Source organism: Quercus suber, unplaced genomic scaffold (assembly GCF_002906115.3).
Source record: "Quercus suber isolate HL8 unplaced genomic scaffold, Cork oak 2.0 scaffold_390, whole genome shotgun sequence".
In the NCBI taxonomy this organism is placed as follows: Eukaryota; Viridiplantae; Streptophyta; class Magnoliopsida; order Fagales; family Fagaceae; genus Quercus; species Quercus suber.
Window position 1 is genome coordinate 590,152 of NW_027069842.1, and position 71,761 is coordinate 661,912.

General features: G+C 35.9%; 6 protein-coding genes, 1 long non-coding RNA gene and 1 pseudogene across 9 annotated transcripts; 6 read left to right on the plus strand and 2 right to left on the minus strand.

Annotated features, from left to right (window-relative positions):
* Nucleotides 1–350: 350 nt before the first annotated feature.
* On the plus strand, nt 351–2,293 carry LOC111991498 (plant UBX domain-containing protein 10). Of its 2 annotated transcripts, XM_024023271.2 has the most exons (4): nt 354–1,060; nt 1,365–1,538; nt 1,641–1,835; nt 1,915–2,293. In XM_024023271.2, the coding sequence occupies exons 1-4, from the start codon at nt 509–511 to the stop codon at nt 2,140–2,142; spliced, it is 1,149 nt and encodes a 382-aa protein (XP_023879039.1). In that variant the 5' UTR covers nt 354–508; the 3' UTR covers nt 2,143–2,293. The 2 variants fall into 2 exon arrangements, with proteins under 2 accessions (XP_023879040.1, XP_023879039.1); XM_024023272.2 differs by lacking the exon at nt 1,641–1,835 and having other exon boundaries at nt 351–1,060.
* Nucleotides 2,294–8,048: 5,755 nt separating this feature from the next.
* On the plus strand, nt 8,049–17,305 carry LOC111991491 (protein neprosin). The gene is made up of 6 exons (XM_065761000.1): nt 8,049–8,064; nt 14,546–14,766; nt 15,368–15,532; nt 15,808–15,861; nt 15,943–16,089; nt 16,654–17,305. Exons 1-6 carry the CDS (start codon nt 8,049–8,051, stop codon nt 17,029–17,031), a joined length of 981 nt encoding a protein of 326 aa, XP_065617072.1. The 3' UTR covers nt 17,032–17,305.
* A 4,893-nt stretch (nt 17,306–22,198) lies between these two features.
* Nucleotides 22,199–29,763, minus strand: LOC111991489 (arginine-specific demethylase JMJ20). The gene is given in 9 exon segments (XM_065760974.1): nt 22,199–22,716; nt 24,044–24,155; nt 24,250–24,306; nt 24,806–24,815; nt 25,011–25,059; nt 26,637–26,843; nt 27,050–27,212; nt 28,178–28,348; nt 29,393–29,763. Coding segments are annotated over 9 exon segments (1,461 nt in total). The 5' UTR covers nt 29,603–29,763; the 3' UTR covers nt 22,199–22,234.
* A 1,305-nt stretch (nt 29,764–31,068) lies between these two features.
* On the plus strand, nt 31,069–34,558 carry LOC111991493 (zinc finger BED domain-containing protein RICESLEEPER 2). 2 transcript variants are annotated; one of them, XM_065760985.1, is made up of 4 exons: nt 31,069–31,273; nt 31,371–31,448; nt 32,119–34,192; nt 34,293–34,558. In XM_065760985.1, the coding sequence occupies exons 2-4, from the start codon at nt 31,410–31,412 to the stop codon at nt 34,310–34,312; spliced, it is 2,133 nt and encodes a 710-aa protein (XP_065617057.1). In that variant the 5' UTR covers nt 31,069–31,273; nt 31,371–31,409; the 3' UTR covers nt 34,313–34,558. The 2 variants fall into 2 exon arrangements, with proteins under 2 accessions (XP_065617057.1, XP_065617058.1); XM_065760986.1 differs by having other exon boundaries at nt 31,396–31,448.
* A 91-nt stretch (nt 34,559–34,649) lies between these two features.
* Nucleotides 34,650–35,413, plus strand: LOC136062192 (uncharacterized). The gene is made up of 2 exons (XR_010624007.1): nt 34,650–35,047; nt 35,148–35,413. It is a non-coding gene; the product is annotated as an uncharacterized LOC136062192 (long non-coding RNA).
* Nucleotides 35,414–36,982: 1,569 nt separating this feature from the next.
* Nucleotides 36,983–37,771, plus strand: LOC111991471 (splicing factor Cactin). Its single transcript, XM_024023240.1, has one exon. The coding sequence runs from the start codon at nt 36,983–36,985 to the stop codon at nt 37,769–37,771; it is 789 nt and encodes a 262-aa protein (XP_023879008.1).
* Nucleotides 37,772–58,301: 20,530 nt separating this feature from the next.
* On the plus strand, nt 58,302–62,881 carry LOC136062190 (cell division cycle protein 48 homolog; annotated as a pseudogene).
* Nucleotides 62,882–65,844: 2,963 nt separating this feature from the next.
* LOC111991496 (leucine-rich repeat receptor-like serine/threonine-protein kinase RGI4) lies at nt 65,845–70,556 on the minus strand. Its single transcript, XM_024023269.2, is given in 3 exon segments — nt 65,845–66,567; nt 67,381–69,894; nt 69,897–70,556. Coding segments are annotated over 3 exon segments (3,351 nt in total). The 5' UTR covers nt 70,228–70,556; the 3' UTR covers nt 65,845–66,061.
* Between the last annotated feature and the right edge of the window lie 1,205 nt (nt 70,557–71,761).

A 71,761-nucleotide genomic window follows, 5' to 3' on the forward strand; every position in this document is an offset into this window, starting at 1 on the left:
TGTGGGCCTTGAAGTCCAACCCATGTAACAAAGAGAAAAATGAGCCTAGAGTCCCAACCTGTGTAGTGAAATAAGTGTGGGCCAAAGATGAGTTTAATTTTAACCAATCAACCTATCAACGGAGGATTCAACAACTACATGAATCTCAGAATCTCTTCCAATATTAACGGTGGATTCGTTCACAAGTAAAGCATCCTCTTTCAACTCTGTAGAAGCCAAAAAGAAGAGGCATCTTGGTATTTTTTTAATGCCATGTGTCTCTCTTTATTTAAAAGTTACCTAAGAAAATGAAAATTATTTGCCATGCCGAATAATTTTTTTTGTCACCATGCATCACTTTTCTGCCTTAAAAAGTCCCAACAATATGGCCTCAGTACACCACCACTCTTCAAAGCAAAGCTGCGCGTACTATGAGTCTATAACACCCTTTTTTTCTTTTGCTTTCTCAATTAGTGGTCATCGATCTTTGTGGTAGTATAGTGTGTGTGTGAGTACTAAATAGAGAGCAATGTCATCGATTTTGAGAGACAATAGGAGAGCAGGCAATGCACTTGTACGCAGAATGGTAAGCCTTCCAAGGAACATTATAGGTGGATTTTCAAGAGCAATGGGTCATGGTAGAGACCTCATGGGAATAGGAGGAAGAAGAAATCAACATGTACCTTCAAACTATCAACTGCAACATCCAGAGGAGAATATTAGTACTACTGTTCCAGAAGAGTGGGCATTTCTAACCAGTTTTGAGGATCAATACGGTTCCAACCATCCATTTTTCTATGCTTGTCAGTTCATGGAAGCCCTGAAGATAGCAGAGGATGATCAAAAGTTTATGTTCGTGTACCTTCATGCACCAGAGCACCCTTTCACTCCCTCTTTCTGTAGGGACACTTTGTGTTCAGAACTGGTGGTACAGTTTCTTGATGCTAATTTTGTTTGCTGGGGAGCACTGGCTAATAGAGAAGAAGGCTTGCAAATGGCTACAATATTGAGGCCTGCCAGTTTCCCATTCTGTGCTGTGATAGCTCCTGCCCCTGCTGATAGCATAGCAGTGCTGCAACAGGTTGGTTTGGTATTCATTTCTAGAATAAAATTTAGAGCTTTTGTTGGGCATGCTCACTTTCCTTTTCCTCTATATTAAAGCAGTAGTCGTTGTAATAAGAAAGATAAAAAGATTAAATGGCTACAATAATCAAATTGTAATAAATTTTATGCGTGTATGGTCTAATGTGATGCGATTTACTTGTTAGCTTAGTGCTAACATTGACTATGTGGCACACACACCGTTGTGTCCCATTAGCTGCTCCTAATAGTAACAATGACGATGCTTGAACTTATTGTTTTGTTCCTGTTCTGTCCATGTATAGATGGAAGGGCCAATTTCCCCTGCTGAACTGGTGGAGATTCTGCAGAGGACAATGGAGGAGAAAGGGTTGGCTTTTGGAAGTGCAAGGGCCAAGCAGGAAGAAAAGATAAGAGCGGATCGTCGCCTCAGAGAAGAACAAGATGCAGCATATCTTGCATCTCTTCAGATAGACAAGGTGTGTGATTTGTGTGCCTATATGATATTACATGCTTTAGGTCCAGTTCAACTATTAGTCTGCAAATTGACAATGAACCAATAACATTATTGCCCATCTTAGGAAAAGGAAAGATTCAAGAACTCGCTTTCAGGAGAGAGAGTTCAGAAACCAGTAGAAGCTCCTTCTAATAAACCAAATTATGATAAGCTTAGGAACAGTCAAAAACAGTATGTTCAAGTCAAAGAGGGTGCCATTAACAAAGAAACTCAATACAAAGAAGTAGCAAATAGGGGAACGAATCCTCAAGCTACCCAGGTAAGTATTTGTGCTACCAAAATAATTTATGTGAGATTAAAAGTATTTATTGTGTTAAATCATTGTTTTCATATTTCAGATTTTGATAAGGTTTCCAAATGGTGAAAGAAGAGAGCAAAGCTTCGCAAGCACAGACAAGGTCCAGTCAATATACAGATACATAGATTCATTAGGCCTCCCTGGTATTGGAAACTACAGATTGATATCAAGCTTCCCTAGAAAAGTCTATGGTGTTGATCAGATGGGAATGACTCTCAAAGACAGTGGCCTCCATCCTAGAGCAAGCCTGTTCTTGGAGGCTATGTAACATTAGTCATTGGACACATGCGCATACACGCCCACATATTCAAATGTATGAAAATTTCAGAAACATATCCAATGTATCTTTCTTTTTTTATTCAGAAAAAGAAAATAAGTGTATCTTTTTATTTATTATACAATGTGCTTTAATTTCTTCACTTGTCCCGTCATTGATGTACCATCTGTACTATGGAGCATTTGGACATTAATTCATGCTGAAACACAGATCAGGCTTAGTCAAATAAATGCTGAATTGCTGATCACAGCCATGATCAAAGAGTTCACTTATAAAAACAGCTCGCCCACAATGAGTCAATGACGTCCCAAGTGACATATATTTGTAGCTTTCTCAAAAAAGTACTCATACTTATGGTTAGGTTGCAACAATAATCCACCTGCTCGTTGGTAATCTGCTATTAAACAGGCCTTCTAAACATCTCAACTAAATTGAAATTCTCAATTGGTTTAGAAAAAGAAATAGTGGTTTCCCTCCCTCCTTTTGATGAGTGAGTTTGATCCAAAGGTGATGAAAAGATTTATACCAATGACCTCCGCTTTATAAAACATTATCCCGACCATATTATCCAATGAAATAGTGCAGATTTCTTTACTTACTATCTTGAAAAAATTATATTCGAGATCAAGAAAGTGGATTCTTTTCTTCAAATATCTTCCTCAACCTCCAATTGAAGGAAAATTCTTGCTTTATAGTGTATTTATTACCATCATAATGGAAATTAGTCACACCCCAGGTGGGTAATTAGTATTATTTTTATGCATAACATATCAATAATTTTCATTATATCAAAACATGTTTGATACACCTCATTCAACATATTTGATAGGCTGGTGTTACTATTTATTATATTGTTTCTTCTAATTTCTACCTAACTACCGTCCGTCCACTCACTTAAAATAAAGAGATTCGGAAATTTTTAATGTAACAAAGGGCATGCAGGCTGATTAGGTTATGATAATGCAGTGACCTTGATTTCATAGACTAAATCTCTTCCAGAAAAATATGCTCTCTTTATTGAAGAGAACTAGTGGGTGAATATAGGATTCTATATTTTTGTTGCTTATAACTGCAACAGTTGGATTTTGTATCTTTCTTCAAATGATCAAATCCCACATTCCAAACGGGGAACAAAGAATATGAAAAGTAGAAAAAAGCAGAATATTTAGAAAGTGATAGCTATAGTGTTGTGGTTTATTACTTGAAGATTTCTTCACTTATGGAAAGAATAAAAGAAAAAGATGAGTTTATATATATGTCATAGCTTATTTAGCTTATTGCTAAAAATATGCTAAAGTATATGTGTATTTTGGAAAAGTAAAAAAAAAAAAAAAAAGTTTTAAAAAGATGTATATAAAAATTAAAAAGCAAAATGTTTTTATCATTTTGATTCTCTTCTATCAGTTCACCTTATTCTAATTATGCATCTAATTTACAATTTGGAGTAGACATGAGAATCAAATGAGAAAATTGAAATTCAAGTTGATGTAAGAATCTAAATTTATTCTTCTTTTGGACACTTCCAGAGCAATCAAAGAGAAATGATATATTCGTGTCACCAATTTTCTTCACCAAGGTCCATAGTTCCTCAATTCTTATTCTACTAATAATTGAGGTCTAGAATTCTATCGTTATAAGTAAAAATTGACAATTTAAATTTACTCATATATGACAAATAAATAAACAAAACAACAGCTAGAAGGCGGAAAATGAGATTTTTCTTTTTTTTTTAATAAAAAAAAATTGCCTTACTGATAGTAGATAGATTGTGGAAATAGTGCGTACATTGCAATATAAGGTTAGCACCCTTAACCCCTTTCCCTCTCTCTTGTGTGTGTAAGTGTGTTTATTTCTTAAAAAAAATAATAATAATAATTGTCCCATATTGTTTAAGAGAGTGTGTTGTATATAGTATAACTTACTATGTCCTTCCTTAAAAATTACCATAACTTTTAAGTGGAGTTTGTGGTGTATATTTATGTTAAAACTCTTTCCCTCCCCCTTGTATGTGAGTGTGTTTGTTTCTTAAAAAGAAAAAGAAAAAAAAGGTTAGCACCCTTAATTCTAAACTCTAAATTAGGCAATAAATGAAAATTCATAAAGACTCCCCAACTAACAAAAATAATGTAAATAAAAACAACTAAAAATGTGTTTTGGCGTGATAATAAAAAACAATCATTATGAAGTAAACGTTACAAGTTAAAATTCTATCATATGTATATAAATAGTAATAATAATAACAACTAAATAATGGGTAGATTTGTACATTTAAGGATGTTTTTACTTTTTAAAAAAATGTTTTTTAGAGTCTTTAAATAACCAATAATGTAATTAGATGACAGCTGAAGTTCATTATTCCATTTGAGAATAATTTATTTAGCATTTTGTTAAAAAAAATTTGATGAAAGTGTGCTAAAGTATACTTGTACTTTAAAAAAAAATTAAAAAGTTATACATAAAAGTTAAATAGCAAAAGAGTAGCTTATAAGTTAGTCCCAAATACAAAAATAGAATTACTTTTAACTTATTTTCTTTTATTTAGTGGATAGCTAGAACAAGATATAGTACAACCCATTTTCTTTCGTTACTATTACCACTTAACAAAAGCATAAGCAAAAAGTTTAGATGCAATGGGCTTAGAAAATCACACCTGGGCCTACATGGAGTTATCAAAATGCGAATGGGTTGTACTATATCTTTCAATTGATTTCAAGCCCGTAGACGGTTGAGGCAGTTTTCCAACAAGCTTCTTCTAAAAAAAGCCTTTGCTTATCTCCTTAGTCCTTATTATTTATTTATTTTATTACTCTAATGGGAATAATCATTGCTCCTAAAGAAATTATAACTTTTTTTATTTATTTATAGAATTTCAGACTATAGTGTCCGCTTCTTGATTATGTTTTTTATTATCAAACTAAGACACCAGTCGATTTTTAGTGTAAGTGGAGATTAAACTCTAAATTTCTTATTTAACTATCAAAGTTTTTACCAATTGAACTAACTAAAATCCATAAGATTGAATTAGGATTACAAAGTATGAGAGGGTGAAATCAATTTTATATTTTAGGGGTGAAAGCATTAATCAAATACTGTAATTTTCATAAGTAGTAGTAATCTTTGAACAAGTTAGTAGTTTATTTACCACTTGGACCTATTCATTAAAAACAATTTATAATTATTTGTCAACTTTTTAAAGTTCAAAAGTTGAACTACATTATCTGTAATGATTAGGTTATATTTTTTCAAGATTTGTGTTGTCTTATCAATAAATCTTGCTTATCCCAAATTCATGTGCCTATAGATAATACAAAACTTAATCTGAGAATAGGTTTCACAGCATTTATTATTATTATTATTATTATTATTATTATTATTTTCAAAGCTTATTTGCTTATGTACTTCATTTTTAAAGGTCGAAATGTACCATTGTACTTATTCTAACTTTCAGTAAATTAAGCTTTCAATTAAAAAAAACCAGTCCAAATGTGCACTTACAAAATTTAAAGAAATTCTGTATTTAAAAAATTCTTTTAAATTTATTTTTTCTGTAATATTTTGTTCATCTATGTTTATGAAATTATCTTCTTTAATTTCTCTAATTTCTTATTTTACTAATTTTGTTTCTATCATTAAGTCTTGTAGAGTTACTGGTTTTATGTTCGTTCCATCTTGTTTCATTTTTGTCTTTTCTTTCTTATCTTTTTATGGACAAAGTTTAGCTACAAAATTAGTTGTAACCTTAGGCTATAAACTCACTTAATAAAATAAATATTACTGCATATTTTGAAAATCTAACCGTTGAATTACATGTTCTTTACGCTCTTAATGCATATGTCAATTTTTGTGTCAATCGTATATCATTTACTATATAATCTATAATATTATATTTTATGCATAATTTTAAATTACAAAAACTTGTAATTTAAAAATTTATTGATGACATAGCTATTGATCTTTAATTTTACTGAAATTTTGCAAACATGGAGGATATAAGAAGAAGATGCAATCTAATGGTGGATTTGTCAAAATTCACCTCCAATAAAGAGATATTAAGTGAGTTTGTAGCCTAATGTTACAATCGATGTTGTAGCTAAACTTTGTCCTCTTTTTATTTCTTAGCTTTTTCTCCTTTTTCACATTCTGTAACATGTTGTCCATATTTCTTACACTTAATACAAGCAAGAGGTATGCCTATAAAATCTTTCAATTTTAGTAAATAGTCTTTTTTATCTTTTAGGTGATTAGATAGACTATCTATCAATTTCATTATAATGCCTTTTTGTTTCCTTTTTCTTTTATTGACTTTGAGTGGGTTGATGGATTTTGGTTCTTCCTTTTTCGTTACTTGGTCTATCTCTTTTTGCTTAACATCAAACATTTCCATTAATTCATTTATTACATATTTCTCAAACTTTAATTTACTGATTTGCTTAACAGTTATATTATATCTATCACATTGTTTCTTAATATGTCCATATTGTTTACATTTATAACAAATAGTATTTTTGTGTATGCTATTTTTCTCATTATCTAATGACTCAATAGTATTTAAAACTGTTATGTCTCTTTTTCTGTCTATATCTAAAGATGAATTTAAAATTTCTATTTTTTTAGTTAATTCTGCTAAACTATTATTTTGGGTATATATCATAGATCTTTCAATTGATTTTAGTCTTTAATCAATTTTTTCCTTTAAACTATCATTTTTTTTAGGACTATTATTTGTCCATCCTTTGTTGACTAGTTCTACTAGAGTACTCATTTGTTTTTTTTTTTTTTTTTGGTGGTAAACTTCAATATATAACTCAAAGGAACTAACAGGCATCTTCCTCACAAACAGTAGCCAAACTAGCTGGAAGATTGCCTAGTACAAAAGTAAGAAATCCTAAACAATCTAGTGCGTACTTTGCTGTCACATGGGCAGCAGCATTTCCACTTCTATTAATCCAAAGAAAAAGATAGGAGAGAAAAGACTTAGCTAATAGTCTGATGTTGAAGACCTTAGTAGAGATAGCCTAAACGGGGTTGTCTGAACCATCCAAGATGGCATCGATGCTGATTTTAGAATTGCTTTCCACAGTAATGTGCCTCCAATTTTCACCATAAGCTAGTTGCAATGCCCAAAGGATTGCTTCAGTTTTAGCAAGAACAGGGAATAAGGAGGTATGCTTTTTGCCCAGACCTTAATCACAGCCCCATGCTCGTTTCTAGCAATAGCTGCTAAGGCTACCTTTGATTGGGAAATGGCTGCATCGCCATTAAACTTGATGGTGCCCACAGGTGAAGGCATCCACTTGGCAATGGTCTTACTTGGTGAAGGAACCACGTAAGGAGATAGAACCTGAGAGCACTCCATGAATTTTGCATTGATCCTTAAACAGGTTGCATGAAGATCAACAAGGCCTTTAGGATGAAGCACATCATTCCAGGTATGCCAAATTCCTTCCAATGTGAGTGCCATGTTGAGTGTAACTCGCCAAAGGTCTTGCGATTGGCATAGGGCTAGGGGGGGGGGGGGGTGTGTCTAGGATGACCTTTATAATATCACAGCCATGTTGAGTGTAACTCGCCAAAGGTCTTGCGATTGGCATAGGGCTGGGGGGGGGGGGGTGTCTAGGATGACCTTTATAATATCACTGGAGCTAGATAAAAGGATATCATCTGGTCTGAAACCCTAGCAAGCCGCAAACCAGAGGGCTTTTACTACTTAGCATCTCGAGAACAAATGAATAGCAAATTCTACCTCTTGGTTACAGAGGATATAACACGGGTTTGGAATGTCCATACGACACATAAGGTTTTCCTTCGTGGGAAGAGTATTAACAGCTACTCTCCACAAGAACATTTTTAATCTTTCCAGGCCTCTGATTTTCCAAATTTTGGACCAATTCACATCAATGGGAACCTACGCAGGTAGGTTTGGATTAGTTCTTTGTATAAGAATTTTACCGTGAAGCAACCTTTGGAGTCAGGGATCCAAGTGAGCTTATCAAGTCTAGGCCTTAATGGTGAAGGGATGGATAGAATGGCATGTGTTGAACTGGGGTTGAAGATGTCGAGCACTAGTGAGGTTTTCCAAGTGTGGTGCTCATGGTTGATGAGGTGAGCTACCTTTACGGGTGTTTGTACCAAAGACTCCTTTGTATATCTCATTTCTTACGTATAGGTTCTATCTTTACAATGGTGTCATTTAGCTTTTCAATTTTTTCTAACATCTCTTTTACTATACATTTTCTTATCATTCCTTTTTCTTTGTCTTCATCAATTATGTATAGGTTCTTCTTTTGTATAGTTTCTATAACACTAGGATTTTTTTCTTTTGTTTTCTATACGTGTTGTTCCTTCCATTATTAGGCCATCTTTTTCATTATTGCTCTCTTGTCTTTCTATATCATCTTCTTCTTGTATTATTTCTATAGGACTACTTTATTTCTTTACTTCTTTCTTACGGAATTTAATTCTTGCAATTAGTTGAAAGCTTAGGAATTTTTGTTCCTTAGGAAATTTTAGAAATTGGTTAATAAAGAAGATTTTTGTTTTGTTTTTGGAATGGGCCACCATCTACTGCTATGGGCTATGTGATTTTTTTTTTTTTTTTTTTTTGGCTCTTTGGGCCCATTTTAATTTTGGGGGCCTGGATTTTATTTTTTGGATTGAAACTGGAACCATCTACTGCTATGGGCTATGTGATTTTTTTTTTTTTTTTTTTGTGGCTCTTTGGGCCCATTTTAATTTTGGGGGCCTGGATTTTATTTTTTGGATTGAAACTGGATTTCAATTTTGAGGAGACTAGATTATTTTTTTTAGACAAAAAATTTCAAACCTATATATGTATATCTGTGTAATTTTTTCCTAAAATTTTAAGGGGAGCCATGGCCTTTGTGACCCAATGATGTCTCTTATAAAAATGAGAAATTCATGATTTAATTTGTTAGAAGGGTGTGAATTAAACTAATAGGAAAAATTTTTAAAATATAAAAACTAAAATAAAGTATTAATTTTTCCCATATGGCTCCGCCACTTACAATTGTAGAAATAATACAACCCAAATTTAAATAGCGCAACCAATCTCCTGGTCAGTTTCTCGCTCACGATAGCAATGTATTTTGTTGGGCACAAGTTACTGATATTGATATATAGCAATTGCTTGTGACTTGTAATGTGAAGCAAAAACTGGGTTTTGTTTCTTTTCATTATAAATTAGAGTTCAAATCAAAACCAAAGCGGCAACTTCTGAGTGAGACATAGTTCCTGCAAATTTCAGGCCTCACTTAAGGTTGTGAGACTATATTTTTGGTCTTTCACCAAATGACGAGCCATTATGAAAGCAATCAATTCATGTTCACTAGTCACAAATAGGGTTGTTCAAACCACCCAAAGACTTGACCCACCCGATAAATTCAACGGGATCCGAGCCGACTACCGTTTGACTTGACTACTCCAGTGGGCAAGTCAGTTGATGGTGTGCTCCCCCAAAACTCAAAAAAACTTGAACCGACTTACTAGTTTAAGATTTTTCGGTGAAAATTTCCAGATTCAGTGAGATTTCTATCGGATTTAGTTTGATCTCACCAGATCTTGTGAGATTTCTACTAGATATGGTGAAATCTCATCAGATTTTCATTGGATTTGGCGAAATCTTACCAGATTTTTGCCATTCAATCTTCAAATTTTCGCAATTTTCATATCTACGATGCTGACCAAACCAGCCACCACTCATTGAAGGCCCGATCTACTCGATTAGATCAACCTCTTAGGTCAACGGTGGTTGAGACAAGCCCTGCCTGATTAGGTCAGGCCGGGTGCAGGTTAAGCCTAAAACCAATTCAATCCAACTTGTGGACAGCCCTAATCATGAGTTTTTTCATTTAATCTTTAATTTACTTTGATTATGTATTTTTTTTTTAAACCTCACTCTTTTTAAAAGATAACTATACTTTACTTCACTTTTAATTTAAAAAAAAAAAAAACAAATAGTTGATATCATTATCATACGACAGTCGAGTACTCAACACCTAATCCATCGCTATTTGTTATTTAATAGGTTACAAACAAAATAAAACACACCTAAACCATCGCTTTTTGCATTAAGTTACAAACAAAATAAAACAAAACGAAACAAAGCAAAAACAAAAGGAAGTAGTGCCTTTCCTTGTCCGCACCGTTTTGCAAAACACCACAGCAAGTTGCTTTACCATTTCTCTAGACATGGTGACACTCGTACGTTACGTATAATATGACCATGTTGCAAGCTTCCAATGGTCAAAAATTATCTACAAGAAGACAATCACACACTACGTACCTTAAGACACAACTTTTGGGACCGCAAAATAATGAAGCGTGACCAATGTCTTATATCATCACCACAACAATATACTTCCAAGAAGTCTCCCAAAGGTCAATTTTTCGACCAGCATCATTATTGCCTTAGGTCCCTATTGATCAACCTCCACAACCATAGTGTAAGAGTAAAGTAGCTATATACAATTAAACAAATACCTTGTTAGCAATAACTTTTGCTAGCAATGTTGGTACCCATGTGATACATACTATACCAATTTAAGTTCATTATAGCTAGTTAGCTTTGAGTCTTCAAGATTTTCAAGTGGGGCACTTAAGTTTTCAGCTTTTCTTGGTAGAATAGAGTTAAATTTTTATATACGTATCAGAAAGATAACAACACATGGTATCCACTATGGCACTCTCTGCATACAAAGTAGATGATCTATCACCATCTTAGTCTATCTTCACTATGGGCACTAAGGTGTAGTGGTAATGCACTCATGTATGCTTGGCTAACAAGCATGTTGGTACCAGCTACTTGTGTGGCGTGCTTGTACCATAGGTCCATAATGGCATTGCAATTTTGACCATTTCTGGCTTATCTTGTGAAGATAAAATGATTTCAGATTAGAATTTAGGTGAACTTACTAACATTTCTTTCCAGGTCCAAAAGATCACTAAAATCTGACTAACTTTTCAATTGAACTGAATTCATATTGCAGTTTATGCTATGTTCCGGTTAAGTCCATGTGCTTTTCATTTTGAGCGGATCAAAAACCCTTAACTGTGATAGTTCCAGCTTTAAATTCACAGCCCCAACTTTAAACTGCCATAATAGATGTGACAGTTCTTAAAAGCGCTGTATTAAGTCTCTTATAGTAGTGATTTTCAAAACTGCTTAAAAGAAACTGCTATAAAACCAGTTTTTTGTAGTGGTATAATAGTAGCTAATTGTATTCACTTTTTTGGTAACCATTGGATAATTATGATTTCATTATTGCTAATTTTCACATTCTTTTGGGATGATGACCTGCATGATCACTCCTACCGCAATGGAATCTCCTTAGGGACATGGCTCTACTATTTTAGACATCGAATTTGCAAACATCGATAAGAATAATATAAAGTGAAAGTAAAAAAATTGGTTCCCATACATGAGAATGATCAAGAAGAATTACTTCAAGAGCTAGCTATGAGAATAAAATCTCACCTAAATAACTTAGCTGTTTATAGTTTACTCATACGATTCCTGTCTAGTAGCAGAACTTTGCTATTTCTATATATATATATATATATATATATTTGCTTGGTTGCTACGTAACCTTTTATAAAGCATGGCAATGGCAGCCTTTTCCAAACAGTAACATATTTTTATGTACGTACACACTGCCCTTAAACTACATTAATTTTTTTCTTTATGCTTTATATTCTATAACTAATTAACACAAACTTCAAGAGGATAAAATCTAGGAAGACATGGAAAATATACATTCTTCAAGGTTTGTGGGGTTTGGAATCTATTCTCTCTCAGACTCAAACCAAACTTTACAAAGGGGTATGAATATGTATCATACTATGGTTCCAAAAATTAAAGAACCTTATACATTGTGGTTGCATGACAGTTGGTTTTTAGAGACAGTGGACCAATATTATTCTGCAACAGTACTCTTTTATTTTTGCCGAATAGGTAGTTGAGAGAGTGAGTGGGTCTCTGTGAAAAGAAGAGAGAATTAAAGAATGGTATGAGAAAAGGAGCATTTTGAAGTGGCAAGCATCATTGCTCAGAGCCCCAGAAAAAAGAGTGACCAGGTTGAGGGCCCATACCTTTGTGCTATATGCCACATTATATTAATGCCAGGCCATGTTCAAAAAGAATTACTACTAGTAGCTTGTAGGTTTCTACATGGGAATATGGTAACTTTCAAAAGGAAAAAATGGCTTAAATTTTAAAGTATTCTGCAAACACTCATCTTACTAAAGTATTTAGCAAAATACTTCTATTTTAAAACTTAATTTCTGTGTGAAACTGATCAATATCTTCAAAATTAAGTTCTATGTGTATTATTTTAGCAGAACTCAATATTAGCAATATCGAGTTCCACTTAAATTTTTTTTATGCTAATGCCAAGTTCCAAAAACATTGATATTTTGCTAAATACATTAGAAATTTGAGTGTTTTGCTACATGATTTTTGCCGGCTTTCAAAAAGCATAGTTACAAAATTTTTATATGAAAATTTGATCATACACTTCTTCATGATCCTGGCCAATTTGGTATTTCAATTTTGATTAAATGTACTGCTTTTAACTTGCACGGTTGCACCTTCTATTGGAACCGGAAGTACTGATGTGTGTGTTGAATTTCCTTGAGTGAAAACTGAATGTAGGGGCCCTGTTTTACCCCGACAAACAAATGCCTTTTTAATATATCTTCTTCTCTTTCTCTTCAGAATTCTGGTTGAACATCTTAAAAGCTTGAGTTATGACTGACATGAACCTCAAAAAATTCAAAAAAGAATGCACCATAAACTCATGGACATCTAAAAAGTAATAAGCAGTGTTAGAGACACTAGAGAGAATGCCTTCTAATTGGTGTGATGTCATTTTCACGAGTCTATTATCAACATTATTTTTTATTTTACACTAATTACAATATGCTATCGCAACGATGATGAAAAATATCATGAAATTTTTTGCCTCAATAGAAAAGCAAAATCGTGGAACATGGAAAATCACTTCAAATCAAATCAAATCCAAAAAAAAAAAAAGAGTTGGATCCCAGGTGAGGAGAAATGTTAGAATATTAATAAAATAATTAGATTTACTTTTTTTTTTTTTAATTTGAGATAGAAATTCAACTTTAGCCTAATCTAAGAGTATATGTGTATGAAGCTCCCTTTTGGAAACTTGAATCTCAAGTCTTCCCTCCCATCCTACAAGAACTTATACTTGTGGAGTGATTATCACGCCAAGAATACACTCATTGCACATAAACTTATACGTGTAGAATAACCATCACGCTAAGATTGTAAATTGAATTCACTATTTTCACTATTTTCTAATAATATAAATAATATCTCTCAATTTCATTAGTCATTCCAATGGTACCAAAGACTTTAATGGCTTAGATAGATGTCGGCACGGTGGTCTTCGACTGCATTGACATCGTGTACCGATGATCCTGACATTCATAACATCTAGCTAGCAAGCCCCACTGATCAAATAAAGGCACTATGGTCCTACTGCATTATTATTTCCTTGTGGAATTATTACAATGATTTTATGACCCCTCTTTGGAGTAGAAAATATTATATGCCTCTTGAAAATCTGTTAAGCATGTTAGCTAGACTTTTGGAATCTATGAAGCATGCATTGCGGCCAAGGTAAAATAAAAAAATGGATGTCATAATTGTGTCAACTATCAAAGAACATTGGTTTTGTTTTTTGTGCTTGATAAAAGAAAATGTATAACTGATTATGTTAGCTTGACTTCCATCTCATTTATTTGTATTGGTGTATGCTTTTACCATTTCTAAACCAAAATTATTATTACTAGCCGCGAACCCGCGCGTTGCGCGTGATAATTATTTTTATGGTGGTTTTATTAAAAAAAAAAATTACAATTTAAACTAATCTAATAATGAGTAATGTATTTCGTAATTATATTTTTATTTATTATAAGAACAATCATAAATGTAATATAGGATCAATCCAAAACACCAAAAAAACATACACTAAAAAAAAATTAATAAAACTTATATAACAATGATTAATTGAACCAATATTAGGATAAAATTTTGTTTTTGATAATCTATTAAGGTTATTTTCTTTGTAGAAATTATAATTTCGGCCACTCAAAACATATTATCAAATAAACAATTATTAGCAAAATCTAAGAATTAAATTTCTATACATGAATTGTTATAAAATAATAATAATTAAAATAAAATTGCAAAAGTTAAAATTTGTCACCTATCCGATTATTTTTGTTTGGCTAACCTTTGCTTTTCTTTCATTTGGCTAACCTTTGCTTTTCTTTAAATAAATGGCATTATAAAGTACTTCTAGTACAACTATTAAGAGTACTTTNGTGAGATAATAAAAGTCTTCAGTTCTACAGGATCCACCAGAGAGACCAAAAGGCCTTAACACAACAGATACAGTGGCAAAGAGCTTTCAGCTATGGGCAGAATCTGGTGAATCATGTCCAGAGGGTACTGTTCCAATTAGAAGAACTACAGAAAATGATGTTCTAAGAGCAATTTCCATTGACAGATATGGAAGAAAACCAGTAAGACATGTGAGGAGAGACTCTTCAGGAAGTGGTCATGAGGTTAGTATTCTAAGGCATTTTCAAGTTTAGAAATAAGAAAATTTGGTAAATGGAAATGAAAACCGAATTCTGGAAATCTGTTTTCTTGCAAGTGATATCTTATTAAAGCTTATGCAATTTTTTTTTCCAGATTTGATTTTTGTTTCCATCATTCGAAAGGTTATGTGTTATTTTCATTTTTTTTTTTTCTCATTCCTAGAATCCTTCCACCAATAAGGCTAGTTTCACACAAAAAGCCAAGTTTCCTTTTTTCCATTTTACCTCGATCATTTAGAGTGTTTTGGAAAATAGGGAGCAGGCAAAGATAAGACCTTAATTGTAAAAATTGGCTTTGAGTTACAGAGTACTCTGTATTAGGTAATATTGAATTCATATGTTATGAATGTAATTTGGATAATGGGTATGCTACTGCTTGCTCAAGAAGTATTTTACTAGTTTTTTCTAATTCTTCTGTGCTAATATCCAAATTAGTTAAAGTCAAAGTTGCATATTAATAAAATGACTCATAATGTACCATATTCTTCTCAACCTGGACAAACTTTACTTTATGTTTCACATCTGTATATTTCAGTATCTAAGCATTGATAATTTCATATTGCAGCATGCAGTTCTATTTGTAAATGGAGATCAATATTATGGAGCAAAGGCCGGCATAAACGTGTGGGCACCTCAAGTAACTGATCAATATGAATTCAGCTTGTCACAAATTTGGATCATTTCTGGTTCATTTGGCCATGATCTGAATACCATTGAAGCTGGTTGGCAGGCAAGTCTATCATTGTGTGATGCTATGCATTTTCTTAACGAACAACCCATTGAACTTTCTCTAGTAATACTAATTAAACTTCCAAATAACTACACATGTATCATTTGAATATATTTAGTTGTCATTACTATGGTACAGAGTTTAGTTTATTCAATTGTTGACAACAAAGATTTTCATCATTTGGATTAGTTTTTGGAAGCTGTTCAACTACTCCTGGGTATTATTACAAAGGTTTTTATAGAGTTTAATAAGATATTGTGATCATATTTCTCCAGGTTAGCCCAGATCTGTATGGTGACAAGAATCCTAGGTTCTTCACTTATTGGACAGTAAGTATTATCTACTCTCTTTTTCTCTTAAATATTAGAACCATAATAACTAGTGCTGACATTTTTTCAATACAATCACAGACTGATGCATATCAAGCAACTGGATGCTACAATTTACTGTGCTCAGGCTTTGTCCAAACCAACAACAGGGTTGCTATTGGAGCAGCAATCTCTCCAAAGTCTTACTACAATGGTAGACAGTTTGATATTGGCTTAATGGTTTGGAAGGTAAGCCTTAGCTTCAATCAGTTGACAAATAATGTTACATAGTGTCTCCTTTGAACAAAATCCTTCAAAAAACATTCGGTTCAACATTGCATAATCATTCATTAGGTGGCATTAAAGAACTTAGAGGCAAAATACCTTTCTTGACAAAATTCTTTCTGATTTTTTTATTATTAAAATGTAAGATTCTCTTCTTTTCCTTTTAAAAAAGGCTTCCTGATGCATGAGCTTTTCTTCTTTAATAAAGCACTAACTTTTTTATTTTTTTAATTATTTTTTCAAAGATTGGGTTGACTCCCACCATCTATTATAAATTGAAGAATTAAAAGCATACTTTTCTTTTTTGCATTTTCCCTAATGTTTATTCTTACATTAATGGTCGTGATTTCTTTCCCTTCATTTGTCATTAAGACTGTATAATAAGATAATTGGACGCATGTTAGGGAAATTCATTGTGTTTGCCTTTATGCAGTCAAAGACATAATGAGAAATAAGGTAGACTTAAGCAATGTACATCCAAAGTTTAGCCAAAAAAGTCGCTAGAACATAAATTTTTTTTGTGTGTAGGACCCAAAGCATGGACATTGGTGGTTGGAATTTGGATCAGGACTACTGGTTGGTTATTGGCCAGCATTCTTGTTTAGTCACTTAAGAACTCATGCTAGCATGGTACAATTTGGAGGAGAGATTGTAAATTCTAGATCATCAGGTTATCACACAGCTACTCAAATGGGTAGTGGCCATTTTGCCGAAGAAGGATTTAGAAAAGCTTCTTATTTCAGAAATTTGCAAGTTGTTGATTGGGATAATAACTTGCTTCCTCTAACAAATCTTCATCTCTTGGCTGATCATCCAAATTGTTATGATATAAAACAAGGGAGAAATAATGTTTGGGGAACTTACTTTTATTATGGAGGTCCTGGAAGGAATGTGAAATGTCCATGAAGAAAGAAAAAGAAAAGCACAGGATATAGAGAGTAGCCTATATATTTTTTTCTCTATTTTATTTTATTTTATTTTATTTTGTTTTTTTTTCAAATATGAGTTTTTAGATTGCATCTTAGCCTTAACATGGTTTGGGTGTCATAAAAATTTTCCCACAAAATTCCATTTTTACTAACGAGTTACCCATTATTCATCCCACCTTTGGGAGTATGTAAATTTGTGGAAATACATATTATCAATAACAATTGAGTTGTGTGATGTTCTCAGTTCTTCACCTTTTTCTTCCAAATCCTTGAATTATATGGAAAAATAAATAAATAAATCAATGTTACGGGCAGGAACACGTTGTCAAGACCCTTAGGCCTTAAGTAATATTGGCATCCTTGTGTGCTATTTTAAAAGAAGAAAAAAAATGAGGTGTGGACTTTTTTTTTATTAAAAATATATATATATATATATATAATATATTAACCTTACTGTTTTTTTTTTAATTTATTTGTCTTCATTTTTTTAGGTAGTAATATTAAATACATGTTAGGAATATTTTGGAGTATAGAAAAGTTAACCCAAAAAAAAAAAAAAAAAAAAACTATTCCAATCATATATATAAAATTTACAATATGTTAACCTACCAAACCTACAATTGCATTGTCATTGACATTTAGAAAACCCATACCACTTTCACAAATATTTATTTTCTTCGAAAGGAAGGACAATGCAAATGTGCTAGTGGTATTTATATATGGCTTTGCATGTGCGGTGCATCAAAGAAGCAAATTCTGAAGGAAACAGACAGATTTACACATTGGACAACCTTTGCATAATATTATAATCTCTACGTTAACTTGGATCCCAGCTTTCAAACAATGAATTAACTAAAGTAGTGTATCTAAGTAAGCACAATACATTATTCATATAAGTAAGCACAACACAACAATTATTAAAAGAAACTTGAGATATTGAAATACAATGAACCCAATACCAACAACAACAAACAAGCATTTTCCTCGAACCAAGTTTGTGCTATCAAATATTGACTTGAAGTTGAGAATTGATTAATACCAAATTGGGAAACATATAATTTTCAATGTCATTTGTCTCTTTCAGTTTCTTAGAAAAACTCAGTGCCATTCCCCTTTGAGCCAGATGTCCTAATCTTAAAAAGTCAATGTCATAACCACTTAAAACATATCTTAGCCAATCCTCAAATAATCTTCAGTTGATAAAAAAACAAGGGGCAGCTTTTGCATGATAGAAGCATAATATGATGTCAAATTATTGCCTCATACTCCTAATGTTCACACTCTATAAACACCAAATATTAGTTCAAAATAAATGTGGATACCTGATATCCAAACTTTGTAAATGGTTGTCTTGTTTGAAATGAAGTGTGGACATTAAAAGTGTGAGACAATTATTGCCCTAATATAATAAGAATTGAAATCCGATGCAATACTTGTAAATGGTTGTCTGGTATGTATGAAGCTGGACATTGAGAGTGTGAGATAATCATTGCCCTAATATAATAAGGATTGAGATTTGATGCAATACTTAGGACGGGGAGAAAGTTGAATTTTTAACTTTCAATCTCATATGCCAATTGCGCACAGTGCAGATCTCAATCCGTAAAATAGAATCCAAATGCATTTTTCATTATGGTTTGTTATGAAAGATCAGCGATTCTTTTTATAAATGATAAGGTAAACACAAAGCCACCATTGTATCACATGAGACTGAGAGCCAAGGCCCAAAGGGAAAGGATTAAGATTTAAGAGCAGTAACCTAAACTAAAGGCTAGTACCTAGTGATGATTGATGAATGCTTAGGTAAGAAATTCCAGAGAGTGTATGTTGCAAAACAGTTCATATGTTTATGGAAGGAATGTTTGGTTATTGTCATGAAGCTGTCTCTCAGCATCAAAGACATGGATACTGACACAGACACTTTGGACAGAACAGGAAAAGATATTAAAAATATATATATATATATATATAATATATTAACCTTACTGTTTTTTTTTTAATTTATTTGTCTTCATTTTTTTAGGTAGTAATATTAAATACATGTTAGGAATATTTTGGAGTATAGAAAAGTTAACCCCAAAAAAAAAAAAAACTATTCCAATCATATATATAAAATTTACAATATGTTAACCTACCAAACCTACAATTGCCATTGTCATTGACATTTAGAAAACCCATACCACTTTCACAAATATTTATTTTCTTTGAAAGGAAGGACAATGCAAATGTGCTAGTGGTATTTATATATGGCTTTGCATGTGCGGTGCATCAAAGAAGCAAATTCTGAAGGAAACAGACAGATTTACACATTGGACAACCTTTGCATAATATTATAATCTCTACGTTAACTTGGATCCCAGCTTTCAAACAATGAATTAACTAAAGTAGTGTATCTAAGTAAGCACAATACATTATTCATATAAGTAAGCACAACACAACAATTATTAAAAGAAACTTGAGATATTGAAATACAATGAACCCAATACCAACAACAACAAACAAGCATTTTCCTCGAACCAAGTTTGTGCTATCAAATATTGACTTGAAGTTGAGAATTGATTAATACCAAATTGGGAAACATATAATTTTCAATGTCATTTGTCTTTTTCGGTTTCTTAGAAAAACTCAGTGCCATTCCCCTTTGAGCCAGATGTCCTAATCTTAAAAAGTCAATGTCATAACCACTTAAAACGTATCTTAGCCAATCCTCAAATAATCTTCAGTTGATAAAAAAACAAGGGGCAGCTTTTGCATGATAGAAGCATAATATGATGTCAAATTATTGCCTCATACTCCTAATGTTCACACTCTATAAACACCAAATATTAGTTTAAAATAAATTTGGATACCTGATATCCAAACTTTGTAAATGGTTGTCTTGTTTGTATGAAGTGTGGACATTGAGAGTGTGAGACAATCATTACCCTAATATAATAAGGGTTGAGCTCCGATGCAATACTTATAAATGGTTGTCAGGTATGAATGAAGTGTGGACATTGAAAGTGTGAGACAATTATTACCCCAATATAATAAGAATTAAAATCTGATGCAATACTTGTAAATGGTTGTCTAGTATGTATGAAGCTGGGCATTGAGAGTGTGAGATAATCATTGCCCTAATATAATAAAGATTGAGATTTGATGCAAAACTTAGGACGGGGAAAAAGTTGAATTTTTAACTTTCAATCTCATATGCCAATTGCACTCAGTGCAGATCTCAATCCGTAAAATAGAATCCAAATGCATTTTTCATTATGGTTTGTTATGAAAGATCAGCGATTCTTTTTATAAATGATAAGGTAAACACAAAGCCACCATTGTATCACATGAGACTGAGAGCCAAGGCCCAAAGGGAAAGGATTAAGATTTAAGAGCAGTAACCTAAACTAAAGGCTAGTACCTAGTGATGATTGATGAATGCTTAGGTAAGAAATTCCAGAGAGTGTATGTTGCAAAACAGTTCATATGTTTATGGAAGGAATGTTTGGTTATTGTCATGAAGCTGTCTCTCAGCATCAAAGACATGGATACTGACACAGACACTTTGGACAGAACAGGAAAAGTAAAAGTCATAAAAAAGCTGGTTTCTTTTGTTGTAGATGGGAAAGGGTGTGGAAGGAGGGGGAGCAAGGTTCAAACTTCAAACAGAAGCTGTTCTATTCACTTTATTGGGTTACATCTTACAGGACATGAATGATGAGGCCCATAGGCATTTTTGAGAAACATGATGCACTGAAACAAACAAACAAAATAGGTGTGATTGTGTGAATAAACTTTTTCTTTAGCTTTTTTCACATTGAGGGCTTAACAAAATATTTAAAATTGTTTTACTTTCTATCAAAGGAATTGTTTGCGGAGAAATTTAGGATTTGTTTGGATACAACTTATTTTGTTAAAAACTGAAAACTTATTATTGAAAATACTGTAGTAAAATAATTTTTAAAACGTAATAGTGTTGCCGTGGGTCATGAACAATGCCGTGAGACCCAGCACTTAAAACGCAAACGCAAAATAAGCGTAGACAAACGCACGCTTAGGTACCGTTTGGATCGCGTCTACACATCCACATTTTAGCATTTTGTGTTTTTTTTTTTTTTTTTCTTTTGACCACCGCCTCTTGCCCTGTTCATGAGAATAGTAACAAGAAATTATTTTTTTATTGTTTTCATTTTTTTAACTTTTAGTAAAATAAGCGATATCCAAATGCACCCTAGTGGCTAGAAGCAGTGTTGAACTATTTTTGAAAAATTCAAAAGAAAAACCATTTGAGAAGAATCCACATTTTTATCACCTTGTCCAATTAAATTGAAAATAATTAATTTAAAAAAAGTCCTAACAAAAGAAGCTGAGCTCTAAAAATCTACACAACTTTATTGAATGAAAGAGTACGGTGGATCAATAAAGGAAGGTCAATAAGTTACTTGGTTAAAAAAGCAACACTATCAATCACCTATTCACCTTGAAATGTATAAAGTTTTGAAAGACCATGATACTTTTCCAAAGAAACGATTTCCAACTAAGCACAAATAGTAATAGCACTATGTCAAAAGCTATGGTTAAAAATCTCATCCTTTAGAAATGATCTTCCATTGCATATCTGACGTGACAGTTTTCAACTATGCACAGAATGCACCGCCAAGTTACGATTTTACTATCATGACTTGAAAATTCTATTAAAAAAATACTGATTTTCACAATTTGTCTTAAAGCATCAATATTTTTATAATTTTATATTAAAACTTTTATATAGTTATAGATGATTTCAGATTCCAAACTTTCACAAAAGCTGTGGACTAGGCTGGCTTAATCATGAAATTCAGGAAAAAAAAAAATAGGGGGTGGGGGAGGGGGGGGACCAGAAAATTTTCTTTTATTGTTAATCTAGAACAGTGCTAGTAATTACAGCAACAGTATTTGACTTAATTTAGTTTCTTATGTACCATGGTCACAGCATGAATTAGAAAGCAGCCAATGAGCACACCATTCCCAGAGCTTCACAGTCAGCATTCTTGCTATAAGATCCTCCTATAAGAATGATTCACAATCCAAATAATCACTTCCTGCAGACTATAATCATATGAAGAGAGAGAGCCGTACACAAAATAGCCACTCATAAATTTCTTAGAACAGTAAAGCAGGGAAAGTGGAAACAGCAGCCAAAATCAATTCTTATTGAACATCTAAGCACCATCTAATTCAGAAGGCAAAATAATTTCACCGTTAATGCCACTGACTATTGCAATAGCAATGTCAATAAATCTAACCAGATCTTTGGCAGTACATATTTGGGAACCATAAGTTCTTATAATATCCAAGCTTGTTAAATCATCTACCAAATCTTTCTTTGTATCAAAACAGAAACTCTGTTTCTTGTGTATCATCCCAAATGTATTTTCCAAGCCCACACACAGATTAAGAAATGTGGGATCATCTAAAGTTTCCCTTATATCCAAGAAGAAGCCATGACTTCCTGCCACACCACCAATAGAGTTGATCTTGACTGCGATGTTCCGGAGAGATCGAAGGTTCAAAGCTAAATGCCGAGCTACTGTGGATGAACTCCAAGTGGGGTTTTTGCAGTCTCTTAGTAAATGGCAAAGTTGGACCAAGTTTGCCAAGCAGAAGTGTGTTATGAAAATAAAGAAATCATAGAAGTTCATGCCTGTTGAAAAAAAATCAATCAATACAAGATATAGGATTGGCATAATCCCAGTACAGCAAACTTCTCATAGTGCAACTAGCAGCAAGGCATGCACAATGGGAATTAGTATTAGTTCTCAACTAAAATGTATATAATGCACAGAATGTCATGGGAATTCGTCCAAATATGCTGTTAGTTCATCTACTAATGATGCAAGTAAATGCGGCTCATTCCATCCTTGATGCAAGCCTACTGTGGTAGAAAATTGAATAGCTTCTTCATCAATTAAGCTAATCTAATTGTTAATTTGGGCCAGGCTGAGCACGACCTGCTCTATTTTTTATTTTAGTTCATTTCACTTACATTTTAGGTAGAAAAGGCACAACTCACTTAAAGCACCCTTAAATTGAAAATAGTCCTATTGGCACTCGCCTAGGTACATTTGAAACGAAGAAGAGCTTAAGAACATTATTGAAAATCCAGATCTTAAGTTACACTACAACTATATTAAAACAAAGTAGTACTACAGTTGGCCAATCACATATTCCCTTATAATGAGTTTTTTCCACTATCCTGTTTGAAAAATCAATATGGGGATTCACATTCAAGCTCTTGGAGTTTGCTCCAGAAGTTAACACCACCTATGGTGACTTTGAAATGAAAAGGCAGATCTATTCTGGTGATTTCAGCATGCTTTGGCTAGATTTTCTTCCTCATAAGTTGTCCACCTAAGCCATTTTGTTTTTAATATGGTATACTAAAGAGAGTATATTAGAATTTCTATAATTATTGGTTGTTACTCCCTCTATCTCATTTTGTTTGTCCAATATTCCACTTTTGGCTGTCCCAAAATACTTGTCCAGTTTATTGAGATTAAGCACTAAATAATGTTTCCTTAAAAAGTTAAATCTTCTAAAATGGACAAACAAAATGGGACGGAGGGAATATTTTACACTGTTTTGATCATGCCCTGTTGAAACTAGAAAGATTCATAATTAACTTAGTTTTTTCCTATGCCTAAATTGGGATATTAGTGATAGTTTTGCATTTAATGGCATGTTAAAGAACAGGTTTACTACATGGGTCGGATACCTTATCATTAATTTCAAATCTTCTAGAATATTACAACTCTAGTTCAAGTTTTGCAAGCCATGCTTCCCATCAAACGATATCTAAGGATGAAGTGGAATAGCATAAAAAAGTGTGTGCATGGTTAGCAACCCCAAAGAATGTTAATTTTTTTGGTTAAGTAAAGAAGTTTTATATTAAAAAGTAAAAAGGAGGTTGCCTAGTGGCACACAAACTGGGTAAAGAAGGACTAAGCAATCCTCTACAATTCATACTACACCTGTGTTAGCTGCAAGATTGCGCTGGCAGAGACCTTCAAAATCATCACATACATCCCTGATGTCTTCTATATATTCCTTAGCCTCATTGTAGTCTCTCAAAAGTAAATTCCACTGGAAGAATGATAAAAATTGAGAAAGGCTTGAGTTCAATTAGAACAGGCCCAAATATTAATAAATTTACTACATGAATCTAGTATCTACTTACCACCCAAGAAAGGTTATAGCCATTGAACCAGTTGTGGTTTATTGATATTGTATCTTCCTGAAAACATTACAAATGCATGTTATAAGTGACATTGTCATCCAACGAACATTCAACTTGTAGAAAAATTTAAATGAATTAAGCCTATAATTTAAGTCCTATCTGACCTATCTCTGAGCCTAAACATGTGATAGAAGTTGGAAAAAGATCCCGAAATTGAAGGAGCTCCAAATCAACCATACAAAAAATCTCACATGCTACATCAGTTTTACACTAGAAGCATCCTAATTAGATCATACAGTCAGCCAAACAAGTGGGAAATGCCTTCAAATTGTCTAAAAGTACTTAATGTTTAACAATGACCCTAAGGAAAATAGCCAAACCCTTATCATCCCTTATAAGTATAGCCCCCAAATGTCTTTTGCTAATCACTAGTAAAGAAACACTGTCCCAATTCTAGAATCAAGGGCACACATTCAGTTCCCATAAACTGTAAAATCCCCAATGTAAAACCAAACACAGCTATTAGACATACAACCTTAATTAAAGGCAAGTAAACCAAAATGTGGCTTCTGCAGGCCACAGAATAGTTTAAGAGGCACATCATGTTAATGGTTTTTTCTCTATTTTTTTATTTTCATTTTTTGATATGTAATGGTTTTGTCCCTAATTACAAAGAAAACAGCAGCATATAATATTAATATATATATATATATATATATTATTTTTAGGGTAACAATACATATTGTCATTTGCTAAATAGCATTGAGGTGTAATAAAAGTTTGGAAGCAATATTATATGATTGTTTAATTAGTTCAATTACTTATCCCAAAAAAAAAAAACAAAAAATATATGGTTGCTTAATTGAGGCATTATTCAGTTATAATTGTGGTGTAGGAAAAATGTTGGGTTTTCTTTTGTTGGTGGCTCTTTTGAGCCTACTTTCTGTTTCACTTAGTGTCATTAATTGATCTGAACATGCTTCCTATCCCTGGTAATTAAAGAAAAAAGAATCTAAATCCTCTAATAAAAAAGATGATACATAAGGTTGATCACCTAGCTGACCTCAAAATTTTGGAACTAAGGCTTGGTTTTTGTTGTACATAAGGTTTATCACCTCTGTATACCAAACCCTGCATCATATTTCATTATAAGTCCTGCCTAGCTGCCCATGATGGGATATTCAGTAAGCCTTTTCAAAATTTCTGTTTAATTTTTTGTTTCTTCTGGGGCACTCTCAAACCTGTCAGAGTATATTGGTGAGCTTACTTTCGAATTCTTTAACTGCTCATGTTGACAAATCTCAGTGATGTGAAAGGGTTGTGTACAATGATGTATGGAGGAGAAAGAATTAGGTCATTTGACCATATGTCCTCTCATAAACTTGCTCATGTTATGTTAATTTCATTAGTAGTTGATAGTGATACAAAATAATGATAGAAGGTAGTTCCTATTATTGCATGTCTTTTGGACTTGTTTTAATTGCCATTTCAATTTCCATTCAGGAACATGAAAATCTCTGTGTATAATATCTTTGATGATGTGAGTGAAAAAGTATTTCCTGGTTTTACAGAGGTAACTTGCCAGCCTAGATCTTTTAGCAACTTTAAATTCCCTTTAGTCTTCTGCATATGTTCATGTCTTGTGTGTTCATTGTGCAGGCAATCTGGTTGGACTGCACTCAAGAACAAAATGAAATTATCTTTGTACCTAGTGGATGGTATCATCAAGTTCATAATCTGGTATCTTAAACTTTTTTTTTTCTTTCTATTTTTGGTGGTGCATATTATATATAGTTTTCTTTGTGCTTTTCTAATTTCTAATCCCAAGTCATTAATGAACATACAATTAGTTTTGCGAAGGCTGTCCAAGTTCTCTATTTTCCANGGTAACAAATTTTTAAAAGTCCTGTCAGTATATTCTTGTGTAATTTTGTGCACTAATTAACCTGATAGTTAATAGGAACAGATGGTTGCCCAAAGAAAATACGTTTTATTGGGTAAGTTACACACACACCCAATGGTTTTGATCCCACGGCCTCACCATCCACCTAGCATTTACAAGGGGAGGAGGTGTCACTTGAGTTCGAGCTCATTGGCCCCAAAGAAAATATGTAGAGGCAGATTACTGTAATAGAATGGATAAATGGCAGAGGTGGTCGCCAGTTGCTACTGATATCATACGAAAGTGGATAAATGTCTAAGCTTGATATAATAGTTAATTGCTGCATAAGAATGGAAAAATTCCAACATATTTATCATCGCAAATCCACACGTGGAAGATGAATATTACCAGTTGCTATTTATCTTTATCTAGAATGTATCTGATTTTCCTCTATTCTATAAGTGAAAATATCTTCTTCTCTTTTTCTTTTTAAAATTATTAGTAAGTTGACATGAGCACCCAGTGGTTTTTGAACCGACAAGTTTACCCTCTGTCTATCTAATTAATAGAAAGCACAGGAAACTGTATTCATACCTGTCAAACACAAGATTATGTTGAGAAGGAGACAGAAAGAGCCATCGTTTCTTCCCACACACATTTGCTGACCAACTATATGACCTGAAAACATCAGCATGAAGAGGAGTCCAAGATCCTACATTAAAATTTAAAAATTAATTAATTGAGCATCAGATTACATTTAAACAACAGAAAGGACATCCAATTCTCTCTGTTCAAAGGAATCATCAAGCTTCCCCCCCACACCCCTCCCCGCTTTCTCCCTTCACTTAAAATAAGTGGAACATCAATTAAACAATATCTGTGACTAACATGAAAGAGGAATAATATTGGTGCTCAAACCTTTTGCTCCCATGTAAACAAAACGATAGTCAGAGCAACTTATTTCATTATTCTCTTGAAAAGTATCAGGATCCTTATGCATACGATAATTGTCGAGATACAGGTTGAGCCAATCATCACAGAAAAACAGTGGAGTTGTGTATGCTAAATATTCTGGGTACTCCTGAGCATAAGATTAAAGAGGATAAAGGCAACAAATCAGACCGCTGAATTAACAAGGATCTAACATAGACGCCTTAGACATGAGAAACTCACACAGGCAAAGTGACACTGCCCCACCAAATAGATTGGTAAAATTGAAAAATAACTCTTTATAAGAAAAAAAAAATGCCCAAGGGTTTGATTAATATTTATGGCTGAATGATTTGAATGCAAACAGAGCAAGGTTTATGTAATTTTTTTTTTATCAGTAAACCAAATGTTAGGAAAGTTTATGTACATCCATGATACATGTCAAAGCATATAACCAGACTTGAGAAAGAACTAACGAATAGTTCACTTTCCATCTTTGTATAAATAGACAATCAAACACCTTGCAGCTTAGCCAGCTTAGTCATTATCAAAGTGGAGTTCCAAAGGGGCATTGTGACTTTTTTAATTCAAAACTACACTTGTGAATTATAGCGTGTTTGACTCTAGTATGCTGACACATGCATGACTTTTTTTAGGTATAGTTCCTTGTGACATTCTAATTACATATTTTCTTTTAAAAAATTTGAAAAAAAGAAAAGAGAAAAGAAGAAGAAGGTAATTAGTAGTAGTAAAGAATACATATATTAGCATTGCCTCTCTCTCTCATAGGATATATGCACTAGTTTTCTTAAATTATTTGTTATTTGTAGCTGATAATAAAAGTTGTTAGCATGATATGGCCATGTCTGTATGCCTTAAACTCTACCAATTATTGCACTGAACACTCATAATTACTTGGCCACTTTGCAACCAGGTCATTGATTAAACACTAATACAGCTAATTTATTGTGTAAGTTGACTAAACATCCATGGAAATTGATTTTTTATCAAACTAAGATATAATGTTCTCATACTCTTACTACCTGTAGAAAGACAATCTTCTATAGAAATGTAAAGTAAGCAGACAAATTATTAAAACAACTTTTTTTATCATACCTTCACAAAATGCCAATCCTTCAAATATAGCACAGGATGGCCATTACTGTGATCTTTTGAAGCTCTACAATGCTCCTGCACAGAATTCTCCAGCCAGTGGTCAACAAACTCTGAAACAGACATCTCCACTCTTTTCTGATCTGTGAATTCTCTGGTACCACAGTCTGCAACCTTTAATTTCCACAGTAACAATTGAGTTCAGTTCATAATAAATTGATTTCTAAACAAACAAACAAAAAAAAACGCCATAGATGAATTCTATTTTTATTTGATATTAGAAACAGCTAATAGTGTAACATCTAGTCACTGAACTTTACTAATCATCAACAAATGCATGAACTATTAGGTAGATCATATTTGGTTTTGAGACTACAGGACTCGAGTCTTCTACTTTATAAATTTTCTCTAAAATTGAAAGAAAGGAAATTACTTGTCAAATTTCATAGCATTTAGGTGTGAGCACACACTATGTCCACACCCACACGCTTGACACACATTATGGGCTGCATTGTGTTTTGTTAATGGAGTTCACTTGCACATACACAACTCTTACACGGATCAGCAACTAACACAAGCTTTACTTTAAGTGCCAATCCTTAACAAAATGCCTGGTACCAGTCTTTTCTGAAACAAACTCTCCACTACTGTAGTGTGATGACACACACAGGTGTACCCACTAGCACACACATTGTGTTTCATTCATGGTGTCCACTCACGCTGCGCATACACACAACTCTTACACTTTTTCTGCAACTAACACAAGCTTTACTTTAAGTTCCAATCCTTAACAAAATACCCGGTACCACAATCTTTTCCGAAACATGCTCTCCACTACTGTTATCGCGCGCACACACACACACTCACATTATATGCTGTATCGACTTTTACTCACGGTGTCCACTTGCGAATACACTAATCTCTTACACTTTTCAGCTACTAAAACAAGCTCCAAAATTGAAAAATCTCTATGGTCATGCCAAAAGTACTTGAATTAACATGACTCCAAACCACATTCAAAAACTCATACTAATGTTTCATATCCAAAGGAACTATTCTATACCCCCCAAACCAACATTTCTCTGACCCAAAGAGACCCTCAAGCCAGATCAAAATAAATGAACAAACCCATTATTCCACTGACATCTTTCACAACAATGGCATAAAAACCATAAACATATATAAAATAAAATAAGGTATTGAAGACCAAATTAGTACCTGAACTCTGGAATTTCCAAAATGGGTAGAGAAGAAATGGAGATTGGGTTTTCCATTATCAAAGACCCAATCTTTACAAGCCTTCCAATCATCCATGAGACCTGTCAGCACCACTGGCTGGTTCTTTTCCATATACCTCTCCACAAACTCACTGTAATTCAATTCTTTCCCATTCACCTTCTCTATCTGACCTCCAATTCTGATTCCCATTTTTTCTCTCTTCTCTCTCAAAGGTTTTTTTTTTTTTTTGGGGGCAAGGCAACAAAGGTTGTTAATTTGTGAGATTTCGTTATGGGTTTTGTATTTTGCAGGGAAAAACAGCTTCAACGAAACTTTGAAAAACGAAAATTACATACCCTCACGTTTGGGTTTGGGTTGTTTTCATTTTAGTCCTTACCTTTGAATTTTTCTTTTACATCAAACTTGGTGCTGTATTAAAATGGTCATCCACTCGTAATAATAGTTTTTTATCATCAAATTAAGATATAAATCAGTTTTTAGTATAAATGAAAATTAAATCACAAATCTTTTATTCAATAAGTAGAGACTTTATCAATTGTTTTTTTTATTATTTATCAAAAAAATAGTGTTTGCTTTTATTACATGTTTAACACAACAAATTTTTTATTAACTTCTCATCTTTTAATGGGTAGAATTAGGATCTGTTTGGATATCATTTATTACTGAAAATTGAAAACCGAAAACACTATAGTAAAATAATTTTTAAATGTGTGAATAGTACTATGAGACCCATTTTTAATAAAAATTTTACTTAAAAAAGAAGTTTGTGGGTCCTGTAAACAGTGTATGGAACCCACGTACAAAACGCTGGATGCATAAACCCTGGACGCTTGCCTCTATCCAAAAAGTTCACTTAGTCACAAACATAGAAAAAGGATCATTTTCAAAATGAAATAAATTTTGATAGACAAAAATAAAAAATAAGAACTTCAACTTTAGAGACCAAATCAATAATCCTTAACTTCAAGGACAAGAGTGCTATTTAGTCAAACTTAAAATTAAGCCCAATTGATTTCGGGCGTTTTAGCACAGTTTTTATCTTAAAACAAATAAAGCTGGGCAAGTCCAAGCCCAAATTCGGCCTAATTCATTTCTCTCTCTCTCTCTCTCAGTAACAAAGTTCGTTAATTTTTTAAGGTTTAGGTTTTTTTTTTTTTTTTTTTTTTTTGAAGTTTTTATTTTTAGTCAATCAAATTTGATTTCATTTTTAAATGGTCCTTTTTGTTGACCTTTGAGTGATTTAAATTTTTCTTTATTTATGAAAAATAGTGTTTGGTTTAAATGCTAAGTTTTTTTTTTGAAAAAAATCTTTCTCTTAAAAATTAGTTTAGTCATTGACATGAACGCAAGGACAATTTTTTAAAATGAATCAAATATTTGATTGATCAAAATAAAGAACAATCCTAAACCATACCTTATATTAAACTAATTAGAGTGGTAAAGTTTATTAGGGGCCAAATGAAGAACAATCCTAATCTTTAAAGGCAAGAGTTTAATTTAGTCAACCTTAAAGTTAAGCCCAATCGATTTTAGGCCTTTTGCAGTCTTTTTCTGAAAAGGAATTAAGCTAGGCTGGTCCAGGCCCAAATTCGGCCCAATTCATAGTAACATATAAAAGTAAATAAAACGCTGCCGTTCCACTACGCAGCGCCGCGTGCGACGGTTCGGTTCGGTTCTGCAACACACCGACGAAAAACGCCGCCGTTCCATTAAACCCCAAAAAAAAAAAAAAATTAAATTAAAAAAAAAAAAAAAAAAAAAAAACCCCTAAAAAGTTTAGAAGCGTCTCACTCACTCAGTCACAATTTGTCACTCACAAAACACTCTCACTCTCTCTCACTCTAAACTCAACTTTTTCAGGTTAGTTTTATTTTTCAATAAATTCTTTTACTGTGAATTTGAATGCTAATGCGGTGTCGTGGTGATAATGGATTTTTGTCTGCTTTGTTAATGGCAGATTTATATATTTTGTAAAATTTTAGGGTTAGCTGCTGATATGGATTCGGATTCGCATTCCTACGACGCGGACTCACCGGTAAATTCTCTCAAAATCTTCTCATTTTGTTTTTTTTTTTTTTTCTTCGTTTCTATTGTTGTATTTTTGTTGTTATTGTTATCATTTCACCATTCTCTAAAAAATGTTAGAAAATTTGTTAGAGTTTGTAGCTGTAACTTGAAATATTGTCTGGCTTTGGCACACTTGTTTTTAAGCTACAACACTTAAATTGTTGTAACATTGCTTGGAAAATGCATTCATTCAAAACAGATTGGTCATTGTTTTTGTGAATTGTTGTGGTTTGTGTATTTTGTTAGGGCTTTTTTTTTTTTTTGCCAAATTTTTAGCTTTTGCAAAAAAAAAAATAATAATAATAATAATTGAAATGCCTCCAAGGTCCGTTTTGGAACTTGAGTTCCAAGTGGAAATCAAGTTTGGCAAACTCAAGTTCCAAGCTGATAACTCGAGTTAGCAAATTCGAGTTCCAAAAGGAGCCACGTAACTAATAACTTTAAGCATAAGCTTTTCAGTAACATTTTTTGAAAAACTGAATATTTGGCAAAAAAAGCCATTTTGCTAGAGATATTGGTTTTAAAAAAAAGAAACTGTTTTCACACATTTTGGCAAAATCTTTATTGATTTTTTTTTTTTTCATGTTTAGTCCTGGCATGCTTGATTGATCTTGCTTCTTTTTTTTCACATTTATTAGATGAATGATGGGGAGGCTACTTCTGAGTCTAACCCTGCATACGAGTTTGAAGCTCCTCCAGATGCATCATCACCCACCGCACAACATCGGGTGAGTACTAAATTTTTCACTGAAGAACCATGTCATGTCTGGGACCATTTTGTAAAATTACAGGATTGCGATCCCAATGATCCCCTAGCTGAATGCATTCATTGTCAGAAGCGATTCAACTTTCATCATAGGAAACATGGTACTTCAGCCCTGTTGGCACATACTAGTTTTGGTTGTGAAGAGTATCCTTACATTCATGCCCCAGTGGATAAACCAGAAGGTAGTGAGAGAGAAGGTGAGAGTGATGTGACAGAATTTAGCGTGGAGAGATTAAGAATGGGGCTTGCTAGGATGATAATCATTGATGAGTTGCCTCTTAGAATTGTGGAAGGTGAAGGTTTTCTTGACTTTATGGCTATGGTTGAACCTAGATTTCCCGTCCCATCTCGCCTCAATGTGACAAAAGATTGTATCATACTTTATGTAAAAGAGAAGGAGAAGTTGAAGAAAGTGTTGAGTGCCAGCCAAAGGGTTTGTTTAACCACTGATACATGGACCTCACTAGAAAACCTTAACTATCTTTGTCTCACCGCCCATTTCATTGATAGTGATTGGAACTATCACAAAAAAATCTTAAACTTTTGTCTAGTTCCTAATCTCAGAGGGGAGACCATTGGTAGGATGGTAGAGTCATGCTTGCTTGAATGGGATCTTATTGACAAGATTTTCACTATTACAGTAGATAATGCAAGCTCTAATGATGTTGCTATTGAATTCTTAAGGAGAAAAACAAAAGATAGAAAGGGTAGCTTATTGTCAAGTGAGTTCCTTCATATGAGATGTTGTGCGCACATTTTGAAACTTATTGTGCTAGATGGTTTGAAAGATCTTAGTGAGTCAATCATGAAGATTCGTAATGCAATGAGATATGTGAAGTCTTCTCACTCAAGATATGAGCAGTTCAAGGAATGTATGATGCTTGAAAGAATTTCAAGTAAAAATTTAGTGTGCCTTGATATTCCAACAAGATGGGACTCAACATATATGATGTTAAATGCAGCGCAGAAGTGTAAGAAGGCTTTTGAACGGATGGAGGAAGATGAGGAATATGAGGAATACCTTCGTCACTTTCGTGAAGATGATGGGAATGGGAAAACGCCCATAGGCCCTCCCAATTCTTTTGATTGGGAAAATATTCAAGCTTTTTCAAAATTTCTCAAGCTTTTCTATGAAGCAGCCCTACAATTTTCAGGTTCTTTGTTTGTCACTTCTAATGCATATTTTCATGAACTTGTTTTGATTCAAAGCGAATTAAGTAGTATGTGTAGTAGTGGTGGTGATCCTCTCTTGAAGGATATGGCAGAGAATATGAAGAAAAAATTTGACAACTATTGGGGAAGTATCGATAGAATCAATTCAATGTTGTTTGTGGCTGTTGTACTTGATCCTCGATACAAGTTGAATTATGTTAAGTTCTGGTTTAAGAAGTTGTATGATAATGAGCAAGTGGATGACATGGTAGCCAAGGTGCGGGGTGCTTTAGATAGATTGTATGAGCATTATGCAAGCAAGGTTACAAGTGAAGGTCTAAGCAGGCAGCCAATTTATAAGCCTCATTCTTCACAATTGATGGTTGATACTAACGTGAAAGATGTTCGGAAAAGGCTGAATAGTTTATACAAGCTACACTTAGTTGATGAGGATAATGCAAAGCGCAAATCTGAAGTGGATCAATATTTATTGGATGGTTGTGAAGATCCTGAGATGGAAAATTTTGATATTTTAAATTGGTGGAAGGTGAACTCATCAAAGTATCGAATCCTTGGCCAAGTAGCACGAGATGTGTTGGCCATTCCTGTTTCCACTGTTGCATCCAGGTCTGCTTTTAGCACTGGAGGTCGTGTCTTGGATCCATTTCAAAGCCCATTGTCTCCAAAAACAATTGAGGCTTTTATCTGTGCACAAAATTGGCTAAGATCTTCACAATCGCCAATTGATATTGGAGAGGCAATGAAAGAAGTTGAAGGCTATCAAATTAATTCAGGTAATATAATTTGTTTGATGTAATTTATCTATTCATTAATTAGTATTATTTACTTTTCTGTTCATTTACTTACTTGTCTTTGTTTCTTCTTTTCTCTTAGAACTGGCACAAAAATGCTAAATACCTGGGGAACCTACCATCATTGGTTTTTGATTCAGCGCAGTAATGCCATTGCAATTGGTAAGGTTTGTGATGATAATGAAAGAAGATTGTAATGGTTTATGTAACTTCTCTTGACTTGGAAATTGGACCTGTAGGCTTGAGATTATTGGCTTTGCAGTTTGGTTGTAGGTTCTTTGGTTGTAATATAACTTGTTTGGCCGGAGATTATTGCTGTTTAGAGTTTAAACTTATTTGTAGACCTTATTGGCTTGTAGGTTGTTTATATATATATATATATATATATTCAGTTTTTATTTTAAATCTATAGTAATTTTTAATTTTACATTTATAACGTGAAAGATGTTCGGAAAAGGCTGAATAGTTTATACAAGCTACACTTAGTTGATGAGGATAATGCAAAGCGCAAATCTGAAGTGGATCAATATTTATTGGATGGTTGTGAAGATCCTGAGATGGAAAATTTTGATATTTTAAATTGGTGGAAGGTGAACTCATCAAAGTATCGAATCCTTGGCCAAGTAGCACGAGATGTGTTGGCCATTCCTGTTTCCACTGTTGCATCCAGGTCTGCTTTTAGCACTGGAGGTCGTGTCTTGGATCCATTTCAAAGCCCATTGTCTCCAAAAACAATTGAGGCTTTTATCTGTGCACAAAATTGGCTAAGATCTTCACAATCGCCAATTGATATTGGAGAGGCAATGAAAGAAGTTGAAGGCTATCAAATTAATTCAGGTAATATAATTTGTTTGATGTAATTTATCTATTCATTAATTAGTATTATTTACTTTTCTGTTCATTTACTTACTTGTCTTTGTTTCTTCTTTTCTCTTAGAACTGGCACAAAAATGCTAAATACCTGGGGAACCTACCATCATTGGTTTTTGATTCAGCGCAGTAATGCCATTGCAATTGGTAAGGTTTGTGATGATAATGAAAGAAGATTGTAATGGTTTATGTAACTTCTCTTGACTTGGAAATTGGACCTGTAGGCTTGAGATTATTGGCTTTGCAGTTTGGTTGTAGGTTCTTTGGTTGTAATATAACTTGTTTGGCCGGAGATTATTGCTGTTTAGAGTTTAAACTTATTTGTAGACCTTATTGGCTTGTAGGTTGTTTATATATATATATATATATATATTCAGTTTTTATTTTAAATCTATAGTAATTTTTAATTTTACATTTTAATATGATCCCAATTTTTAATATTTATTTGTCATTGAGCTTATAACTGTTTAAACCTATTTGTTTTGGGTATGAAGTTTGCTTAAACGTACTTGTGTAACTTATTGGCTTGTAGTTGTTTAAGGTTTAAGATGTAAATAAGCTTGGAACAACGTAAATTGACTTGTGTTGGCTTAGAGTTCATTTTGTTGTTGATTTTTTTTTTTTTGAGAATATTTTGTTGTTGATTTTGGTTGTAGGTTCTTTTGTTATAATTTAACTTGTATGGGAGGATAGTTGTTTAAAATTTCAACTTATTGATTTTCAAAATAAATGTTTTAACTTATTTGTTATTCTTATTGGCTAGTAGGTTAAAAAAAAAAAAAAAAAAATTTATATAGGGGATCATTTCATAAACAGTTTATTTTCGATTTGACTTAATTGGGTTAAAAACCAAAAGTTAAATTTCATAATGGTTTATTTTTCAATTTGACAAATTAAAATTAAAAAAAAAAAAAAAAAAAAAAAAGGAAAGATAATGGAAGGAGCTCAGGGGTGTTTGCAAACATTAACTGCTTCAATTTTAATAACAATTTGAATAAAATTAAAAATTAGTTCCAAACTAAAACCAGTTTAGGATGAAATCGGTTTATCATTTTATTTTATATTTAATTCAAAACCGTTTTGTTATGCAATTTTGATTGTAATATTTGAAGAAAACAAAATTTATTGATGACAAGTTGAAATTATAAAGATGAAGTCCAAAAATATTAAGAGTGAAAATTTTAAAAGAATTTTAGGAAAAATAAGCAAGATTCGAAACTTTTTGGTGGTACGATTTTTTGTGAAAACATCAAATTTAAAACTAATTTATTTTTGGAAATATGAATTGAAAACATTAAAAATCTGGGGAATGCTTGCAATTGGCATATCATACAACCTTGTTTTAGTCAAGAACAAAATAACTGGTTTTTTATTGTTTCTACTCTCTCTCTCTCTCTCTCTCTCTCTCTCTCTCTCTCTCTCTCTCTCTATATATATATATATATACCCAGAAAAAAAAGAAAAAAAGAAAAAAAAAAGAAGAAGGTGGTTTTGACTTTATATATTTCAAATACACAGTCGGTCCATCCATGATCCTTTTTTGTTTTTTTTTCTTTTTTGAGAGAAGTATTACCTGAGGTTTTTATGTTAAACTCAACACCTAAAAAAAATTAAACTCAATATAAAAAAATCATCATATTGGGGTATATATTTTTGGATAAATTATATCATTATATATCATATTTCCAAAAATATATAATATATTTTGGTGTCGGTGGTTTAATACTTTAATATTCGGCCAAGTCCTACATATGCATGATATATTAGGATTCTTATAACCGACTCAGGTAGTCTATATATATTAGATGTGTGCCCTTTTTGTAGAACCATAGTCATTTGTGAGAGAGAACCAAAGGCATATTTGAGGTTCTGCGTCTTGTGTGTCTGTGTTGTGGAACCAACATGAAGAGTCGTCAGTTTATTTGGAAGAAGAAAATAGAGAGGGATGTTTCTTTAGGTGTTAACATTGTCGCTGATATGAAATCAAGAACCACTGAAAGAAAGGCAGAGCTTGAAAAGCTGAGAAAAAGAAGGGCTCTTGAAAAGGCTTTCAAGGTTCTACGTGATGAGAGAGCCAGAGAACTTGCTCGAGCTCGTGCTCGTGCTTGTATTTGTGATGAAGAAGCAGCAGACCCTGAAACTGAAAAAGAAGAAGGAGAAAACAGGGCTATGGCTTTGGCTGTTGTAAAAGAACAACAGAGGAGGCTTCAAGAAGCGTTGGCATCAAAGACAGCTGCTTCTTCAGAAGATAGTTTCGCCATTAATGAACTGAACTTGGACTCTCAGGTTTATTGGTGGCATGGCAAGTATAGACCAAGGAAACCAAAGTATGTGAACCATGTTCACACTGGATATGTGTGGAACAAATACAATAGGACTCACTATGATCATGAAAACCCACATCCAAAGTTTGTGCAGGGGTATAAATTTGATATCTTTTATCCAGACCTTGTTGACAAAACAAAGGTTCCAAGTTTCATTCTTGAGGAGGACAAGGATTCTGAAAGCAACAATGGTGAGAGTGAGACTTGCATTATTAGGTTCCATGCAGGGCCACCTTATCAGGACATTGCTTTTCGGATTGTGAACAAGGATTGGGAATATTCCCACAAGAATGGCTTCAAGTGTACTTTTGATGGTGGTATTTTGCGTCTGTATTTTAACTTTAAACGCTGCCCATACCGTAGGTGAATTGGGTAGCTTATGAAGATTCTAGAGCCAGATTTATTACATTACTGAAGTTTGATGATGAGCTTATAACCGAACAATAGTTAATTAATTTGTGCTGTAGCTACTATTCCATCGATGTGTATTACAGAAACCTTAATTTCCTTTGCATCAGTTTAGTTTTGTGTTAATAGATTTTAACTTTTTTTTGTTGAATTTTCTTCCAACAGTTTTAGACATGATCTGTTTGATTGATTATCAATTAATTTCAATGGATAAACCATGGTGTTAATATTGTGATTATCAATAGAGAATGATGTTTTTCTCTTTGCTTGGTGTTGGTGGTGATTCTAAGCACCCTAATTGGGTGGTGAAGCTTAGGATTTGTTTGGTTTATTTTCTTTTTCCCTTTTATTTCTATTTTCCCTGTCCTGCATTGATGTCAACCGTCAAATATATATACATGTAGTCATACTCTCCTTCTCCCTAGATTTGCATGATGTTTCAAGTAAAGGGAGAGGGATGGATTGTAATCCCTGATGTGAAAGTTTGTTCCCGTGCACAATCATCTTCACTCCCATCTTATATCATCCTAGGCATGTCATCCTTAAAATACAGAAGGTTGACATCAATGCAGCAAATCTAATCTTGACAGCAAAGGAGTGTTGCAGATAATCTAATCTTGACACTTCTTCTGCAGATTAGAAGAAAAATAAAACAAAATAACCCAATTTTATTTTCTGGATAATTGTATAGATCTCTCTCTAGAGTCATGGTTTCTAGGGTAATGATGTTTCTTTGGCTGAGTAGTGTCATTAGACTCATTACTTTGTTTTCACTGAAATTATATTTCAACAGTCCTGTTTACTCAATTTAAATAGAAAACAACAGAGTAGCCTAAGGGGTAAGGCTAGCTTACCTTATGACAAAATTAGTTAGACAAAAAAGCCCTTCATTATCATTTTCCAATCTTATTATTATTTTGATAACATGAAAAAGCAATACAACTATCAAATCAGAAGCATAAATATCTGAAACCTACCTCAAAGCAGACATAAATAACAAACAACCTTCCATATCAGCCAGTAAGGGAAACAATATAAAATAAATCACCAAACCACACGCATGAAGTCTTGAGCCGCTAAGTTAGCAATTCCATGAATGTTCCCCCATCACTTTGATGCACATGGCTAATGCAAAGACTTGGGGATTGATGAGGGTGAGGTATATGGAATTATGGATATGAATGTTGGTGAGGTGTTTGTTGAAATGTATAGGGGATTGATGAGGGTTAGGATGTTGGTGGAATGGGTAGCAGTGAATTGGGGAGTAAGAAGAGCATAAAGGGAGATAAAGAGTAAGACTGAGGGATAGAATTCTGGCAAGTGAAAATGCTTGAAGAAGTTGGCTAAGGTGGAGAAAAAGATGGTCTTACAGAGAACTGGTATGGGTAGTTGGCTGCTAAGGGGAAGAAGGAAGATGGTACAAAGAAAAGGAAAGGTCAGGTTGTCTATTGAAAAGATGGTGAAGAAGAAGAAGAACAGTGGAGAAAAGGGGGTGAAGGTCAAGAAAAGAAAAAAAGCAGTGGTGTAATTTCAATTAGAAGACTAGAAGTTAGAGATAGTAATTCATTCAAATTTTGTTTTAATTGTCTAATACATAGTACTGGAGTTTTTTCCTTTTTTTTTTCTTTTTTTTTTTTGGGGGGGGGGGGGGGGGGAGGGGGGGGGGGTGTGTTGTTGTGGATGGGGTTAGACTTTTGAAAATCTGCTCATCAACATTACTAATCACTTTATCTGGTATCTTGATTCTGAGGATAAAGATAGAGTAGTTGATTTTTTGTTTTAATGATTTATATTTTCCTTATTTTTATATCTAAACTTTGGTCTTGTTCTTGTATGCAAAGTTTAAAATTTATATTGTCCTTATTGTTTTGATATTTTGCATCAAAATGGGAGCAGAATTCATTTCATGGTTATCTATGAATAATTTGAATAATTTTTATGTATATATTTATTTTGTTTAAATGTATAATCAACTTCATGCAATTCATCTAAAAGTAACGACGTTAAAACAAATGAATAATTGCCCTAAAAATTACATTTGTATATTCATAGTATTTATATTTAGAAAGACTTTCACTTAAATTTAGTCTTATTGAAGTAGACTGAAATGCTATATTAATATGATTCAACAAAAGTACAGCAATAATAAAATGTTATACTTAAGATTTTAAATATTACGAGTGTGATATATATATATATATATATATATATTTGGATTTAGATTAGGTGCTTTCAACTCAAACATATCATTTCTTATTATGTAAGTGCACCAAAAAAAATAGATCAAAGTGGACTAGAATGAACCAAGTGATCCGAATGGACCAAATTGTACCAAATGGAACAAAGTGGACCAAATGGACAGAAGATAACCGAATAGGAACAAGGTAAACCGAATAAGACCGAATCAACTGAAGTGGATAGAATGGACCGAATGGAACCAAATCAGACCAAAGTGAACAGACAGGACTGAATAGGACCAATATAGACTGAATAGGACCTAAGTGGATAGAATGGGCCGTATAGAACCAAAGTGGACAAAATGAACTGAATAGGACCAAAGTGGTCGGAATGGCCAGAATTGGACTGAATTGGATCAAAGTGGATAGAATGGACTGAATAAGACCAAATAGAACCAAAGTAGAGAGAATGGATCGAATAGGACCAAAGTGGAAAAAATGGACTGATTAGGACTAAAGTGGACTAAATAGACCTAATATGTACTGAATGGACCAAAATAGACTGAATAAGACCGAATAGAACTTCAGTGGACAGAATGGACTAAATAGGACCGAAGAGGACAGAATGGACTGGATAGAACACTAATGTGGACGGAATAAGACTTTTGAATACTTATCATTTTTTTTTTGCATTTTTGGGGCTCACATTTCTAATTTATAATGTCTATTTTAGTATTTACTTTGTACTTTTTAACTCAAAACTAAAGATTTTAACCCAAATATAATAAAATTTAATCCTTTTCAACCAAAAAATTAAGAAATTTTTTTTGAGCTAAACTTGAAAAGAAAACCTTAAAAAAAAAAAAAAAATCAACTTAGGGCTCAATTAGTCTAAAATGGACTGAAGGGGGACCGAAATTGACCGAGTGGACTAAAGTGGACTGAAGTAGACCTAATTAGACCGAATAGAAATTTTTTAATTTTTAGGGGGCCCAAATTACCTTCAAAAAAATTTTAGAAAAAAAAAATTATACATTATATTAAAATACAAAATAATTATTTATTCCCATGTATTGCGTAAGTCTGCAACTAGTAATAATTAATAATAGAAGAGACTTAAACATCTGGTCATTTGTTGGTCACCTAAAATAAGAAAGCATTATGATGAAAATGACGGAATGGAGTTTAGGTTCTCTTGAGTATGTTTGTCACTTTGCCTCTAGGTTTATTTATTCTAACTTATAAAAATGTGATAATTAGGATGAGAGAGAGAGATTTTGTCTGATAAATGCAAGTAAAAATATTTTTGGTTTTATGAGTTTGATCCTATTATAGTTTGTTCTAGTCTCTTTGATTACCAAAATTTGTTAGGGCTAGTGACTTTGAGGTCATTGTTGGTTGAAAAAGCTATTATGAAATAGGATGGAATTAATTAATAATATCTAGTCAATGATCATTTGTTGGTCACTTACAATATGGTTTCACACTACCACAAGCATTATTATTAAATTAATGGACATAAAAATGTCACTTTAAATTCTCGAGGATGTTAGTCGTATGTTTTGGTCAAGAATTTGCTGAAACTTGCTGGTGATATCTCAAATGGAACTTCCTCTTACCATAATAATGGTATGGATAGTGAATGGATTAAGGCTCACTAGCGTGTGTAACTTGCCAATAATAAATAAAAATTGGTTCCATGAGTATGAGAGTGGGATGACTTGTCCAATCTATGCAAGTTGCCTCCTCTTGCACATTTTATTGTGAAGCAATTTTGTAGCTAGCTAATGTTTACGAAGGGACTGAATTCTCAAGCTTGTGAATTGAGTATGTGTAGCAGTGATGCTGCACTTTCTTTATTTTTTTTGGTTTCATGGAACTTTCTTTCCTCGTAGACACAAGCATCATGGCATTCTTGCAAGAGATCAGTGGAGAGCCAGGGCAAGAAGGCCCTCCATTTATCTATTGACATGCAAGGTATAGATCATTGGAATTTGTAGAGTTTGAACTAATTTTTAATTATACTGATAGGGATAGGGTGTGGGATTGGAAATATGTGGTTAAATGATTAAATTTACTATATCTCAATAACTTAAGCTTTTAGAAGAAATTGTAAATTAACATGGTATCAGAATAAGAAGTTATAAATTTGGTCCTTGCCTACTCCACTCTACCTCCTATTTAAAATCTCATGTGTTGGACCTCACCTAATAAAAGGAAGTTTGAGTCACAAGTGAGGGGAGATGTTAAAGTATGTGGTTAAATAATTAAAATTATCATATCTTAATATTTTAAACTTTTGAAAAAATCGGTAATTTAACAAGATAAGGGTTAATGGGTACTCTTTTTAATAGATTAAAGTTGGCCTTCAGGTCAAATAATGTAGGACTCAGATATTCTATAGAAAGAATCTGTACAAACTTTACCAGAGCTGTTGGCAATTTAAAAGGGCATTAACTTATAGGTCATGAGCATCAACGTCAAAAGATATCATTTAGAAACAACTTCACTGATTTCATCCAATTTGTACTTGCTGCCTTTTAACTTATATCACAACTTCAAAAGATATATCATAACTTACATATTTTTCTCTCTCTCTCAAAAGGAATTTTCATTAAAATTTTGAATTTGACAAAAAAAATCTAATAGCAAAGGGCAATTTGGCTATCACTAATCAATTAGTGAGGACATTGCTCGGTTATATATATATATATATATATATATTTAGGGGGGTAATGAAATTAATTTTTTAAACTAATACTATTAATAAAAGATCAAACGTAAGAAAATATTTTCAATAATATGATTGGAGTCTAAAAATAAGATAGATAATAAAAAAAGATTAGATGAAGATGAAGATTTTGGATTGTAATCAAATTAAGAAGAAATAGATGAAGAAAAGAATTTGGATTGTAATTAAATTAATATTTTTAAAAACTTAGAAATTATAAGAGAAAAAGATAAGAAAAAAAATATAATTTTTTTAAAAAAATCTATAAATATTACTGCTGTAGGGACTCAATTTGGATTGACCCTGAATATGAATGGGTTTTCAGCCCAATCCAGCCCAAACAATAAATTTATAGAGAGTGGGTTAAAGGTTTAGGTGCTGGCCGTCGATCACCATGCATGAACTTTCTTTTATAAAAAATACTAAGAGTTTCTTTACAAATGGGGGGATGCTCCTTGGCCCGTGGCCGAGGAGACCCTTTTCTTCTTTCTTTTTTTTCCCCCCCTTGTTTTACTTTACTTGCTTTTTTTATATAGTTTTCATCTGCCTATCTCCTTATTCCATCTGTTGATCATCCATTTGCCTTTCTTCTGGCCGTCCGTCCCATCAGAGGCCTTATCAATACTCAAGTGGTTCACTCTGATCAACGTTGCCCTGCCAAGGGGTTATATCCCCATTAATGCGGCCAGAGGGGTTAGGTGAATGCATTAAGTGCGAATGCGACAGCTTGCTCTGAGCTTGTCCCCTCCCAAAAATTATCCTTAGAATGCCGAGGACGAACAGGTTCTCGGCGTGGGTTACAAAAGAGGCTTTGTCTGACTTAGCCTTGGCTGGTCAGTCCTCCTCGGCGTTGGCCTTGGGCCTACTATGCGATGGGCTGTGATTATCAGGCCCACGGGCCCCACAATAGCCCCTCAAAACCCTGCTGCACGTTCCCTCGGACGGGGAGGAGGGTTTTGATACCTGCGGGCCCTCTAGACGAGTCGCCCCACTTCGGTTTGTGTTGATGCTGGCGGCTTTTTGACTGCCCGATGCGCGTTTTTAGCGTTTCAAGACTTAATGGGTGCCCACATTAAATTTTGGCGGCACCACGTTTCCCACTTTCAACGGCATGATCTTTTGCTTTTATGAGCAAGCGGTTACATTTGGGGAACCTAAGGGGGAGTATAAATACCTGTTTGAACCTACTGGTTTCATCATTTTCGCGCTTACAATTATTGATGCATATAGTTTGAATCTGGTTCGACTTGCACACTATCTGAAGAGTATCGTCATATTTCTGTAAGTCTTCTTTTTCTAGCGACCCCAAATTTCCTTGATTTCACTCTTCCTTTTCTCTTTTAGAACTTTTAGTTGTCTTTGGGGAATGGGTAAGTTTAAGAAGTTGGTCGAGTCCGATGAGATGATGAACAAATTCATTGTTGACTATGGAATACCCAATAATGTGAATTTAAAGTACTGTGAAGAGGGAGAGTGGTACCTTAGGAGGAGAGAGGGTGAAGTTGTGATCCCGATAGTTGCTTTCGTAGAAGGAGGGATGAGAATCCCTATGAGGCCGGTGACCCTTAATTACCTTAGGCATTTTCGCCTGGCCCCTACTCAGTGTGCCGTGAATGTATTTAGGATATTAGGGTGTGTAGATACCCTGAATGAGAAAATGGGGCTGAGACTGACTCACCACGATGTGAACTGGTGTTACAACCTTCATCACCTGAGGGGTAAGACATATTATATGAAGACAAGGGACGATAGGGTTCGTCTTATCCAGTGTCTTCCTGATTCCAATAAGGGGTTGAACCAAGATTTCCTCATAGTGTCGGGAGAGTGGCACAACGGCTTTCATTGCCCAACGGTAGAGGGGGAGCCAGGTAGGGCATCCGAAATACAAGATAATCTAGGTCTCAGCATTTTCAAGTTCTATACCTGTATACTCGATTTGGTTGATTAACCATAGGAATTTCGCTTTTCTTTTCGCAGACCCACACGCTTTTGCACGTCATTTCCACCTGGTTAACAAAGCGGATTTGGAAACCGTTCTCAGGTCGGACCTTTTCTTGAACGAACCTGATAACCAAGTCAGAGCTGCTCATAAAATCCTCGGATGCGACCCAGCTCAGACGTCATTCCCAGTTCCGAAGCACGTAATTAGAGCTCGTGACCCTCGGCTTACGCAGATTACCGTGGTGGAAGGCGGTTTTGCTTTTACTGAGGGGTCTTATATACCTGAAGGCATTCCGCTATCAGGTCCCTCTTCATCCCGGCAAGTAACGGTGGCCGAGAAAGGACCATCTAAGAAAGCAAGGGAGGTGGTTGAACTGAGCTCTTCCGAGGACGAATATAGTGTGTTTGACTTAGTTGATCAGTCCGAGGATCCTCCCGGTGACCTAGGAGACCCCCATTTGCCCGAAGCCGATCTCCAGTCCATAAGAGTTGGTACTCAGGCTGAGATGGGTTTAAAAAGACAGCCCCAAACCAACCTTCTTGACTTGCTCGAAGGCAGTTCCAAGAAGGATGTACCAGGGGAGTTGCAGACCCAGCCCCCAGCACCTCAGCCCCAGATTCTAACCATGCAAACCAGGTCGTCCCCTGTTCCCACAGTAACAGACCCTCCTACCGAGTCTCATGACCCGAAAAGGAAAAGACTTTCCAAGGGTAAGGAGCCAATGGATGGGAGCAAATCTCATTCTTCGCCCGAGGAGGGTAGGTTTCGCAGACCTCCGAAGCAACTGAAGCTCGGTGATAAACGGAAGAGCAAGAAGGCCACCCAGCAGTCCGAGGCTCAAGCCTGGCTGCCTGCTGCCATGCTCCATGATCAGCCCCTGATGGATAACGCGTCGATGCGGGAGTCTCAAGGAGACGAGGGGGCTCTCGTGGCCGAGGCCCTGGAGAAATCTCTTCTTCTTCCCACCGACATGGCGGAGTTAGAGAAAATGAGTGGCGTAGAGGTTGTCCTCGACCTTAAGAAATATCTAGGCATGGTAGGCCCTTTGACACCTATTCATTTTACTCAAAATTTTGTCGCTTAGTACCTTTCTTTCTCTTTACAGAGTTGCTTGTTTTTACTGGCAGGCTATCCAGGCCCTTTTCAGGTTGGGCGAAGAGGTTGATGATCATAGCAATGCCTTAGCGCAAGAACGCGATAAGTTCCTGGAGGCGGCCAATACTCTTAAGAGATCTGAGGCCGACCTGAAAAAGGCGACCGAGGATCTGGCAGAAATGGCGAAGGCCAGGGATACTGCTGTCTCTGACCTAGCCGTGGTCAGGAAGCAAGCTGAGGATCAAACTAACCGCTTGCAAGATGTTGAGGGTCAACTACAAAAAGCCAAAGAAGACATTACCTATATGAAGGGAAATTTGACCAAGGCGATCCATGAAAAAGGTGTTGCCGAGTATGCCAGGGACGAGGCTGTGAGAGCCAAAGATGAGGCGGTATTTGCGAAAATAGACGCTGAGCGCTCTATGGAAAAGGCAGAGGAGGATGCTTTCGCAGAAGGGGTGGCTAAGACTGAAGCCACCCTTCGGGCTCAAGTTCCTGCAGTGTGCAGGCATTACTGTTCTCAAACCTGGCATGAAGCCCTCAACCAAGCAGGGGTTGACGCCTCCTCTGATCTTAGAAGGGAGGACAGGGTGTACTACCCTACCGCCATTCGCGAGGTTGTACCTGCTGCTCCTGAGGATGGATCCTCATTACCATCGGTTGAAGGTCAAGATATGACCGCCGAGGATACGCCGTTAACTGATCAACCATCCGAGGAAGTTGAGCCCCAGATAGCGTTGGGGGACGTTGTAACTGAGGGTCACGAAGTACCATAAGACGTGGCAAGTCCTCCGACGGACCTTCCGAGATCTAGCCCTTAAGCTTTGGCCCAAGCTTTTTGATTTACTTACTGACTTGGTTTGCCTACTGAGTTGAGGAGACTAGTATACGGCACAGGATAGCTTTGTTTATTTTCTCTTTGATATTATTTTGTTTCTTACCTCAGCAGCATTGTAAGGGAATTGTATACTTTCCGTTTGAACTGAATATATAATACTTTGCTTCCATCTAATGATATTTTCTTTTGTTTGCTTTACTATTTGTATTCTGCTCAATATTCGTATTCTATTCCGGAGTTAGCCTCATGAAACCGTCTGTTACCCTTCGAATATAAATCTAGAGATCGTGGTATAGCTTGATTCTAAGTAACGCTTTGGTTTTTCTCTAGATAGTTATTTTCTCTACGGGTTTAAGTCCGATGACCATGCAATACCCTGGTTCTGCCCAGTACTCAGGTATAATGGTGTGTGTAGTTTTACCATAGGTTTGGGTCCGAGGACCATGCAATACCTTGGCTCTGTCTACCACTTCTATTTTTCTATAAGTATCTAGTTTCCTCATAGGTTTGGGTCTGAGGACCATGCAATACCTTGGTTCTGTCTAGTACCCAAGTATAATGGTGTGTGTAGTTTTACCATAGGTTTGGGTCCGAGGACCATGCAATACCTTGGCTCTGTCTACCACTTCTATTTTTCTGTAAGTATCTAGTTTCCCCATAGGTTTGGGTCCGAGGACTATGCAATACCTTGGTTCTGTCTAGTACCCAGGTATAATGGTGTGTGTAGTTTTACCATAGGTTTGGGTCCGAGGACCATGCAATACCTTGACTCTGTCTACCACTTCTATTTTTCTGTAAGTGGAGGTTTGTCCTCAGACCACTTTACTGGAGATGATTCCTCATTGGGTCAGATTATGATATTTACACGTGGCATTGATCTCGCCTCCAGCTCGAGGCCCCATCTTTTTCATTTATGAAGCGCCCTTTGTCTGTTCGTGTTCCGCGCTGGACGCCTTGGTGCGCGAAACGCGCCTTCATTAATGTCCTCGTGAATTAACACGAGTCCAACAGTCCACGGCCTCCTTGGAAATTGACAGCTTCATTATTAGCCCAGCTGATAATTTCCTTTTCGAACTCTGCATGAATTAACTCTCACCAACCCCCAACCCCTATATAAAGTGAGGAGATGGTTCCCTCACAATCCATGGACCTTCAACGCAAACAGAAAAAACACATTCTTCCAACTTCCCAAGCCCTTTTAACAACCCCGCCGGAATTGTTACCGGGATTGACAAAAACCGGTATGGCCGTAGTCCCACTGGGCTTTCGGTGCGGCAGAGTCTAGGCGTAACCCCGATGGCGCCCTTCGAGGTGTCCCAGAGGGGTGTTGTTAGAGAACTTAACGTCTTTCCTCGGAGCACACCCCCGACGAGGAAGACGTGCGGATTCAAATCATGGGCGGTGCTCGAGTGTTGCCGTCTCCAACGGCCAACGCTCGTGAGGACTGGAGAGAATCGAGGGAACATCATGGGGGAAGGTATCCCGGAGCCCCTGCATCTGCTCCTCTCTTTGTTCCAGCTCCGCCTGGCCGAGAAGGGAGTTGTTGGTGGCCTAGGAACATGATTGCCCTTCCCCTTCTCCGCCTCTTGTCAAGCTCTCCCATTCTCTTTATACCAATAAAGGGACGGCTTGACGCTTCCCACCGGTTAGTTTTCTCTTAGGGCGGCTCCACCTGGGCCTCTGATTGTAGAAATAGCTGGTAGGATTAGCTTGTAAATTTGTATGTGAAACACACCTGCCTGAGCCTCTGATTGTAACTTGTACTTTTTCTATTCATGAAATAATAATATCAAGATCTTTCTTTTTTTTCTACTGTCAAATCTTCTATATTTTTTTTTTCAACTTACTGCAAAACGAATACTTAGAACACTCGCTTGGTGCGTCGGCCAGCACCCTAATCCTTCCCACAAACGGCGCCAATTGTAGGGACTCAATTTGGATTGACCCTGAATATGAATGGGTTTTCAGCCCAATCCAGCCCAAACAATAAATTTATAGAGAGTGGGTTAAAGGTTTAGGTGCTGGCCGTCGATCACCATACATGAACTTTCTTTTATAAAAAATACTAAGAGTTTCTTTACAAATGGGGGGATGCTCCTCGGCCCGTGGCCGAGGAGACCCTTTTCTTCTTTCTTTTTTTTCCCCCCCTTGTTTTACTTTACTTGCTTTTCTTATATAGTTTTCATCTACATATCTCCTTATTCCATAATTTGATCATCCATTTGCCTTTCTTCTGGTCGTCCGTCCCATCAGAGACCTTATCAATACTCAAGTGGTTCACTCTGATCAACGTTGCCCTGCCAAGGGGTTATATCTCCATTAATGCGGTCAGAGGGGTTAGGTGAATGCATTAAGTGCGAATGCGACAGCTTGCTCTGGGCTTGTCCCCTCCCAAAAATTATCCTTAGAATGCCGAGGACGAACAGGTTCGCGGTGTGGGTTACAAAAGAGGTTTTGTCTGACTTAGCCTTAGCTGGTCAGTCCTCCTCGGCGTTGGCCTTGGGCCTACTATGCGATGGGCTGTGGTTATCAGGCCCACGGGCCCCACAACTGCAATTTAAGATTAGACCATTTTTTTTTTTTTGGTAGTATACGGTTGCTGCAATTTAAGATGCATTAGACCTTTTGATTTAGTGTAGTATACGTTGTTTTATTTTTAAATGGAGTAATTAAAAAATAAGAAGAATTAGATCACACTACATCTACGTTGCTGCAATTTAAGATGCATTAGACTTTTTTTATGTAAATGTTTTCATTTTAAAATCTAAAAATCTAAAAAAATTTCTGCAATTTAGTGAAGTCGCTTGGTGCAACCCCGGCTTCTAAGCCCAAATTTTATTATATAATATATGATATGATATGATATGAAATATAAAAGTCTTCAATATCATAATTGGGTCAATTCTATGATTTGCTAAATAAATTTTAGTATTTAAAGAAAAGAAAAGTCAGATTTATGTAGTACTCTATATGGGGAATGCACATGGTTCATTCGATTAAAAGATTAAATATGAGTATATTACATATTGAAATGAAAATTTTGAGATTAAAGATTAAATATTTGAGATCCCAATCGTTTAGTATAATTTCATAAATTATTTGCAAATACCAACTAATTAAGTGAAATGTATACATGGACGTATCTAGGAGGGGGTGGGGCCAAGGCTCTGGCCCAAAATTTTTATTTTTTTTCAATTAGGTATATTTTGAGTTTGTTATAATTGGGCCTCCTCTCTTTTAAAGCCTTAGTCCTCCTCTCCTAAGATTATCAACCTAGACAGCCTAAGTAGGGATGGCAATGGAATGGGATGGGTTCGAAAGATGGGGTTTTCACTCCCGTCCTGCATGGTTTCGTCTTACCCCCATTCCGGCCCTACCCTACATGATGGAAAAAATTTGCTTGCCTCATCCCCGCCCCTTGGAGCCTTGCGAAATCCCGCTATATCTTGTAAAACTCTATTTCTTGTTAATTTGTCCATAATTATTACAATTGTTTTTAATAAAACATGTTTCGTTAATAAAAATATACTTGAAATTACAAATAAATTTATCTCATCAAATCTAACTAATTTTTTGCAAAAATTGAATAATATTATTAAAGTGTTTAACAATACAATATCACAACAAAAATAAAAATCTCATATTACAAAATTAATGATTCAATAGTACATAAATTTGTTTATAATAAAGACAAAAGAAAATGTTAAAATTAGTACCTTATTTCCAAACTTGCTAGAGAAAAAAGAGAGGCAAAAAGCCTTATTGGGTAGAATAAAATAAGCCAATAATATATTTATTTAAATAGTAGAGTTTTAGGATATGAAAAAATTACAATTTAACTTTTATCAATGCAGGGTCGGACAAGGCGGGTTGGGTCTAAAAAGTCTAAACCCATCATCGCCTCGCCTCACCTCACCCTTTAGTACGGGGCTAAAATCTTGTCTCATCCCTGCCGCACCAGCTTTGTGGGGCAGGGAAACTGATGTGGGGCAAAGTGGGGAAGGGTGGGGCCAAATTGCCATCTCTAAGCCTAACCCAACCTAAAAAATTGAAATCTATTAGCCATTTTAAGTTTTTAACCTAGGCCCCACAGGTACAAACCTTCAACACTTCAACTTTGTTTCCTAAGCCTGTTTGGATTGAGGATGGAGTAGAGAGAAGTATAGTAGAGTTAGTTCAAAATAAGCTAATTTTGAGTCAATTTTACTTTACTCTATTTTCCTTCCATCCAAACGGACCATTAATTTTTTATTTTTTATTTTTTTGGGTTATTTTCTTTTACTTTTTAAGTTTTGTGAGCTTCACGTGGCTAGCCTGACTAGCATTCAAGTGAAGCTTAGATTTTTATGTTGATTTTTAAGCCTTCTACGGTTCTACGCCCTCCTACACTACACGTAATAGTATTTTTTTTAAAAAGAAATTAGCTTATGACTTTTTCTTCTGTCATTATATAGATACATGTTAATCATATTATATTCTGAAAAATTAATTGTTAATTTGATAATACATGTATTAAATGTATATTTTAGGCTTAAAGATTGACATACTAATTGAAATATAAACTAATAATTTTAAAATTTTTAATAATTTATATGGGTTTTAATCAATATCTCACACACACACATAAAATAGTGGAAATTCTGAAATAGGCTAATACCTAAATATTCCATTTCAATAGACAGACCAAAATAAGGTTCGAAACTGTATTTATAACATTGCTCATAATGCTATAACTAATATTTTTAAATTAGATAAATTTATAATTGAAAACTAGTAAATCCCACATTGCCCACATTGCTAACTTGGAAGACTTTTTTTTTTTCCTGCTTATTTTTCGGCCCTTCTTAACTTGAAATCCTTGGTCAATTCTTGAAATTATATTTTTGGTCTTGTTTTCAAGAAAATAAATTATTTATTGTCTCATTTATTATAATTTTAATAATTTCTTTTTGCTTACTGAAAATATTACATACAAACAAACATTCATTCATTCATTCATTCATATCATAATGTTATTAAGTTTGATCATCAAATTTATAGAAAAATCTTAATGGATTATAAAGTAAAAGTTCAAAATCTTAATAAAAAATGATGAAAAATGTCGACGGTTAGTATAAAATACCTTGGCACAATAAACAATTATAATATCAATCATTTAATTTAATATAATATGTTATATATATATATATATATATATATATTTTGATGAGACGGTTAGTATAAAATACCTTGGCACAATAAACAATTATAATATCAATCATTTAATTTAATATAATATGTTATATATATATATATATATATATATATTTTGATGAAAAAAGCTGATACATTAAAAACTAGGAAACAGAGACATGCTCATTACAGACCCTATTAAACCCCATTCCATAGAGGTCATCCTCAACAACATCAATTAAGTCCACAGGCGGACTATCAAAAGTAGAAAAATCAGTATCTAGACTATAGCTCATCCTAGCAAGACCATCCGCACACCTGTTCGCCTGGCGGAAGCAATGCTTAATACAAAAATGCGGTATGCGAGAAATCAAGAGCTTGCAATCATCCACTAAAGGAGATATGATGTTATTAACATATGAGGGGTTACCGAAAGCATCCACAATAGACTTTGCATCAAGCTCAACTTCAAGAGAAGTAATGTTGAGATTACTGCAAAGAAGCAGCCCCTCCCTTAATCCCCACAGCTCAGCGGCAAAGCTGTTTGTCATGCCAATACTTCTACTAAACCCAATAATCCACCTGCCTGCATCATCCCTGACCACCCCTCCACAACCTGCCAAACCGGTGTTGCTACAATAGGAGCCATCTGTGTTGAGTTTCCACCAGCCTTGCATCGGCTTCTCCCATTTAATCCTCATCATGACATTGCGGGTTAGCGACCTTGGAGAGGAAAGGCAATGATAGAATTCCAAGGCTTGATTAACAATCACCAAAGCAAGCTTCGGGTTCCTGCTTTTGCCATTGAAAACCAAGTTGTTTCTACTCTTCCAAACATTCCACACAGCAAAGGGAAAAACAACTTTCCAAGGCGGGTGAGTAGCACCTAAGTTGTGCTTAAGTTTACTATTTAACATCAGCCAATCCTGAAGGTTGCTCCTCCAAAAGGCTTGATTTGTTGGTAAGACCCCCAGCTGGTTCCACAAGCCTCTTAACAAAGGGCAGTCCCTAAGAGCATGCAAAATGCTTTCGGCTCCAACTTGGCATAAAGGGCATGTAGTATCATGACTAATTCCTCTCCTCTCAAGGCAAACCTTGACTCCAATGCCATTATGTACGCATTTCCATAGAAAAGTTTTGATTTTTGGGAGAGTATTCATTTTCCAAATCCAATGAGCTGAGAAAGTGTTTGTGCATTCAGCCCCCATGGCAATCCTATAAGCACTTTTCAACTCAAAGATGCCTTTAGGAGACCCCGACCAAGCCAACTTATCAACACTTCTACTCAAAATCGTCATTGGGGTAGCTTGAATCAACCTTTTAACATCAAGAGGCAGCTCAAAGGGAATCTTTCCCCAATCCCAACCCGTTTCCGACATAAAATCTTTAACTTCTATATGACTAGCCTCCCTTGTGATAGGACCCTGAATCAACTCTCTGAGGGAACCTCTATTTGTCCACTTATTTTGCCACACATTCAGCCCACTGTTTCTGCCAACCAGCCACCTACTACCCTTATTGAAAGTATCCATACCTTTTTTCACAGCAGCCCAAATATGTGAACAAGGAAGCCTATTAGCATTTGCAGCCAATCTTCTTCTCTGATTGCAATATTTCAGCTTCAGCACTTTAGCCCAAGGGGCCTCCTTTTCAGTATGGAGTCTCCAATTAAGCTTGGATAAAAGAGCTATATTCTTGCCCTTAGCTGATTGAAGCCCAAGCCCCCCTTCCTCCTTAGACTTTATCACCTTATCCCAACCAACCCAATGCATCTTCTTGGCTGCCTCTGTCGATCCCCAAAGGAAATTACGGTTAACTCTGTCTAAACCATCCAAAATTCTGCCAGGCAAATAGGTACACTGCATAACATACGCAGGTATAGCAGCCAAAGAAGCTTGAATGAGAACAGTCCGCCCCGCCAAGGAGAGCATATTAGCCTTCCAACCCGAGAGTTTTTGTTTTACTCTATCAAGGATGAAATTGTATTCCTGAGAAGAAGAGCCAGGATGCTTTAAAGGAAAACCAAGATATTTCCCCAAGAAAGGCGTGGATGCAAAACCAAGAATGTCACATAGAGATTCCCTCGTGTCTCTATCCACATTTGGAGAGAAATAAACTCTCGACTTGGCTTCACTCACAGATTGACCAGATAGATCACAAAACTCATCAAGAACATCTCTAATGGCGGAACAATTAACCCAATCTGCTTTAGTGAAGAATATGAGATCATCCGCAAAAAGAAGGTGAGAGAACTCAGGCCCACTTTGAGAGGCTTTGACTGGCTGCCAAGTCTTCATATTACACTTCTCTTCTATTAGCTGCCCAAGATAGTTCATACAAATGATGAAAAGGTATGAAGAGAGTGGATCACCCTGCCTTATCCCTCTCGAAGGTAAGATCGGATCTAAGGTTTCCCCATTAAAAAGGATGGAGGTGGATACCGTCGACACACAACTCATTATGACATCTATGAGCTTCACGGGTAAATTAATCCCTTCAAGCATAGTTCGAATAAATCCCCACTCAAGCTTATCATAGGCCTTCTCCAAATCAATCTTCAAGGCCATGTACCCCATCCTCCCTTTCTTCTTTCCAAGGGAATGAATTATCTCTTGAGCAATGATGACATTGTCAATACCTTTTCTCCCCGGGACAAAGGCCGTCTGTAAGGGAGATATAAGCTTATCCAAGAAAGGTCTCAACCTAGCCACAATAATCTTGGTCACCACTTTATACACCGTATTACAAAGGCTAATAGGTCTATAATTTCCTAAAGTCTCAGGGCCCTGGATCTTAGGAATTAAGGTAATAAGAGTTTTATTTAAGTGCTCAGGCATTTTCCCATTCCTAAAAATCTGCTTGACTTCCTCAACCAAAGATCCTCCCACAACCGGCCAAAATTTTTGGAAAAACCCCGCATGCAGCCCATCAGGACCCGGGGCTTTAAAAGGCTTTAAAGACCACAAGGCAGCCTTAATTTCTTCTTCAGTAACCTCTCCATCGATGCTTTCTCTATCCCCATCTAACAAACGAACCAGCCAATGCGAAGCGATAGGGTCTTCCCTTAAAGTACTTTCATGAGATGTTGAGTATATCTCATTGAAACCCCTTCTAATAAACTCTTTAATATCGCCTTCCTTATGAATCCACTCTCCCACTGCATTCTTTATTGCCATGATTTGATTCCTTTTCCTCCTAACCAATGTCGAAACATGGTAAAAGGCTGTATTGCGATCACCTTGGACCATCCAATTAACCCTAGACTTTAAAGCCCATAGCTCCTCCTCTTGATTGAAAACAATGTCAAGATCCCTAAGGAGCTCCTCTTCTAACTTAAGAAGAAAACTAGAAGGTTTGATAGCAATAGCCCTCTGAATACCATTGATCCTAGCCAACAAAATTTTCTTCCTTGTAAAAATATTCCCGAACTGATTCCTATTCCAAACCATAACATCCCTAGTGAAGCTATCAACGGCCTCAATAAGATTATTTGCACCTCCCCACGCATGAGAGACTACCTCAGGGAATGTAGGGTCTAACAACCAGCACGTTTGGAACCTAAAAGGCCTCTGCTTCCCACTGCTTGCCCTTGGATGCAATTCTAACAAAACTGGGCAGTGATCAGAATGATACCTAGGAAGATGGGTAATTTTTGCATCCGGGTATAACAAGCACCACTGAGGATTCACAAAGAACCTATCTATCCTCTCCTGAATCAACGCTTGAATTTCCCTTCTATTAGTCCAAGTGTACCGAGGCCCCGCAAAGCCGATATCTATCATACTACATTTATCTAAACACTCCTTGAATAAAAGGGACCTGCTCACACTCACAGCTCTACCCCCGAATTTATCATCATTTAACAAAGGTTCATTAAAGTCCCCTGCTATAACCCATGACATATTATGAAGCTCTGCTACTTTCATGAGATTATTCCACAGAATGTGCCTTTCAGCACTCCTAGGACTAGCGTACACAGCAGATAAAAGCCAAATTACATTAGAAGTTCGTACCTTGACCGTGCAGTGAATTTCTTGTTCAGTGCTAGCCAAATGGGCAACATCAACTCTATCTGAATTCCACAGCACCCAAACTCCACCAGCAAAACCAATTGCATCAGAGCGAATAGCTTCATCAAAGGGAAGACTTTCGGTAATTTCCCTTGCTCTGTTACCCCCAACTCGGGTCTCCATTACTACTAGAATAGCCGGATTATGATTATGAACCAGCTCCTTGACACGCTTCTGAAAGGAGGGCTTTGAAGCACCTCTACAATTCCAAATGATACAATTCATGGGGAAATAGTGATCTGAGTTCGGACAAATATCAGAGGGAAGACCCATCATCTCCTTCCCCTTCAAAATCCATTTGATCCGTACCACATGTTGCAAGACCCCCATTCTCATCCTTTGAAGAAAAGTGACCAGATTGAGTGCCTGTATCAGCTACCTGTAATCCTTCACCGGTGCCCGAGCCGCCGCCAGGAAGCTCCACCAATTTTTTGCTATTATCCATACCGGTTCGAATAGAATCAGCTCCCCCTCTTTCACATTCTTCTTCCACGCCTTCCTGAGCTAGACTCAATATAGGTTTGCACGCCTCACGGCTAACCCGTTCTCCAAAAATTCCACTGGTATCCCCTTTTCGGTGCTGACCCATCTCTGACTCGGCAACGGCATCAAATATAAAATCTCCAGCGCTGCTTGCTGGGTTGTGGACAGGTCGATCACCCATCAAGGTGCGCTCCCTTATCTCCTCGCTTTGCACCATCTTCAACGCCTTCGTGCTTCCTTCCTCAACGGCGCTAATCTGATGGGAACGACTGGCTTTAACGCGAGCAAGCTCCTTCATTCCTTTTACTGAGTTCCTCTGAATGTGAGCTGCACCGTTCCGGGCTTTTCCCAATTTGTTTTCTTTTAATTTCGAACCTTGGGCCGAAGTAACTTGGGCTTGGTTCACACTATCATTCCCTACTCTTTGTATCACCTCCTCCACTTGGGCTCTATCCAAGATCCTCAAGGGAGACAACTTTCTCTTAATCTCCCTATTCGGCCCACTGGAGCCAGTAGCCCTCTCCATGCCAGCCCATATCCTTCTATTTGCATCCTGATGACCGTTATTCCTCAGTTCGTAAGCCAGCCCTTGGTCAGGTAAGGACCCACCACTTCTCTGATTTTTTGTATCTTTCTTCCTGCGTGCCACGACCACCCATGGCCCATACGATCCTTCATGCGTGTCCTTACTAACAGCATTGTACTCCTTGGCATGTGGTCCCACCTTTGCCTCAGAGTTGTCAGCGCCATGCACATCGTGTGAACTTACTCCTCTAGCGCCTGCACCTCCCATCTCCGCTTCCTCACACGGCGGCATCGGCCTAACAACATGAGGACAGCTCTCTCTTTTATGGCCCATTCGCCCACACTCAAAACATAAATTATGAATTCCCTCATAGGTAACGGATTGTTGAAACTTTCCTATCATCACCGTAGTGATAAGTGGCTTGTCCACATCAACTTGGAGACACAGCCTTGCAAACTTACCCCTAGTCTCAGTCGCAGTGAATGTATCAATCCTTAACACATTGCCAATAGCCTTTCCGATATGTTGGAGTGCCTTGGCATTGTAATATTCAATTGGTAACCCACTGAGTCTTATCCAAACTGCAATGGAAGACACAATGGTAGATTCAGGCTTGAAATCCGGTTCCCACGGTCTGAGCGAGAGGAAATGGTCACCTATAAACCAAGGGCCTTTCTTCAAAACATTCTCAAAATCCTCTCTCAGTGACAACCTTGTGAGGAAGAAGCCATGCTCTAGATCAACCACATCCAATCGCCCTGCTGGCTTCCACATGGACAGTAGTTTCGCTTGAAGGAAATTTAATCCAACAACTCTACCGTACACTTTCACAATCAAAGCCCTCGCCCATGGTCGTCGAATCTCCTGCTTTAGTTCCTTAGAAAACTTCACAGCTACCATACCTTGCCTGAGCGCTTCCACTTCATCATCCGACTCGGCATCATCCTCCATGAACTCCTCAAAACAAAAAGCCTGTGTGAATGCTCCTGGTATTTCACCCATAAGTTTGTCTTTAAAGGAAGCATTTTGGTCCCCCGACCCCCTACCAAAGCTAGGAGATGAAGAGCCCGAGCTTTGGCCTTCACAGAACCCAGCATGGTTGACATTTTTAACTTTCTTAGTGCTACGGGCAAGCTCCTCTTGCTCTTCGATGGAAAGAGAGCGTCCAGAGAGCATGTTTTTTCGTCCAAAACTGTTATATATTTGTTATTATATAAAATTTTTATTTTTAAAATATAGCACATGTTATTACTAGGTTGTATTGTTAATTGGCGCTTACGTGGCAAGATATTATTCGTTCATTGACACGTGGAACAAGATTATTGGCTAAGAGCCGTATCTCCAACAAGTCCTGGTTAAAGTTGTACTCGGACATTATCAAAAAAAAAAAAAAAAAAGTTGCACTCGGACTAGAACTCTTTCTCTCTTCCTATAAATATCGAAACAATACAGAAAAGGCTTTCACGTTTTTTTTTCTTAACTTTTCCAAGCTTTTAAGTGTTAAAGTTAAACTCTTCCAAAAACCTTGTAGTACACGAAAGCGAAAAGCTCAGAGAAAGAGAGAGAGAAAAACCATGGCAGATCCAAGCTCTTCTGCCCCAGATCATGGGCAGCCCTCTTCTTCCTCTGCGGACCAGTACGTTTTTCACTACTTCTAATTTCTGTTTGTTTCCCATGAAGACGGTTTCCTGGGAACTTTTTATGTTTTAATTTTTTGTTTCCATCGAAAGATAGCTTCTTTGGGAGTTTTTATTGTTTACCCGGAAGATAGTTTCATGGGATTTTTTTTTTTGTTTTCTTTTAGGATGATGAAGATTGTTTCGTTTGGAAAATTATTACAATGTTTAAAGATAGAATCTTTCTGTAGAATTTTGTGTCTGTTTGTGCTGTGCTGAAATGTGATCGGTTTGTTTTGCATATTGATTAATGGGTTAAGCTTTGCAGGGATTTTTGTCTGTGTTGGGTTTTTGTTGAAGTTGAAGTCTTAGTTTTTTTATATTGTGTTCATGGTATTGTTTTAATGTGAATGGTGAACTAGGATTAAGTGTGATTGATGACTCTTTGGGAATATATTTACTGGGATAATAAAACAGAGTTACAAAAATTAAGTGGATTGTAGAGCATGTGATTTTAAGTGTAACATGTATTTGAAATAAAATTATATATGGTGGTGTGATGCTTATTGTGAGAGTTAAGCTTCTGGGATGTTTTTACTGTGTATTTTTAATTTTGAATGAGAAAATTAGTTAGAGATATTTTAAATATTCTTTTATACATGTTGGTGAATTTCAATGTCAGTCTTGGTTTTTAATATTTGTCGAATATTTACTTTTCAAATCTATAGTTTCGATTTACAAGGGTCGATTTAATGATGAATTCATTGAGAAAGTTTGGTAATCTGCATTGTCATCCAATTGATAAAGGACATTGCAATTTTTTATGTTGGATGTTAACATTGCTTTTTCCACCAATATTAAAATGTAGATATATAGAAGATCTAGACTACTGATAACAGCTGAAATTTTGATTGTTTTTTTTTTGTTTTGTTTTTTTTAATACGTTTGTTTGTTTGTTTTTTAACTGTTAAAAATAGTTGATTCCTGCATCACATTGTAATATGTGATAAATTGAAATTAGTTTGAAATACAGTAGAAATTTTAAGTTCCAATGAGGCTTGACCTTGAGAGGTTTATGTTGGGCACAAAACTAGTTTACATCATTCAGTTTATTGGATAAAAAATTATCACACACTATTTTAATATGTCTCTTTTTCTTCTGTTCATTGTGTATATTTCATGTATCTCATAACTATTCAATGTTCTCTCTCTCTCCTGTCCATCACTTTCCCCAAAGTTACTGGAATTCTTTATTAATTAGTTCTTACTCCTTTAGCCTTTCTGCCAGTATAATTGATTTGTATGTTCAAAACAGGAAAAGTAATAAGAAGGATTATTCCACTGCAATTCTGGAACGCAAGAAGTCTCCTAATCGTCTTGTTGTTGATGAAGCTGTAACTGATGATAACTCTGTGGTTTCCATGCACCCTAATACAATGGAAAAGCTTCAGTTTTTCCGTGGGGACACTGTTTTACTTAAGGTGATTTTACATTCTATATAGCTACTTAAGAGGTGAATTTGATTTTGAGAACGTGATTCATTTCCTTTTTTTCCTTTCTTGGTGGTGTACAGGGAAAGAAGCGAAGAGACACAGTCTGTATTGTTCTCGCTGATGAACAATGTGAAGAACCAAAAATCAGAATGAACAAAGTTGTTCGATCAAATCTTAGAGTTCGTCTTGGAGACGTTATATCCGTCCATCAGTGCCCTGATGTGAAGTATGGGAAACGAGTTCACATCCTTCCATTTGATGATACAATTGAGGGTGTCAGTGGCAACTTGTTTGATGTATATTTGAAGCGTGAGTTTGCTATTTTAACTTCATCTTGGCTCATTTATTGCTTATTTTAATTAGTAATTAAGTAGTTATATAGTTTTGTGATTTTGTCTGATTCTTTTTCCTGGTTCAACAGCATATTTCTTGGAATCTTACCGACCTGTGAGGAAGGGTGACCTTTTTCTAGTCAGGGGTGGAATGAGAAGTGTTGAATTCAAGGTTATTGAGACAGACCCTGGTGAGTATTGTGTTGTCGCACCAGATTGAAACTATTGATGCTGAGGTGTTAAATTCGATGGCTGTGACTAATGAACACTTCCAATCTGCATTGGGAACTTCAAATCCGTCAGCGCTACGTGAAACAGTGAGTTTTGAAAAGAAGTCTTGTTTTACTTCATATGGAAATTGTTTCTCCTTGGCCTATTTTAGATGCCATATCATTTACAGGAGATAATAATCATGATTTCTTGTTTGGTAGGTTGTGGAGGTTCCTAATGTTTCCTGGGAAGATGTGGGAGGTTTGGACAACGTTAAAAGAGAGCTTCAGGAGGTTTGTACTTTGTTCCATCTTGATTTTTCCCTTCTGAAAAATGCGTTTTAGAGCATTCTCCTGTCTCTGTTAGATTTCAGTTATGTACACTAAATTTCATATCAATTTTTTGGCACTTGCAGACTGTCCAATACCCAGTGGAGCATCCTGAGAAGTTTGAGAAATTTGGCATGTCACCTTCTAAAGGTGTTCTCTTTTATGGGCCTCCTGGCTGTGGTAAAACACTACTTGCAAAAGCAATTGCCAATGAATGCCAGGCAAATTTCATTAGTGTCAAAGGACCTGAGTTGCTGACAATGTGGTTTGGAGAAAGTGAGGCAAATGTGCGTGAGATATTTGACAAGGCTAGGCAGTCAGCTCCATGTGTCCTTTTCTTTGACGAACTAGACTCTATTGCAACTCAGGTACTGACCATTTAGGCTGTGCTTTCACATATCCATTCACTCTAAACAAGCACAAACACAAAAACAACTTATTGCTGTTAATTGCAAAGTTTGTACTAAGACTAACTGTTTATTTTGATTATTTGATGGTCCCTACTTTCAGCGTGGTGGCTCTGTTGGTGATGCTGGTGGTGCTGCAGACAGAGTACTAAACCAACTTCTGACAGAAATGGATGGTATGACAGCCAAGAAAACAGTGTTCATTATTGGGGCAACAAACAGACCAGACATTATTGATTCAGCTTTGCTTAGGCCTGGACGTCTGGACCAGTTGATTTATATCCCACTTCCAGATGAGGCTTCCCGTCATCAGATATTTAAAGCATGTTTGCGGAAATCGCCGATCTCTAAGGAGATTGACCTTGCAGCTCTTGCGCGGTATACTCAAGGGTTTAGTGGTGCAGATATCACTGAAATTTGTCAGCGTGCCTGCAAATATGCTATTAGGGAAAATATTGAGAAGGTAAGTGCTTTTCCCAAATTTGAAGTTGCATTTAGCAAAGCATTAGTTTCATAAGCATATTGTTCTTAGACCACCTTGGTTGTGTGGAAGACAGCAAGTTACTAAAACTAATTGTTGCTGGTCTAGTAAAGCTGCTCACTCGGTGTGAGAATTCTTTGATTAGTGTGTTTATATAAGGTGTAATTTTTCCTTGACTTGATAGACATATGGCACCATTTTTGATGGTGTAAATGGCTTTTATAATAATTTTTTTGTTCTGTACACTCTGTTCATGTTATCATGCTTCATAGTTTTATTTATTCATTTTATATATATAAAACATGATTGTAGTTCTTCAGAAAATTTGAATTTGCTAATATTAAAATGTTAAATGCCAACTAGGCTATTAAAAATTATTTATTGTTCCATTGTTCCTCCTCTCATAGCTTATATAAATGCTTTAATTCTTTTTTTTGTTGGCTGTGCATATGAAAGTAAAATATTATTCAGGTTTGATGGTTTTACAATTTGTAGAATTCTGCATTTGCTCCTGTAATGTTGGTTGGCTTTGGTTTATTATTATTGTTATTATGGGTGGATGACCTTGGGTTGATAATATGCACATCCTGCATGCACATCGTTGTTCTCCCACCCCTTCTCCCACCCCTTCCTATATCTTCTTCTTCTCTTCTTAAAAAGGAAGGACTTCATATTCCTTATATCCTCTTTATTCAACCCATCTGACAGGATATTGAGAGGAGAGAAGGAAGAGAGAGAACCCTGAAGCTATGGAGGAGGATGACATTGATGAGGTTCCTGAGATAAAGGCAGCACACTTTGAAGAGTCGATGAAATATGCCCGCCGAAGTGTCAGTGATGCAGACATCAGGAAATACCAGCTCTTTGCTCAGACTTTACAACAATCGCGTGGTTTTGGATCTGAGTTCCGGTTTCCAGATCGAACTGAGAGTGCTGCGCAGGAGCTTCAGACCCATTTTCCTCTGCCACTGCTGCTGGAGATGATGATGATCTGTACAGCTAAAGTTGAAACCAGTACCTGTTTTAAGTGCTGCAGCTGATATGTTACATCCACTGCCATGAATTTCATGTTTTATTCTGCTTAGGAACAATTGTAGCCTTTAGCTTTTAAGTTTCTATCTCACTGTTAGTTATTTTTTTTGCTATGAAAAAACTTCTTTTAATTTATATGGTTTGCTTTGTGGGTTGGATCTTTCAACCATGTGAAAATAGGGCAAGACTTCAACCCAGTATTTCAGTAAACTGGATGAGATATGAGATCAACACATGGCCATTGTTAGATATGTGTTGTGTCTGTATTTTGTTTAGTTTATTGGAGCCCTAGATGCAAGTCAACCCATAAATATATGGCTGAACATCTTCTCTCAACTTCAGAGAAATTGCATACTTGAAAGCCTAAAGGCATAACGAAAAATATGGGACACTGCTCACCTGTTCCCCCTGACCCTTCCCCCAACAAACTGGAGTGACAATCAAAAGGTGATGAGACGTTTTGATAGACACTTCCTTGTGTTAAAATCAATGAGAACATAATTATCTAACAAGAGATGTGAAGCATTTGGGTCGGGACATTAGGTCTTGTCCGAGTGTAATAATGGACCTATATGACAACACAATAAGGTATTTCTATCATGGAGATGAAGATGCATCTCCAACCAAATAGAAAATGATGAAGATGTGGCCCCAACCAAGGATATATACAGGAACAGTGTAATATACTGGTTGTTAGTGAACACAAATATTACTGTCATATATGATTTTCACATGGAGATTCTGTTCCCCCTCCTCTTAGAGCCAAACTAACTTCGACAGGTTTTGTGACCAAAAACGATTCCGCAAATAGGGTTATTTTTTTTGTGGATGGAAAATATTGTTGGTTTATTATATCATCTAATTAATAACATACCAATAATAAGCCTTGCCATCATGCTTAACACATAATTTTTCCTGTTGAAATGATGTTACACAGAGAAAATCTGATTCAATTCTGGGTTCTTTTATCTTCTAATTATCAGTCATCTCTTAGCTCTAATTATGCAATTCCAGCTTGGCCACTAGTCTTGTGGCAAACTGTCACAAAGGATTTACTACTGTTTACCACATCTTTTTTCGTAATCTTTTTAATGTTATGCCTCAGTTTTCAACCTATCCATTTTCTATCATATCATAAGTCTGGTTTCATCCATTTCACCTGGAAAGAATTCTCCGTGGTAACATGTTTGTTGTACCTCAATGTGTTTCAGTATAAAGTGTCACTTCCTTTAAAATTTTAACTGAGCACCAGCCAAAATTTTTCTTCTAATTTGATGGGGTCCTAGCTAGATCCAAGTTAGCTGTGAAGCCGACCTCACTTAGATCTGCCAAAATCAACACCAACCCACCTATTTGCCTACACTATCCAAGGGATACCAAAGTTTTGGTCACTTTGATTGCCAAATTCAACTACTAGTCCTTCGTTAAAGCTGTGCTGATAGTGAGCCACATGGCAGTCACCATCTTAATGTAAATTCATGTGGGATCCCATGTATCATGCGTACATGTGGTGGACCCTCTGACCACACAAAATATACACCATATTAATTTAAGTACTTATGATCTACGTTGGGAATCTTAGATATATACTTTCTATCAAGGCCCAAAATTTCCTGGTTTCTCTGAAATATATTTTTGATGCCAGCAGTGTATCTCAGAGCTCACATGTTGGTCCATTAAGTTGCTAGAATCTTTATCACTTTGTGGCTAAACTTGCAAGTGCATCACGTGAGAGCAAACAGAGATCTACAAGAGTTAGCTTAGAACTTTACTGCATATAATATTAGTATAAGAAGAAAAAGAAGATACTGCAAGCACAGCCTAGCATTGCCACGACTAAGACTTATTGCTCAAGTGAGCTACCAACAAAGCAAAGCTTCCAACAAATATATAAAGTGGTCTTCAAGTCTTGCACCTATATTGTGTGGTGCTTCCCGCTGCAGTATCTTTGTGAAAGATCAGTAGCTCTTCTTTATAGTAACTAGTTAGATACAGAGCCAAAAGTTTTTGTACGAAGAAAATAGCTAGCCACATTTCGTAATTATTACTTATAAACTCAAGATGCACCTGGTAAAAATACGGAACTTGACACACATTCACACAGCACAAAACATTCTTAAACAATCTAATCCATTTTAATTGTGCAAAATAGTTAAAATTTATCAAAGGAAGAAGAAAATATGAAGAATTTCTTGATATTTTTTTGTCCTTTTGGTAAGTAATTGAAGGACTTTCTTTGTCAGTCATCATTTCTAGTCTCTTATCTTTATCCAAGAATAAGTGGTGGCAAGTTAAAATGTGTTGTACACAAGTATTGATGTATACATGTATGTACATCTGTATACATCAGTTAATATTGGAAAAGACTTTTGGCTTGTTTCTAGTTTTATTTGCACATCGAGTTATCATTTTTTTGTAATTAAGTTTTTTAAGTGCCCTATTGAATGTTGTATGGTTCTATTTCACGTGGTGTGGGGACCTAGATGGATGCATGAAATCAAAGAAGCTTCTTTCTTATCCTTAACTCAACAATTATCAAGAGAGATAAGGGGATCACAGTGCCCTATCATTGCAAACATTTTCCCACAACCACACATCAGAGAGAGAGAGAGAGATCACTTTCTAAAATTCTTTTTCATCCTTGGTAACATAAATAACACAGTTACATACATCCATCAACACATCCCCTTGCTCCTTTTTGGAGAAGTGATGGAAAATGACTTTGCAATGAAGCAACAATTTGTGTTCCTTTCTCTCTCACACACACATTGTTTCATTTGGTAATATTATATAGATTTTACTAATGTGTGCCCTAAGGGCACACAATAGTATACTATTTTTGGAAAAAGTTATAATGGGAATTGAAAAAGTTTTGAAAATTTTTTCAACTCCCAATAAATTTTTTCCAAAAATGGATTTGTTAATGTATGTTATAAGGGTATACATTAACCGGACTCATATTATATATGTATATATATTTAAAAAAAAGGATGAAGATGTGTCAGAATTTTACAGTGTTCAATGCAAAAATGCGCTTAACACAAGAAATTAAAAAATTAAAAAAATGCAGTCTTTTTAGATGTGAAAACAAGTTTGAATTTGGGAAATATCAAATGATCTCTCATTTACTAGAGACAACAATTTCACGTTGCTCTATACACTCATTTTGCTCAACTTGTTTTCAAATTATCCAAACTATTGACCCTTGCTAACTCTTTACAGTTTCTTTAGATATTATAACCCCTACAACTACAAATCAATATTGGAATATATATATTTCCCTCACTACATAATGACACATAAAAATCTATATAGCTATTGATGTTCTGATATATAACCAGCTGAGGAAGATGAATAAGCAAATGAGCAATGAGAAGAGCCTTGGAGGAGTAGCAGTTGAGCTGGTGTCACGGACGATGATGAAATTGAATACGATGGCTTTTCCATCTTTTTCAATGAATTGCTATTCAGCTTGTGGCCCTCATTTCCTATGTTGGGCTCATGTTGAATTTCTCTTAATAATGCTGCCACATCTTTCATTGTCGGTCGATCTTCAGCGCGGTTGCTTGTACATAGGAGGGAGATTCCTAAGGCCTGTAACATTTCTTGAATTTGGGTGTCTGGATGGCCTTGAAGTTTGGGATCTAGGATCTCAACTGGGTCATTCTTGCTCTTCAGGTGGTCACGTACCCATTGAATCACATGTTGCCCATCAGGAAATGATGGATCCACCGGTCTTTTCCCGGTTATGATCTCTAGTAAAACGACCCCAAAGCTATATACATCACTCTTTTCTGTAATCTTTAGCATACAACCATATTCTGCAATATAAACCGTATGAAGGAAAAATAAAAATGTTAAAATTAACTCAGTTCAATTTTCACAGATATGAAATGATCAATTTGTGTCACCAATTATTAGAGGCACAGGTACAAGGTACAAGTTGTGTAAATAATGAAAATATAAAATCCAAAAGAGATCAAGTATATCACAGCTAAGTAGGGCAATTGTCTGGCCACATAAAGTGTGGTGTTTTGGACTCTTGCCATGCATGGTACATGTTATGTCATATGCTATACCAAATTTCTTGTCCAGAACCAATTCACCCTTTTTTTCTTCTTTTTATACAATGGAGTGGTGTTCTAGTCTTTTAACTAGATTATTTCACTTATTGTTCATGAAATGCTTTCAAAAGCTCATGGACTAATAGTATGGTAAATTAAACTTAAGACTTCAGAGTTTATATCACACCGCAAATTAATGAGCTCAGCACACATATATGATATACCCCATGGAATAGTTCACTTCTCCTATCAAATACTAATATGCATGTGCTTTACAGCCAAATATATAAGGAACAAACAAAGCGACAACAAACAACTATCATAGAAATGGAAGTGTCCAAAAAAGTAGTTTTATCCCATCTCATCCTATGTTAGCAAAGGCCTTACGTCACTAACCAATGATTAACTCATTAATCACATTACTAATCAAGCTTTTAGTATCTAACAACTCATAAGTCACATTTGTCTAATCAACATAATCATCTCCTAAACTAGATAATTAAATTAGTAGCCTAATAATAATAACAACAAATTATATCCAAAAGAAAAAGGGAAAAGTTTGATACATACCAGGAGCAATATAGCCATAAGATCCAGCAAATTGTGGAATAGCCGAGAATGAATTATTATTATCATCTTCTACAAACCTTGCAAATCCAAAATCAGCCAAACAAGCCTCATACCTATCCCCTAACAAAATATTGTGGGCCTTCACATCCCGGTGCAAGATAGCAGGCACACAATCATGATGCAAGTAAGCAAGCCCTTCAGCCACACCTAATGCTATCTTGAGCCGAATCTCCCACTCCACTAATCCGACGCACCCCTCATGTAACAATGTGTCCAAATTACCATTAGCCAAGTAGTCATAGAAAAGCAGCTTTGTTTTTCTGTTAGCTCCCCAACCTAACAACCGCACGATATTTCGGTGTCGAATTCGTGCCAGCGTGGCAATCTCGGACGAAAAGGCCGATGCAGATAACTTTTCGGATGACCAAAATCTTTTAACGGCAATCATTAAGTTTGACGAGAATATTGTGGCTTTGTAAACAACCCCGGATCGACCTCGGCCCAATATGTTGCCTGGTGTCAATGATTTTGCCACATCAGAAATTGACAGGTCTAATTTCTGGTAAAGTGTCACTTCCCAAGGTGGGCCCATTTCCACATCAGCATTGGGATCGTCTTGGGCCCCACCAAGGTTTTTTTTCTTTGAGTTCACCACGATATAGAGCGCCGAGATGAGCAAAGCACAAGCAGCGCACAATAGAACTATCATTGCCACACGCGCTGCCTCGGCACGTGTACGAGATTTTGGAGATAATTTGGGATTTTCTGAGTTGCAATCGTTGGCGGCGAAGCAGAGAGAGGGATTTCCGGCGAGGACGCTGAGAGGGAGGCTGGCGAAGAACGAAGTGTTCGGCACGCGCCCTGAGAAGTTATTGAAGGACACGTTGAGGACCACGAGATTTTGAAGGTCCGCGAGATATTGGAGATCGCCGGAGAGATGGTTGTGAGAGAGATCTAATATTCCGAGCTTGTCTAACCCAGCGAACTCCACCGGAATCTCGCCGGCAAGTTGGTTCCAACTCAGATTCAATGCAATCTCCAGCGCCGGAATCTTCCCCAGACTCGCCGGAATATTCCCCGACAGTTCGTTACTACTCAGATCTAACAACTGTAACTTCGAGAGCGAGCCGAGTTGACTCGGAATCGTTCCAGAAAGCTTGTTCTTCCCGAGAACGAGTTTGGTGAGTGAACTCAGCCATCCAAGACTCGGACTCAGGACACCTTCAATCAAATTATCCGAAAAGTCAATATACTGCAACGAAACAAGGTGGCTTAACTCACCGGGAACCTCTCCGGCGATCAAATTCGAATGCAAATCGAGAAACGTCAAGTTTCGGCAACCCGAAATCTCGGCAGGCACGACACCCGATAGCCGATTCGATCCGAGATCCAAGAAATCCAGGTTCTCCAATGCCCCAATCTGTCTCGGTATCGGCCCCGTAAGCTTGTTTCCATTAGCTCGGAGCCGAATCAGAGACGAACAGTTTCCGATACTTTCCGGTATCTCGCCCGATAAATCGTTGGAGAGAAGCAACAGCTTGTTCAGCTTCTTGAGCTCGAAGATTCCTTGAGGAATGTTTTCGGTTAAACCGTTTTGAGACAAATCAACGGCTTCGAGATTTCGACATTTGGAGATTGAAGATGGAATGGGACCCACCAGCTGGTTTTGCCACAAGAAAAGCAGCTGAAGTTTCGGGAGGTTTCCGATTTCGGGTGGTATCGTACCGGCGATACGGTTGTTGTCTAGCTCGATGTGAGTGAGCTCCGTACAGTTTCCGAGTTGTGCTGGGATTTCGCCCGATATCTGATTCATGCTCAGCTGAAGTTCCTGCAAAGCCGATAAGTTTCCGAAACTTTCCGGAATGTTTCCGGTTAGCAAGTTCATCGAAACGTCGAAAACCGTTAAGTTCCTGCAATTCCCAAGCTCTGATGGAATAGCACCCACCAAGCTGTTCTTCCATGCCAGAAGATTTCGGAGGCTTTTCAGGTTTCCGAGACTTTTCGGTATTGAACCGGTGAGTGAGTTTTCGTAGAGGTAGATGTTTTGGAGGGCGGTGCAGTCGCCGAGTTCAGGTGGGATTTGGCCAGAGAGGAGAGTTGTGTAGATGGCTATGGTTTCGAGCTTCTTGAGGAGGCCGAGACTAGGAGGAAGGAAACCCGAGACGCTTGTTTCGGCTAGGCCTAACATGGTCAACTCGGTACAATTCCCGATTTCTCGGGGTATAAGGCCTCCGAGATTCTTGTTTCCACCGGCTCTTATCACCTGGAGGTTCTTCAAGTTGCCTATTGAACTGGGTATTTCTCCATTGAGCTGGTTGTCATAGAGAGTCAGCCATTTCAAGCTTGCGAGGTTGCCGATTTGAACCGGAATTGAGCCTTCTAGCTGGTTTGAGTTGAGGTGGATTTCTTGGAGCTTAAGCAAGTTGCAAATCTCAGATGGGATTTCGCCGGTTAGCGCATTGTCACTCAAGTCCAAGTAATTCAGCTCATGTAGTGTAGCAATCTGTTTGGGATTGAACCCGTGAGGTTTGTACTAGAAAGTACAAACTTGGTTAATGAAGCCAATGAAGAGAGATTAGTTGGAACTGTACCATACAAATCCAAGTACCTTAACTCCAATTCCACAACCTCCTTTTTGATGTTGCAAGTGATTCCAGACCACCCACATGGAGTTTCATCACTTGGGGTCCAATTAGACAAGGCCACAGTGGATCCATTTAGGCTTTGCTTCCATGAAAGAAGAGCTTCGCCTTGTGGATTAACGGCGAAAGCTACAAAAGGGTTCAAGAGGGAAATGGTAATAATTGTTAGGAAAGAGAAGAGGGTGTTCCATGGATTTACAGGCATTACAGCTATGCTACAAAGTGTAATGAGAGAGGAAGAAAGTACACAAGGAAGAGAGTTTGGTTGGTTGAGTTGAGGATAGGGAGAGAGAAAATGGGAGGAACCAAATCATGTCTTGTGGGCTACAAGTTTTCTAAGTGGTATATGTATAAATAAATTGAAAGACCCAGAATCCCCGGATCCAAGAACAGCTAGGCCATGATGTTTTTATGCAGAGAGAAATGGAATTTTAGATGGTTGTTTTTTAGCATTTGTTTATTGTTGATGATGGAGAAGAGGTGGGGGGGAAGGGAGGGATAACTGTTTTTTTAATTCAAATGGAAAGTGGGAGAGCTTGGTGAGAGTCACTTTTGTCTCTGATTTTCTGGTGTGAACTTTATATCCTTTTTATATGTGGGTTTGTACAAAATAATCTTAATTTTTTTGTTTTTTTAGTTTAAAGAAAAGAATTGAGAACTAAAAAAAAAAAATATCAGTAAGTGAAAAGGTTTTGTCACTTGCTGCATAATTTGGCCAATTAGCACTGAGGGGTCTGAGTCAGCCTTGTCTAGAGTATAGTTGGATGAGTCTACTACTACTAGGATTGAGACCACTTCACAAATTTTAGTTCTGGATCCAAAAACATTTAATTTTCACTAGAAAGGAACTTATAGTTTTACTGATGATAATGATATTTAAACTTGTATTAGTGGGTGAGGGTTCATTTTCCAATTTTGTTTCATTTGGAGCCTACAAAATTGCTGTATTGGAAGAACAGAAATCAGTTCAGATTGATTTTGAATCTATGTCCAAAAATATCCCTTCAAAGGTTTTCAAAAGCTGCAAAAAGATTTGTTGGAACAAATACAATGCTGCATTGTTCTCTGCTCTTACCGTAACCTGTAAGTCCATTTTTATCTAAATTTTGGAGGGGACTTAGATCTTGATCATTCATATGGGATACAGACCTTAATCCTGTTGTTGAAATTTTAACAATTTCAGATTTAGATCTATATTAGAAAGATTTGGACTTAGATCCAGATGCTTGTAAACCTGCCTCTTCGAATCTCAAATAAATTCAAGATGAGATCTATGACATGGTCCATTTGTCCTATGAAATTCATATGCTAATTAACAATGCGCTTATTATTTAAAAATAACACTCTCAAAGGAAATTTTTTGTAACCATTGTCTATGTCGTGTACAAATTCAACATTTTAAGGTCATCCATGACAAGAGCTAAGGTGCTGATTCTGCAGAATTTGTATTAAAAAAATGGGGCTTTGTTTTCAACATAATTAAACCCCCATTGAGGTTTCTAATTAAAGTAACAAAGAGGTCACGTGATTTACAGGCCATACTGAGAATATGAATCATTTTGTTGTGGGATTTTCTTCACGATTTAGAGTCACACATATTGGCTACCTCGTGACTATGCTCTGAGGTTGATATTATTATATTCGAATTACCTTACAAATGTGTCCAATTAGGAATCTAAGCACGAGATGGGGAGGGCTGCACATGAGAGAAAGAGAGAGAGGAAGTAGATCGTTGCTTA

Excerpts from the sequence above, each read along its gene's own strand:
- LOC111991498 (XM_024023271.2), top strand. The coding sequence starts at position 509 with ATGTCATCGATTTTGAGAGACAATAGGAGAGCAGGCAATGCACTTGTA. Across the intron at positions 1,061-1,364 it reads GCATAGCAGTGCTGCAACAG|ATGGAAGGGCCAATTTCCCC; the intron begins GTTGGTTTGGTA and ends GTCCATGTATAG. Across the intron at positions 1,539-1,640 it reads CATCTCTTCAGATAGACAAG|GAAAAGGAAAGATTCAAGAA; the intron begins GTGTGTGATTTG and ends TGCCCATCTTAG.
- LOC111991491 (XM_065761000.1), top strand. Across the intron at positions 14,767-15,367 it reads CTTCAGGAAGTGGTCATGAG|CATGCAGTTCTATTTGTAAA; the intron begins GTTAGTATTCTA and ends TTCATATTGCAG. Across the intron at positions 15,862-15,942 it reads GGTTCTTCACTTATTGGACA|ACTGATGCATATCAAGCAAC; the intron begins GTAAGTATTATC and ends ATACAATCACAG.
- LOC111991493 (XM_065760985.1), top strand. The coding sequence starts at position 31,410 with ATGGATTCGGATTCGCATTCCTACGACGCGGACTCACCG. Across the intron at positions 31,449-32,118 it reads CCTACGACGCGGACTCACCG|ATGAATGATGGGGAGGCTAC; the intron begins GTAAATTCTCTC and ends CACATTTATTAG. Across the intron at positions 34,193-34,292 it reads AGGCTATCAAATTAATTCAG|AACTGGCACAAAAATGCTAA; the intron begins GTAATATAATTT and ends CTTTTCTCTTAG.
- LOC111991471 (XM_024023240.1), top strand. The coding sequence starts at position 36,983 with ATGAAGAGTCGTCAGTTTATTTGGAAGAAGAAAATAGAGAGGGATGTT.